The sequence below is a fragment of the Ursus arctos genome, unplaced genomic scaffold, assembly GCF_023065955.2.
Source record: "Ursus arctos isolate Adak ecotype North America unplaced genomic scaffold, UrsArc2.0 scaffold_3, whole genome shotgun sequence".
Lineage (NCBI taxonomy): Eukaryota > Metazoa > Chordata > Mammalia > Carnivora > Ursidae > Ursus > Ursus arctos.
The window spans coordinates 95,625,677-95,679,015 of record NW_026622985.1 but is presented as its reverse complement, the minus strand read 5'-3'; the positions used below and the strand labels follow the sequence as shown (position 1 = coordinate 95,679,015).

General features: G+C 49.4%; 1 protein-coding gene, 1 long non-coding RNA gene, 4 other non-coding genes and 1 pseudogene across 6 annotated transcripts; 2 read left to right on the top strand and 5 right to left on the bottom strand.

Annotated features, from left to right (window-relative positions):
• The first annotated feature begins 11,205 nt into the window (after positions 1–11,205).
• On the top strand, positions 11,206–11,277 carry TRNAC-GCA (transfer RNA cysteine (anticodon GCA)). The gene has a single exon. It is a non-coding gene; the product is annotated as a tRNA-Cys (tRNA).
• Positions 11,278–12,924: 1,647 nt separating this feature from the next.
• TRNAC-GCA (transfer RNA cysteine (anticodon GCA)) lies at positions 12,925–12,996 on the top strand. The gene has a single exon. It is a non-coding gene; the product is annotated as a tRNA-Cys (tRNA).
• Positions 12,997–15,895: 2,899 nt separating this feature from the next.
• Positions 15,896–16,071, bottom strand: LOC113241541 (U1 spliceosomal RNA; annotated as a pseudogene).
• Positions 16,072–19,710: 3,639 nt separating this feature from the next.
• On the bottom strand, positions 19,711–19,782 carry TRNAC-GCA (transfer RNA cysteine (anticodon GCA)). Its single transcript has one exon. It is a non-coding gene; the product is annotated as a tRNA-Cys (tRNA).
• A 1,017-nt stretch (positions 19,783–20,799) lies between these two features.
• TRNAC-GCA (transfer RNA cysteine (anticodon GCA)) lies at positions 20,800–20,871 on the bottom strand. Its single transcript has one exon. It is a non-coding gene; the product is annotated as a tRNA-Cys (tRNA).
• Positions 20,872–25,478: 4,607 nt separating this feature from the next.
• LOC130542083 (uncharacterized) lies at positions 25,479–31,260 on the bottom strand. Its single transcript, XR_008956381.1, has 3 exons — positions 30,930–31,260; positions 29,710–29,962; positions 25,479–26,149 (listed from the first exon to the last, which is right to left on the bottom strand). It is a non-coding gene; the product is annotated as an uncharacterized LOC130542083 (long non-coding RNA).
• A 2,491-nt stretch (positions 31,261–33,751) lies between these two features.
• On the bottom strand, positions 33,752–52,247 carry ZNF783 (zinc finger protein 783). The gene is made up of 7 exons (XM_026479119.4): positions 52,101–52,247; positions 49,319–49,720; positions 49,105–49,231; positions 48,811–48,939; positions 39,879–40,007; positions 38,835–38,927; positions 33,752–36,938 (listed from the first exon to the last, which is right to left on the bottom strand). Exons 1-7 carry the CDS (start codon positions 52,122–52,124, stop codon positions 36,100–36,102), a joined length of 1,743 nt encoding a protein of 580 aa, XP_026334904.1. The 5' UTR covers positions 52,125–52,247; the 3' UTR covers positions 33,752–36,099.
• Between the last annotated feature and the right edge of the window lie 1,092 nt (positions 52,248–53,339).

The following is a 53,339-nucleotide window of genomic DNA, read 5'->3' as shown; positions in this document are numbered from 1 at the left end:
AAGGTACAGCATGCTGGTGAAAGCTAATAATACCGTGTTGTGTATTTGGAAGTTGCTAAGGAAGTAGATTTTTTAAAAAGATTTTATTGAGACACAGAGAGAGAGAAAGTAGGGGAAGGGGCAGAGGGAGAGAGAATCCCAAGCGGACTCGGCCCTGGAGCTGAGCTCCCCACCAGAGATATGACCTGAACCAGTGCCCAAGCAACCTGGCCACCCAGGCGCCTCTAGGAGAGTACAGCTCAAAAGTTCTCATCCTCAAGAAAAAATTAGATATATATATAACTATATGAGGTGATGGAGGATGTCGACTTATTGTGGTGCTCATTTCACAGTATATACAAATACTGAATTATCATGTTGTACACCTTAAACTAATCCAATGTTCAATGTCAATTATATCTCAACAAAGGTGGGACATTTTTAAAAATATTAATAAAATAAAAAGAAATAGGTGACACTGATTTTCGTATTTTAGTGCAATAGGTCCAAAACATTATCATTTCAACATTAATCAATGAAACATTTATAAATGAGATATTTTATGTTTTGTGGGACTTTTGGACTCTTTGAAATCTGGTGGGCACTTTCCTCCTAAAGCATCTGTCCATCGGGACCAGCCACCTGTAAGATGGTGGGCACTCCTGAGCGGGGGAAGCCTCGTTGGTTTCTGGCAGTTTCGAGGGGATAGGTGGGTGTGGGTGTGCTGGTCAGGGTACAGAGAGGCTCCTCTTGCTCTCCACAGTGGGGTGGGCTGCTCCCCCAGTTACAGAAAAGAGACCGCGGAAGGCAGGTGGCCCTGGGAAGGAGCAGGAAACCCACTGATTGCCGGGCCCTGGACGACCACCTTCAATTTGCTCCGCAGACCTTCATATATTTACTGAAAACACTTTGATACAGGTGCTGGGGTGTCCGTAAGCTCGGAGCAAAATATGCTAATTAGAGAGTATTTGGATTTTTTTTTTGTATCTCAGTATGTAAGTATTTTGGTCACAGGATTTTCATAGGCATTGTCTTTTTGCTTCCACTCAAAGTACATTTCTTCCACACAATATTTATAAGACAAATATTTCCACAAAAATATTTATAAGACAAAGCTCTTCTAATGAGTATGACGTATGAGTTTGAGGAAAGTGCTGGCTAACTCTTATTCTGCCACTTACTCTGTAATTTGGGACAAGTTGCTTTAATCTCCTGTGTAAATGTCGTCCTCCACAAAATTGGTGATATGGTGGCGACAGTACCACCAAAAATGGTTGTTAAATTGCATACATATAAAGCTCTTAGAATAGTTTCTCTAGCACATTAGAAGTGTTCGACAAACATTAAGTCTCGTTCTCCCAGGGGTCTTGGCCGTGAGAAGTCTGAGCAGGTCCCTTTGCTCAGGCAGGGAGCATAGCTCGTGGCTAGAGCACTTGCCTGCAGATCACAAGGTCCTGGGTTCAAATCCCAAAGTCCCCTATGGTGATCCCAAAGCTCCCTCTAGCCTGCTGTGCTCCCAGAGCATGGCCTGCGTGTAGGGACTTTGAGTCTCTGACTCTGTGATTGCCTTTCTCGAAGGACTGGAGGTGAGCGCTCTCTTACAGAGAGAAATGGTTGCGGGCAAGTAATGTCATTATTATTAAATGACATGAAAAAGCAAGTGCAGTGTGTAGGTTATGCTACCATTTGTGTTTATTAATAAAGTCCAAGAGAGCCTCAGTGTTAGTTACTCCCGTACAGACTGTGGAAGGTCGGAAAAGAAACTGTTTATCTGGCTTTCCTCCAAGCACCAGAAGAGGGAGGCTTGTCAGATGAGTAAGAGGGAGAATCTTGACTGCATAACTTTATCACATTTTATTCTTTAAATCTATTTATTTATTCTTTTTTTTTTTTTAAGATTTTAGTTATTTATTTGTCAGAGAGAGAAAGAGAGCACAACCAGGGGGAGCAGCAGAGGGACAGGGAAGAGCAGGCTCTTCACTGAGCCAGGAGCCCAGTGTGGGACTCGATCCCAGAGCCACCCAGGCATCCCTATTTATTTATTCTTAAGATTTTACCTTTATTAGGGGCACCTGGGTGGCTCAGTCGGTTAAGCGTCTGCCTTCAGCTTGGTCATGATCTCAGGGTCCTAGCATACAATCCCAGGGTTCTGGGATCGAGCCCCCCATGGGACTCCTTGCTCAGTGGGGATCCTGCTTCTCCTTCTCCCTCTGCCTCTCCCTCCCTGCTCATGCTCTCTGTCTCTGTCTCTCTCAAACAAATAAAATCTTTAAATTAAAAAAAAAGGTTTTAGGGGCGCCTGGGTGGCTCAGTTGGTTAAGCGTCTGCCTTCGGCTCAGGTCATGATCTTGGAGTCCCGGGATCGAGCCCCACAATAGGCCCCCTCCTCAGCAAAGAGCCTGCTTCTCCCTCTGCCCCTTGCCCCACTCTCTCTCTCTCTCAAATAAATAAAATCTTTAAAAAAAAAAAAGATTTTATTTTTTTGGTTTTAGCTTCACAGCAAAATTGAGAGGAAGGTACAGGAAATTCCCATATACACCTGTCTTCCACCACCCCAGCCTCCCCCACTGTAAACACCCCCCACCATCGTGGTATGTCTGCGACAGTGACGCACATGTGGTGACACACCGTGACCACCGGCGGGTCCGGACAAATGTGACACGCAGCCACGACTACAGTATCACGCAGAGTACTTTCACCGCCCCCCAAAATCCTCTGTGCTCCGCCTGTCCATCTCTCCTCACCCTCAAAACCCCTGGCGACCGCTGAACTGTTGACCATCTCCGCAGTTCTGCCTTTCTCGGGAAGCCGTACGGTACGCAGCCTCCTCAGATCGGCTTCTGCACTTAGGAATAGGCACTAAGCTTTCTCCACGTCTTCTCCTGGCTCGCGAGCTCGCTGAGCAATGTGCTGTTGTCTGGCCGCACCTCAGTTTACTCACCCATTCACCTCCCGAGGGACGGTTGCGTCCCACAGCATACTTTTTTGTGCTTTTTGAACATTGTATCATCTGAATTCTGTGAGTTCAGTATTTATCTTTCTAAAATAAAATTTACAATTTAAAAATAAACTATATAAGGTCTCACCCCCCCAAGGCAGTGGGGAATCCAGCATGGGTCTGTTCGAATGTCCTCCCCCTTTCTCCTGTGTTTTGCCAGAATCCCCAGAACCGAGGCCCACTCCTCAGACAGGCCCGCTCCGGCCTCTTCCAGGCAAGCGGCTCCTGTGGGGCTCCCCCACCCCAAGGCCTGCGCCCTGGCGCTCCCCGGTTCTGCTGGAGTTCTCGCCCGAGATGCTGTATTCTCCTGCGAGTCAGACTCCTCCGTAACCGGAACCCGTCCTTCCCATCTTGCTCCGGAGGCTCCAGACAACACCTCCCCAGTGCGGCCCACCTTGTTCCACCTTGCAGACAAACACAAGTCCATCTGTGGGATGGGGCTTGAAGCCTGCTTAAAGGCAGCCCACCCAGCCTGGCAAGCTCATTTTGCTTGTGCAAACACACACCCTCACACTCACCCACACAGAAATTCTCAAAGACTAGTAGAAGCATGTTAAGTGGACATAGGAGCCAAATTAAACAAGTGCCCAGGGGCCAAAGGTGGGACTATTTGAGGATCAAAAAGAAAAAATTAGTGTAATTGATTGAAACACATAAAACATGCATTTAAAAATCCATTAATTCATTAGGATATGTATATTTTTTAAAGCTCTCACTGGTCAAATCTGGAGGTTGCTAAGGCATCGATTCATTATTCTGAAAATTCATAAATAAAAGGAAAGAATCAAGCATTTGTTCTATACCTTTCCTATTAACTATATTCCAACAGAACCAAAGAGCTAATAAAGGGTATCTTTCCTTATGAACCAGTTCTGAGCTAATGAGGCAGAGGATTGGAATAAAACCATCCGCAGCTCCTCACGACATAACAGATGTCAGCAAGTACCGCCAACACCTGCTAAAACCATGAGATAAATGTTTGACGGGGAGATTGACGAGGTTAACAACCCCTCAACACGCCAGTCAATCCCAATTTCACAAAAAGAGAAACAAGCAGGGGGCGCCTGGGTAGCGCAGTCGTTAAGCGTCTGCCTTCGGCTCAGGGCGTGATCCCGGCGTTCCGGGATCGAGTCCCACATCGGGCTCCTCCGCTGTGAGCCTGCTTCTTCCTCTCCCACTCCCCTGCTGTGTTCCCTCTCTCGCTGGCTGTCTCTTTGTCACATAAATAAATAAAATCTTTAAAAAAAAAAAAAAAAGAGAAACAAGCAGACATGAGGAGCATCCTTCTACAAAGTTCTTCCTGTGACATCTTCTTGCCAAAAGTTGAACTCTGATCAAGCCTCTATCTCTCATGAGCTTGGCCATGTTGAAAGTTGTTAAAGCTGAATACGATGGTTAATTTTACGTGTCAACTTGACTGGGTCGCAGGGCACATAGCTACTTAGATAAACATGACTTTGGGGTGTGCTTGTGAGGTATTTCCAGATGAGATTAGCATTTGGATCAGAAAAACCTAAGTGAGGCCAGTTGCCCTCCCCAGTGCCGACGGACATCATCCCACCCGCTGAGGGCCCGAACAGAAGGGAAAGGCAGAGGCAGGGCAAATCGTTCTCTCCCTATTTGAGCTGGGACATTGGCCTCTCCTGCCCCAGACTAGAACTTACAGCAGCACCTCTCGGTTCTCAGGACGGGAGGCTTGGACTGGAACCACCTCACCAACCTTCCTGGGACTGGAGTTTGCAGATGCGCGATCCTGGGACATCTCAGCCTCCACAATCACGGGAACCAATTCCTTATCGTAAACCTTTCTCTCTCCGTCCACCGCCACCCCCTCTGTTGCGTCTGTGTCTCTGCGGAGAACGCTGACCAGTACACTGAATGATGGATGCCACTACTTTTGTATATATTTGAGATTTTCCATAATAAAAAATTAAAAGTCCCTTTCCCATAGATAAGTATTTTTAAATATAACAGAAGGAAATTACACTCCCCCATTTAAAAAAAAATGCTATTTTCGTTTTCTGGTTCTGATGAGGGTTTGTATCATACATTAATTAGCCCTGCGATGGTGTGTGAGGAGGGCAACGTCCTTCATTCCTCTTAGCACCGTGGAGATAGGCTGACTTCTTTTTTTCTTTTTTATAATTTTTTTTATTATATTATGTCAGTCACCATACAGCACGTCCCTAGTTTTTAGGCTGGCTTCTCAGGGGGAACTTGGCTGAGAAGCAAGGAGAACAAGGACGCGCGCTCCAGAACCATCACTATGGTCTCGGGCTCATTAGCGCCGTCAGGAGCATCACTAGCAACACAGCGAGGTCGCGAGTGCGTGGACGCGGCGACGAGCGCTAGCTGCTCGGTGCTCCTCCGGCCAGCACGGCTCCTGCCTCAGGGATTGCCGAAATGACTCAGCTTCCCCAGAGATTCAGGGTGGGGGGCATTGCTTTCCTCCAGCTCCTAGGACCCGCCCACTTCTGTGCCTAGGCGGGCTGGTGACACCCCTAAAACGTGAAGATAAGATCGCCCCGTGAGCGTGAAAGCGGAACCAGCACGCAGCGGATGGGCTTGGCCATCAGCAGAAGTGACCCCAGAGATGTGTTCTCGAGCAGGAGCCCTCAAAGCGACTCCTTGAGACGGGAATATCGGTAAAGGAAGCTATGACGTCATTAGCTGCATCATAGCCCAACAGCCGACAGTAACGGGGACGCCCCGGTATCTCCCAAATACTTCAGGAGAGAAACCACACAGTAGGGAGCTGGCCGGTGTTTCAGCTAGTCCTGCCGCGCAGACGGAGACCCGCTTCACTCTGTGCGTTAGAAACACGTCTCACAACCCAGTCACAAGCTTTAGTCCCAGAGTTAGACTGTCTAGGCTCCTGAATTTCTCTAAGCTTTAGTTTCTTCACCTGCAACTTAGGGATAATAATCGTGCCCAGCTCAGGGGTGGACGAGAAGCCAGCGATAATTCGCAGAAAGAGTTCAACACAAGCTTGCAGGAAGGCCCCTCCACGAGCTGTCCTGTAAGGATGGAGGGTCCTGGGGTCAGTGGAGGGGAGACAGCTGAGTCTCCCCACAGTTCAGGTCATAGTGGGGTGATGACCAAGATTTCCTGCCCCTCTGGCTCCTATCCCACCCCAGCCCCCGCCCCCAGCCAGCCAGGGAGAGCTTGTGTCCTTAGCACCAGAGGCAAGGGATGAGCCTGTGGGTGCAAACTGTCAATGCTCAGCCCTCTGGGCGCTGGTGGACGCAGCACATACAGACTGGCGCTGCCGCCAGCTCCGCCCTGGCACGGAAGGGCCACACGGGCATGGCGGCCAGTCCCAGGGAGCCAAGCAGAAGATGCCCAGGGGACCAGCATGGCATCGGAAGGGCCCGGTGCTCTCATTGGCGTCAAGACCAGATGATAGACCGGACGCCCACCCGCCCCGAAGGCTGAGGCACTCCAAAGCCCCTTCAGAACTTAGGCACAGCACTGGGGAAGCTATGGGGGACCCCAGAGCTGAGTCATTCGATTTCTGTCATTCAACAGGATGGGACACAAAAGAGAGACCAAGATTCATACACACTTAGCAGGTCAGAGAGTTGAGACACGAGATGGGGAAGGGATGCATGCACTCAGGAGACGGGGTGACAGGACTCAGCCACCTATTGGGGCGGCCGAGGACACACGGAGACGCCCGCCCTGGAGGGTGTGAGTGTTCCAGCCTCTAGAGAAGGGACAGTACTTTGGAACGGGAATAATTCATGAAAATGCTCTGTGGCCTGAGGAGAAAACCCTCAAGAGCACTCGATTCCATTTGCTCTGATTGTAGCCTCGCTAAGCAACCTTCTGACAGCGAATTCGGTTTCCTGGGGAACCTGGAGGGCATTCTGCTTCCTATGGATCTGGCTTGGAGAGGCGGGCTCCGGGGTCTGGAGAGCCGGGTCAGATCAGGTGGCCCCGGGGTGTGGTGTGTGGGTCCGGGAGCCGAGCTCCATACCCGGACGACCACACTGAGCTTCTGCTCGGGATTAGCGTTTCTGAAGCCAATTGTTAGCCCCGTGGTGAGGGGCAGAGTCTGTGTTGAGACCTGCGGGACCGCAGGGGAGGGACGTGAGGGGAGAACAGCTGCCAGGAGGGCCTGTGGGAAAGCGGTGCGTGAGCCACATCACCCACCGAGCCATGTCCCGAGCCCGACGTTTCACTTTGAGCAATCAATCCTAGGAAAATCATGCGACGTGGGCAACGCGTATGCTTCTGCTCCTCAAAGTGGTTCATAATCCTGGAAAAAAATCATCCACTTTCCAACACTCTTGAGTCTTTTTTTTTTTTTAAAAAAAGAAAGGCAGACGGCCGCGTTCAGCACCTCGTTTGCATGTGTCTGGAGTCGGAGCTTGACTAGCCTACATCCTCCTACAGACCGACCTGAGAGCTTGTTGAACGTTCTAGCACAGGGAGCAGCTACTAGTAGACCCGCGAGCTGGGAACCATCCTCCGCTACCGGGAAGGCCAATCTCACTTCAGAATCATCTCAGTACAATAGTAGAAAATTCTACCCGATAGTACAGGACAGCATAACCAAGAAAGATTCAAACAGAAATGCAACGCTGGCTCAATACTGGAAATGCATCACCGCCGAGCAGGGGCTCTTTGAGAGCAAGCACCCCGTGCCCAACCCCCAGGCCCTCTGGCCTGTCACACCTGGGCTTGTCCTTGCCCGCTCCCCTCCCCTCAAAGTTTGGGGCTGCAGCTTTCTCCACCAGCGGGCCGGGTGCCTCCCCTGGGGTAAGCCCAGCCCTGAGAGCCTCTGATTAGTCCCAGGTCTTAGTTCCTGGGAAAGGAAAGCAAAACAGAGCGGGAGATGCAGAAAAAGAAAAAAAGAAATTAAGCATCTTAGATGCGGAGGGAATGAGTAGGATCCCTCCGGTACCCAGTAGTTACTCTCGTTGTCATCATCACTGTCATCACCTGGGAAGAGGGGTGTTCAGGCAGACATAGGTTCCTGAGCAGATGGGAGATGGAGAGCAGCTTCTGATGGGTGTGGAGGTGGGTGCCCAGAGAAGGCGCTCAGGCAGCTCCCCAGGAGACCCCCCTGTGGGAGCACAGCTTGGGAAAGACTGGAATTATGGAAGTATCTTATTGAAAGGACAGAAGGAGGTGGGGGTATAGCTCAGGGGTAGAGCATTTGACTGTAGACCAACAGGTCCTGGGTTCAAGCCCTGATGCCTCTATGTGGTGGGCCTTTCACTCTTCTGGAATCTAGCTTTCCAACAAGTAGTGAAGACTGAGTGTGTCATGTTTACCTCCTCAGCCACACTCATTTCCTGAAGGGATAGAGGAAATCTGCCCTAGGCTTGCGCAGTGTTTCCCTTGTGCCTAATTACTACTATCCTGATTTTATTTGTTTATGCCAAGCTTGCTTCAAAAAAAAATTGAATCCCAGGCAGCTTGCAATAAAAGTTTACATAAAAGACCAACCGATCAAACAAGTATAAACAGGGCTGACTTATATGAGGTTGTCAAAGTCATGGCAACAGAAAGTAGAAGGGGAGATGTCAGGGGCTGGGGGCAGGGGGATGGGCAGTTATTGATGAAAGGGGACAGGGTTTCAGTTTGGGAAGATGAAAAAGGTCAGGAGACGGGTGGTGGGGTTGGTTGCACAGCCATGTGAGTATACTTAATGCCGCTGAATCGTATACTTAAATATGGTTAAGGCAATAAATTTTATGTTATGTATCTTTTACCACAATTTTTTAAATTGAAGGGGGAAAAAAAGGCAAGGACCGAACATTAGGAGAGGAGGTAAATAATTATTCCTGAGAGCCCAGGTTAGGAGAAGCTACTACTGCTGAATATAAAATTCATCTCTGAGCTTCCTGGTAATCAAACAGGAGTGGAAACATACCAATTTATCAAGGGAGTGAAATATTTCATTAGCTTTGGAAAACAGCAGGCATTCACGTGATAGGTCTTTATAGATGGAACACTGGAGAGATGGTTACTGACAGGGCAGCCATGTACAGATGCACAGGTTGTGTATTATACAACTCCACCAATTACACAGTACCCTGCAGTTATGCAGTATAATGACCCTAGATATTGGCCACATTTTACCCCCTTTACAAAAAAAAAAGTAGAAACTGAGCAATATACACATATGTATATAGGTGTGAGTGTGCATGTGTGTGTATGTGTGTGTGTGGAGGGGGCAGAATTTGCCAGTTAACTACCCAATATACATTCCTCCCTCTTCCTTAGTAACAGAACCCTGATTTTATACCAAGTATTTATGTCCCACCCAAAAGACCACATTTCCTGGCCTTTCTTTGGCTAGGGGAGGCAAAGAGGGATAATATGCAGTCATTGGACAAGACTTCTGGGAAAACTTCAGAGAAGGACAAACACAACATGTCCCTTTTTTGGCCCTTACTCCTGCTTCCTACTTGGAGCATAGATGTGATGGCTGGAGCATCAGCTGCCAACTTGGACCATGGGTCAACCTTGAGGATGGGATCCACATTTCGAGAAAGGGTGACCAGAGAGCTAAAAGGAGCCTGTGTCCATAAAGATACCCTGGAGTGGCCATGCCAGTCCTGGTCTGCTCACCCCCACACATCCTTTGCAAAAGAAAGGCGTGTGTGTCTAGCTTGTTTACACCACAAAGGAGATGTGTTTACACCACAAATCAAGATGAGTCAGAAGGCTCAGGCTCTTTCCCCATCAACAACTATCAAGCACCTAGCTCAGTAGGTCTGAGTTACTCACTAGAAAGAGGCTCTTCCGACAAGGCCACTTCCTTGACCAGGAAGCTCCCACTGTTATAGTCAACCGGGCGCTCCTGAGGTCTTCCTAGCTCCCCTCCACCCCGTGACAATGTATAGCAGTGCCAGGAAAGATCCTTCTACAGGAGCACGTTCTGCAGGGCACCCAGATCCACCTGGTCCAAGCCCACCTCTCTGTGGAATAAAGAGAGTTCAGGGGCCATGGGCAAGGGGCTGCTTCCTTGCCTGTAAGCTCCCCCAGGAACTTCCTGTTTTTCCCTCTAGAAATGCACGGTACAGTAGTGAGTGAGTCTGCATACCACTCCCAACCCCCCCGGCACAACAACACTCGCACTCTCATTTCTGGTGGGTTACTAGCAGCTGGATGCAGTTCCTTACTGGTGGAGTATGATTCGCCGGCTGGTTGGAAACAGTAGTTCTACAGAGGGCTTGCATAACTATCTTAACAGAGTAGTGAAGTCATCCCTCTATTCTGGAGGAGTTCGTGGTCAGCATGTCCTTGAGCCTGGTGCCCTTCAGGATATGCGCTGCTGAAGAAGTGAGCATGAGCCTGGTGCCATTCAAAGGGCTGCCCGTGAGCTGTCAATGCTTAGAAATTCTACAACAATCTGACATTGGCCAGCTCTGGTGTGGTGTGGGGTGGGGAGGAGGGTTCTCAAAGTCTGCAAGTCTGATGCACTGCTATTGAGCCATGACAGATTTTAGGAAAATAAAAATAAAGCTGATCCTTCACTGCAGAAAGTTGCAAAAGCTTTGCTTGACTTCATCCCCCCTGGAGATGCATTTGTCAGCAGCGTGGAACATAAGGCACTTCAGGATTTAGCTTGCTGTGGCAGCCAGAGCCCTCGGGTCCAGCAACAGAAGCCAGATTGAGCCTCAAACGTTTATTACAAGTATCTATCTCACCAGGGAAGAGGAGGGGAAAGGAGTCTCCAGGCAAGCCTTCTAGGAACAATGCCCCAAGCCAAGCCGCAGACCTGGCGTGCTGAAGAGACACCCACACCCACCAGCACCACCCAGGACGGCGGGCCAGTCTGTTTCCACCAGAAGCCAAAAACGCACCACATCTGTCCCAAACATTCAAGGCACCAGCCTGACACAGCCCCCAAATCACAGACTAGAAAGGATCAATTCGCTTATATCAAAATGTAAATTTTGATAAGACTAACATTAAAAAGCTGGTGATGAACATTCTAGTCATTGTTCATGAGCGACACCTTACCCCTGGACTTCGCTTTCTGCCTGAGTACCAAGCCAGGTACAGACTTCGCGCTGTCAGATGGAAGCTACGGGGATCTTCCAAGCTGATGCCAAGAAGGGATGGTGCATTTTTGGAAAAGGAGGATAGTCATGGCATGAGAGGGTGCGTTTACACTTGCCTGGACCTAGCAGTTCTGCACTGAGTCCGAATGAGCAGCCTGTGAGTGGAAGTGTAAGTTTATTAATTACACACCTTCCCTAACAGGAGGGGGTATAGCTCAGTGGTAGAGCATTTGACTGCAGATCAAGAGGTCCCTGGTTCAAGTCCAGGTGCCCCCTTCCAGAGCCTGCTTTTTCCTCCTTCACCTGAAATGACAAAATTGAGTTGTACAGACACCGTCCTCTAGTTCCCCAAACAAGGACAAAGCTGGCTTAGGCCTAGGAACCAGCACGCTTATGGTCATTCCGTAGACTCAGCACCACCCTGAAGACCAAGGACAAGACCAAATCCATCCCCAGTGTTCTCTTTGAGGGTCTGTTTCCCCAGAGCCGCAATGGTCCCAATTTCAGTATCAGCCAGGGTCCAGTCCAGAGGCAAAAGCTGCCTCCGTTATTTTAACAGAGAATTTAACACAAATAATGGTTAACGAGTGTACCAGTTTCTTAAAGCTGCTGTAACAAAGTGCCACAAGCTGGGTATTAAAAAAGAAATTCATTGGCACCCCGCTCTGGGGCCCAGAGTCTGAAATCAAGGCAGTGCCCTCTCTGAAAAGGAGGGTCCTCCCTGTGTCTTTCTAGCTTCTGGTGTCCGGGGCCGACCTCAGCACTCCTCGGCCCGTCGATGCACTTCTGTCTGCACATGGCTGTCATCTCCCCGTGTGTGTCCCTCCGCTTCCTACTAGGACCCGGCCATGCTGCGCCCCACCCCGCTCCACCGCGACCTCCTAGCTACTGTCTCTCCCATGACTCCATCCAAGCGAGGTCGCATCCTGCGGTACTGAGGGAAAGATTCCAGCAGACCTTTTTGGAGATCCAACCCATAACAACCAGAACGTAGAGAACGGAAAGACGACAAGGAGAGACTGAGTATCACGGAGGTAGTACCTGTAGGGAGCAGCTACCACTCCGGGGTGGGGGGAACCAACAGAGGGGGGAACTCGGGACATCTCACGGACTTGGGGAGTTTCTCTGTGGATCCTGGCCTCAGATCTCTAAGGAGGCACTGGTGTCCCCAAAGAGTCGTGGCAAGGCGGGTCCCATGAGCACCAACCTTCATGTGCCAATCACGGTTGCTCCTGGGATGAGCTGGGTCTGCTAGGTGATGCTGACAGGGACCACAGCGGAAAGAACAGGTGCTCCGACCGTCCCGTCTCCCTCCGAGAGCCCTATTGGGGACCAACCAGGAAGCCACCTGGCAAAGGATAAGCGTGGTTTACAGAGTCCCAGAGCCAGCATCGCAGAGCAGAGCACAGAAAGGGGGCCTTGGAGCCTAGGGTCAATCATTTCTTCAGGTGGCTCATCTCATCCAGCAGTTTATGGGTTGAATACGCGGAGATCTGAGGTGATGAGAGAGGACCCTGCCTGCCTCCGAGGGTGGAGCATTGTGTGGAGAACTCTGACCGATCTCCAGTCTGTGTGTCTTCTACCTTTTAAGTGGTGCGTGCTTGGCCAGCCACTGGGCATTCTGAGTCTCTATTTTCAGGTGCTCAGCACAGAAACCACGATGCAAGTGTCAGGATAGATCCTTCCAGCCATCAGGGCATGCTTCCCAAGTTACTGCTCTGGCCCCGGAACTGAAGATGGAGAGGTTGCAGAGCTGGGGGAGAAAGCAACCTGCTGCTGCTGCTGCTTCTAAGGCAGGGAGATGAGTCAGCAGTAAAGCTGGTCCTGCAACTCAGCCAACCATGCTGAAGGGGCATCTGGGGCGGGAGCTCTGGGTGTGGCTGCACAGGGAAAGGGTATTAATTGGATTTCACTGGTATAGCAGGGGGTATAGCTCAGGGGTAGAGCATTTGACTGCAGATCAAGAGGTCCCCAGTTCAAATCTGGGTGCCCCCTAACATTTTAGCCACTAGTGTGGTAAGAAAGTTCCAATTTCCTCTTCTCTTGCTGAGTCTGTTTTCTGAGTTTTCTTGCAAAGGGTGAAAAAGCAGAGATCACACCCAGGCAGGCAACTCTGCTCAGGTGATGTGTTTGTCCCCTCTTCTGATCTCCCCGCACTCCCCTCACCTGGTCCCTTCACTCGCCAGTGTGTACTTGGTCTCCTGGCTGAGGGCGAGGACTTTGTCCTTTGAAGGTAGCCAGAAGGAAATCTGAGATCATCTATAAAAGGGCAATATTTCAACTGCTGTAAGACTTATCAACAATTGTAAAGGAAGCCAGAAAGCAGTACAATAACACGTTCCATATGTTGAGAGGAAATCACAGACGGCTCTGAATTCTATTCCCAGCCAAACTATTCTTCAAGAACAGACAAAAGCTGAGAGAGTTTACTGCCAACATACTCTCACTAAAGCAAAATTTTAAATATACAATTTAGAGAAAAGAAAAGTGATCCCAGAATGGGAGGTCTGAGACACAAAATGGAGTGTTGAACAGAGAAATTATAAGATATGTAAATAAATCTAAACAATCTTTGACCACATAACACAATATTAATGTCTAATTTATTAAGTTTTTTTAAAAGATAAAACTAAAATATTGGTTAACAATAACATACAAGTAACAGAGTGATAAGAGTTAAAGTATCTTTATGTAATTTGTGAGGAGAATAAAAATATTGATTAACATTAGAATTTTAAGATTTGAAAGCAGAAATTTCTAGTGTATCATTTCAAAAGCTGTGATTTTGCCAGGCAAAAGGGGATAAAAGAAAGCAGGGTAAATGCTGGTAGTCTTGCTAAACACTCATTAATTCTAATAATTTCTTTGTTGATACTCTTTGATTTCCTATGTATATGCTCATACCATCTAAGTAGTTTGTAAGTTTTATTTCCCTTGTTCCAATCCTTATAGATTTTATTTTTTCTTAGCTTATTGTACTGACTAGGACCTCCAGTGTAATGTTGAATAAGGACGTTGATAGTAGATATCTTGCCTCATTCTGATCTCAAATGAAAAGGTCTCAAAATTTCACCATTAAGTACATATCATGAACTATACTTTTTCTAAATGGTCTTTATCAAATTAAGGAATTTTTCTTCAATTTCTAGTTTGCGAAAAAAATTCTATCATGGATTGATGTGAAATTTTCTCAAACCACCTTCTTGCGTCTACTGAGATAATCATATGATTTTCCTCTTTTAGTCTATTTACATGGTGAATTACACTTATAGCTTTTTATAAAATTAAACATACTTTGCATTCCAGATATAAATCCAGGTTGGTCATGAAGTCCTATCATATATATATATATATATATATATATATATATATATATATATATATATATATATATATTTGTGAACTTGGTTAGATAATAATTTATTGAATTTTTTGTACCTATGTTTATCAGTGAGATTGGCCTATGTGTTCTTTATACTGTCCTTGTTGGGTTTTGGTATCAAGATTGTGCTAGTCTCACAAAAGGAGTTATAGAATGTATATATCTTTTCTATTCTTAGATTTTCATGTAAAAATAGTTATCGCTAATTTAAGTATGAGATAAAACTCACCGTAAAACCATCTTGTCTGAATTTTTGTGTGTGTGTGAAAAAGTTTCAAATAACAGCTTGAATAAAATAACTACTTACAACTTAGAGGACTAGTCAGCTTTTCTATTTTTTCTTGTGTCAGCTTTGTTAAGTTGTAGTATTTTTTAAGTTCTTGCTCAATTTCAGCATAGCATAGTGGCAAAGTCCTTGCACTCCTAAGACAAAATACATGGGTTCCAATTCTGGGTTCTAGCTGAGTGGCCTTGGTGAAATTGATTAACTCCCTTAGCCTCGCTTTTGCCATATATAATATGGGCATTATGATAGAAATGAGCACAGTGTTAGTACCTCGTTTGTGGAGATGTTATGAAAATTGAACAAATCAATATGTATAAAGTACATAAAATCATGCCTGCCACATAGTAAGTTCTTTGTTCATGTTTGTTAGATTTTAAAATTTTTTGTATATTGTTTTTCATAATGTTAAATAATCATTATTTTAAAGTCTAAAGAATATGCAGTTTTTCTTTTTAATTTCTGATATAGGGTTATTTGTTTCTGTTTATTTTTCTTGTTAGTTTCACCAGAGGTTAATCAATCTTTTCTTTTCAAAAACCAACTTTTGGATTTGTTAGTCCTGTCTATTCTGTGTTCGTTTTCTATTTCATTAATTTCTGCTCTTTTCTTTCTTCTCTCATAGTGCTCTTTTATCCAGTTTTTCTAACTTCTTGAGATGGATTCTTAGTTTATTTCTATTCTTTTCCAGCATATTGCTCAAAGCTACAAGTATTTCTCTAAATGCTGATTTAGTATCCATCAATGGATGAAGAGATAAAGAAAATGTCACACACACACACACACACACACACACGTATACACACACATACAGGGGAATATTAGACAGCCATTAGAAAGAAGGAAATCCTGCCATCGGTAACAACATGGATGAAACTGGAGGGCATTGTATTAAGCAAAATAAACCAGACCCCCCCCCTTAAAAAAAAGGTAAATTCTGTATGGTATCACTTATATGTAGATTTTTTTTTTTTAAGTCAAACCCAGAAACAGAGAGTGGATTGGGGTTTGCCAGGGGTTGAGGGGTGGTAGAAAAGGGGAATGTTGGTCAAAGGGTAGAAAGTCAGTTATAAAGTGTATAAATTCCAGAGATCTAATGTACAGCATGGACACTATAGTTAATAACACTGTATTGTAAACTTGAAAGTTGCTATGAGAGTAGATCTTAAGCATTACACACACACACACACACACACACACACACACACACACACGTAACTATGTGGAGTGATGGGTGTGTTAATTAACTTTTTTTTTTTCAGTCCCCCACTACCACAAATTATGCAGTCGAGTTTCCCACATTTGGGGAAATCACAGGGGTCCGCTCATCCGGAGTGCAGTGAATGAGCCTCACCCTGGTAAGAACACCTTCATGATCGTGGTATCTTCCCTGCCAGGTAAATATGGGTGTGTTAATTGACTTGATTTCGGTAATCATTTCACAATGTATATGTAAATCATATCATTACATTGTACACTTTAAATATATTGCAATTCTATTTGTCAGTTATACCTCAATAAAGCTGGGCAGGGGGAGAAGCTAAAAATTTTTAATTATTCATGATGTTTTTGTCCCCTTCTGTTAATTAATGAGAAAGGTTTGTAAAATTTTTCCACTCTAATTCTAGATGTGTTGATATCTCTTTGTTATTCTGTCAAGTTTTTGCCTTACATATTGTGAAGCTATATTACTGGAAGCATAAAAATCAGGAATTCTTACATCTTCCTGTTAAATTCAGCCTTTGGTTATTAATAATTTCTTTTATCTCTAGTAATATTTCATGTTTTAAAGACTCTTTTGTCTGATAAAAGATACTCCGGCTTTCTTTTTGTTAATGTTCTGCCAGTCACTTATTTTTTCATCCTTTTCTTTTTCAATCTTTCTGTATCCCAAACTTTAGATGATGTCTTTTGTAAATAGAACACAGTTGGTTGGTTGTTTTAACCCCGGTATGATAATCTCTGTCTTTTAACCTAGAGCATTTAATTTATTTACTTTTAATGTAATTGCTGATGTATTTGTATTCAAGTCTACCTCCTTCTTTTATGCTTTCAATTTATAGTGCTTATTTATGTTTTTCTCTTTCTTCCTTTTTTGTTTGAGATTTTTATAATGCTATTATTTTCTACTGGTTTGAAATATATAAATGCTATTTCTTCTATTTTAGTGATTATGCTAGAAACTCCATATGCATAGTTATTTCTCAAAGTCTGTGGCTGACCAATGGCTTTACCCTCTACACAGGTAATACAAGTATCTTAGAATACTTAAAAAAAATATTTTTTCTTTTTTGTTTACAATTTCTTCTTCTTTTTTTAAAGATTTTATTTATTTGACACAGTGGCAGGGGAGCAAGCACAAGCAGGGGGAGCTGCAGGCAGAGGGAGAAGTAGGCTCCCTGCTTAGCAAGGAGCCAACTGGGGTCAGTCCCAGGACCCTGGGATGGGATCATGACCCGAGGGCAGCCACTTAACCAACTGAGCCACCCAGGTGCCCCAGCACCTTAGAATACTTTTAACTGCACTTACTTTCCTCCCAATTTATATGCAGTTTTTATCTTTTACATTATCCCATAAGTTGCGTTAACCTCACTATTGTTATTTTTATACAATGTTCACTTAGGTTTATTCAGATATTTACTATTTCTTTGCCTCCTTACTACATCTGTCCTTCCATCCAAATCATTTGCTGCTGCTTAGAATATACCTTTTAGAATTTCCTTGAGTGCATGCATGCTATGAATGAGTTATTTCAGTTTTTAATTTGTCTGAAATTGTCTTTATTTTACCTTCACTCCTGAAGGATATTTTACCTGAGCATAGAATTTTATGTTAACAGTTACAGTATTTCATGGGGCACCTGGGTGGCTCAGTCATTAAGCATCTGCCTTCGGCTCAGGGCATGATCCCAGAGTGCTGGGATCGAGCTCCGCATCGGGCTCCCTGCTCCGCTGGGAGCCTGCTTCTTCCTCTCCCACTTCCCCTGCTTGTGTTCCCTCTCTCGCTGGCTGTCTCTCTGTCAAATAAATAAAATCTTTGAAAAAAAAAAAGTTACAGTATTTCAGTAGATGCAATTCCACTGCCTTCTGGTTTTCATTGTTACTCTAGAGAACTCAGTTGTCAATCTCATTGGAACTCACTGAAAATAATGTGTCTGCTTTTCAACGATGCTTTTGAGTTTCTTGTCTGTGATTTTCTGCAATTTTACTACAGTAGCTCTGGGTATGGATTTAATTTTGTTTCTTATGTTTGAGATTCACTTGGGTTCTTTAATGTCAGCATTGATGTCTTTCCTAAGTTGCAAAATATTGTTAGCCTTTGTCTCTTCAAATGCCTCTACTTCATGGTCTCATTTTCTCTTCCAGGAGTCCATTTAAATGTACATTAGACCTTCTCATTGTAGCCTCTAAATTTGTTACTCTCTATTCTGTGTTTGCCATGCTTTTGTCTGTATGCTTTATAATGGATGTTTTATCATCCCAATGTTCTAATTCACCAGTTTGCTCTTTGGCTGAAACCATTCACTGACTGTAACATGAACATACTCATTGAATTTTTAATTTAGTTATTGAATTTTAGATACAAAATTTCTATGTTCTCTTTTCACATCTTCTTAGTTACTTCTTATGCTTTCCAGCTTCCTATTGAAATTTTAAAGCTTCTCTCTTATCTTCTTGAAAACAGCAAGCATTGTTTTTTGTTTGTTTCTTTTTAGTGTGTTTCTGACAGTTCTAATATAAAAAGTCCCTGTGTTTAGTTCTGTGGTCTGTTGTTTCTATTGATTTTCATTGGTGGTTTTTGCCTCCTGGTGTACGTAGTTATTCTTGACTACATACTGAACACTATATTCAAAAATGTTTTTGTAGAACTAATTTGAAGCCAGGAGGAGATGATAGCATCTTTCATTCACTTTTTCCAGGTATCTGAGGGGCTCTAGCAGTCAGGATACCTTAATATAATTTCAAGGCTTGAGTTTTGTAGGCTATCCAGATGTCACAAAGACCAGCCACAAATTCTTGCAGGGACTGTTTTCGTTCAGCTCACCCTTCCTCCTCAGGGTCCGAGCCCAAAGCCAGAGATGGTTTTACCCATGTCCCTACTCTAGGTGGGCCCAGAATTCTGGCTTCTAGCCCTCTGGTCCTGAGAGACTTCCAGAAATTCACTTAGCCTCTCTGCTGCCTCTCTTGGACTGAAAACCATGATCAGGGCCAAAGCAGCCTCTCATGTGGAGCTTTATCTTTCTGTTTCCCATTTGTTCTGAATCTCCAACTTGTATTTCCTATTTAACTAGTTAGCTCTTTGAGGCTTTTGATGAGATGTTTGTAATATTTCCCCAGCTTTTTTTATTTGTCCTCAAAGGAAAGATTGGTTCAAATTACCCTCTTCATTAAGGAACATGGAAATTCCTCTGCAGGATTCCTTATACCATTATGTTTTAAATATTTTGACTAAATTTTTTAAAATTATTATATAAATTAGGGTCTACTTCTAGCCATTCTCACCAAGGAAATACTGATGCAGATTAAAAAAGAAAGAGTGGTAAGAGAGAAAAGAGGGAGAAGGGAGACTCAAGTTGTCTAAGTCTGTGGCAGCCCCTCTGAGAGATTCCCAGGGACAGGACAGAGGCTTTGCTTTTGATAAGTTCTCTAACTCTTCCAGTCAATTCTGGGAAGTAGGAAGATGCATAGCCACACTTCACAAGTGGTAGCAGTAAGAACAAAGAGATAGCCTTCTCTCCGGAGATTATAACAAGGTTGAGAAAATGAGACATTAAGAGAAAGGAAGCAAAGTCTCCCCACAGGCTATGAAGGGCAAGAGTCTCCAGGTAGGTAGGACTGGACTGAGCCAACTTCATCAGCCTCTTCAGTGAAATGTGACCCCAGTAGCTATTGTCTGGATGATGCTCAGGGAAAAATTCTTGGAGCTGGTCCTGGTGCAGATCCTAAATGTTCATCCCAAGACAAAGAGCATTAATTTAATGGTTATTTGTAGGGGGAAGAGGCAGAAATGCCAATACCTGCTTCAGTAATTTAAAAGGTAAGAAAGGGGGCACCTGGATTTGAACCAGGGACCTCTTGATCTGCAGTCAAATGCTCTACCCCTGAGCTATACTCCCATCTGTCTATGGTTCCTCATTATCACCTTTTCACCCGTGCACTGCACTCAGGATCTCTGTGTCCATATTTTGCTGTTTTCTTTTTTCTCCACATCCCAGAAGGTGGCAAGTCTCCTCCACTGTGGTCCACTTTCCTGTCTTCCCTTCTCAACCTTAACTAGTCCTCCTCTCTCCTGCTCTCTTCCTCAGGCTGTGTAGCAATGGCATCAACCTTTACACCTGGAAAGATCATTCAAGTCTGCACTAGTCTTTCTCCCTAGGCTGGCACATAGTCATCAGAACTACAGTGGTTGTTTCTGGGTCTTAAGTGAACCTCACACTCAGCCCAGGGAGAGCCTCCTCCATACTCCAACCCTCGGAGGGTACTTACTGTTTTACTAATTCAGTCACTCAACAAACACTCTTTGAGCACAATAGGTGCCAGGCTCTGCCAACCATGTTTGAGGACACAGACTAATAAAACATCCCTGTTCCTCAAAGAGTCTTAGTCCAAGTAGGAAACAAACCCATGAGCCAAAATATTTCCACAGAGTGGCAGAAGTCCAAGCAGAGAGCTGTGGGAACAGGGAGTAAGAAGCTATGCAGCTAGGAAGTCAGGAGGGGCTTTCTGGAGGAGATGGACACGGAGGACCCTGCTAAAATGATGAAGCTAGGGAGGACAAGGAGGAATAAGGCCAGGCGAGGAATAGAACAAAAATGTTTTTTAAAAGTGGGTCAGGTGTGTCTGGAGATCAGTGGAGCTTGAGACTGATATCACAAGGAAGGTGTGCTCATCAAGCCAGGAAACATTTTGGAAGTCTGGATTCCTGCTAATGCAAAGAGGGTCCTCCCAGACATTGTCGCTGGGGAAAGCCTGTGACACAGCATGACTAGCTGTGACCTCAAGGATCCCTCACAACCACCCTCTCTATTGTCTAATCCTGGAGATGAGGACAGAACAGAACACAGGCACAGACAGCATCAGAATTATTTGCCTCCTTCTTATTTACTACTTCATAGCCAAAAGTGACTTCAGCAAGGGGGCACCCGGATTTGAACCGGGGACCTCTTGATCTGCAGTCAAATGCTCTACCCCTGAGCTATACCCCCAAGCCTGCCTTTGAACCCTAATTGCACCTCTTGAAGTGTGCAGCTGACTTGTTTCCGGACTGCTACAGACAAGTTCCCGGGAGCAGGCAGCCTGCCCCATGACAGCCTGGCTCTCCTTATCATCACTCACTCATTCATCCACATACAAACACCTATTAACCAGCTTCTACATGCCTGGCTCATCCTTCCTTCTCCTTCATTTCCTCTTCCTCCCTCTCTGGCTCACTTATCTCTGCCACCCCTGCTCCATCTTTGCTCTGATGGGCAGTCATTGGCTTTTCCATCTGAGTAGAAACTGGGTCCTCTCCTCCCTCGCTGCACTGCGGTGCTGAGCACGGATGGAGTAGCAGGTCTGGGACAAGAACCTGGTCCTGACACTACACCCTGAGACACAGAGGACCCCCTTTCTCCCTTTCCACCTTATGCTCATGCACTTAAGCTGCTAAATGCTGTGGAGGAATCAGGTGGACCAGTCCCAGATTCCCACTCAAGGAGAAAGCCCAGTCTGAGGAGGGGTGGAACACTGTGATAGCTTGCTTGTGAGCCCGGGGCATGGAAGATGCTGGGTTCCAAGACTGCAGGTAGCTCTGCGTGATGTGAGCAGCAGGGAATGAGGAGGCAGCCAGGGGAGGGCCTGCCCTCTAATCTGAAAGACTGGGCACTGGTGGGGGACACAGCCAAAGAAAGCTCCTCCCACCTCAGCCCCACCCATTGATGGAGAAGCCAAAAGAGGGTCTGAGTCCCTGTTAACCCTTCCCGGTGCCCTCCCCACCCCCTCCTTTGTCCCACAAAAGTAGCCTTCCCTACAGTCTAGCTGCTCGTAGGGCTTTAGGGAAGCAACTCTTTTGTCCAGAAATACTGAGGAAGGCCCTAGAGCCCAGGCTGTTGTGCCAAGTCACCTTGCACCTGAAGTGATTTCATACTTTTTGTGCTCTCCTCTTCTCTCCAGGGCACTGGGACACACCAAAATTGACCACAGACTCCTTCCATTGGGTCCACAGGTCCATTGACCCAAGGGGGTGATATTTTTAGTTCTGACTAACTGTAGGGGAAGGAAGTGGCAACCAGCGAGCCAGTGCAGCTGACCGAGAGGGAACTGGTCCCTGACTGGGTGTCCTGGGGCCTGCCTCCAGTCTACAGGGGGATCTTCTGTGAACCCAGGTGAGCCCAGTCTTGTGAGCACCTTCCCCTGACAGGAAGCTGGCAGTGAGGCTGCTGGCTGGCCCCTGCTCCACATGGGACTCCCAGCCCTCAGACTCCTGTCCCACACCCATGACTCCAGGTGCAACTCCAGTCCCCTCTGGGAAGGAGACTTGTTTGAGCAGCTGTGCTTGGAAAAGGGCCTGAGGGGCTGAAACTGCCAACTGTGTGTGCCCTGGGGTTAGCAGGACAGGGATGCAGGGGAGAGAAGTGTCTTGTTGGGCTTGGCCCCTGGGAGGTGGCCAGAAAGGGAGACACAGAAAGAAGACTCTAGGAGGACAGCATCTGGGAGAGGTAGGACTGCTGAGGCCTTGGGAAGGGATGGTTCTCCGACACTGTTCTCGTTAACTGTGGTTACTAAGAAAGAAACCATAAGTAAAAATAGCCAAAATGTTAAATTTCTCAGGAAAGCAAGAAATGTAGGTTCTAAGCAGTGCAGGGCTGTGTAGTTGTCAACGTGATGAAGTGAGTTCTGGCAGAACAGGGTCACGGCAGCAGCGGGGAGAGAGGACAGGACGAGAGGCTCCCTGACCCGTTTGTTACACACAGTGTTCCTGCTGCATCATGCTGAGGAAGACCTGGCAACTTCTACACTATCGTACCAAAAACCAGAAATATTTGGGCTTTTCCATAGAAGATTTCATAAAGTTTTTACTGATATGTCATATTGCCAACCATCAAAGAAAATTGGTTTCCTTCTGAGATTGGGAGTCAGTGGCATGACTCTGAGTTAGGTGAGTCAGGCAAAAATTTCTTCAATATGTCACCAAAAGCTCACTTAATAAGCTGGAACTTCATCAAAATTAAGAACCTGTGTTCTTTGAAAGACATTGTTAAGACAATGAAAAAGCAAGTCACAGACGGAGAGGGAGTATCTGCAAGCCATGTCTCGGATCCAGGACTTGCACCAGTGGACAGAAAGAACCTTCAAAGCTCAATCATAAGAAAACGAACAACGTAGGGGCGCCTGGGTGGCACAGCGGTTAAGCGTCTGCCTTCAGCTCAGGGCATGATCCCGGCGTTATGGGATCGAGCCCCACATCAGGCTCCTCCGCTGGGAGCCTGCTTCTTCCTCTCCCACTCTCCCTGCTTGTGTTCCCTCTCTCGCTGACTGTCTCTATCTCTGTCGAATAAATAAATAAAATCTTTAAAAAAAAAAAAAAAGAAAATGAACAACGCAAATGAAAAAATGGACAAAGGATCTGAGCAGATACTTCACCAAAGAAAACATATGATGGCAATAAGCACATAAAAATATCCTCAACATCGTTAGCGACGAGGGAAATAAACATGAAAGCCACAATGAGAGACTACATGGTGCTGGAACATAAATCAGAAAGGCTGGTGGGCAGCAGCGTCGGTGAGGATGTGGAGCGGCTGGGACGCTTGTCCGCTGCCAGGTCAGCGTGAAACGGTGTGGCCACCCAGGAGAACAGTCTGGCAGTTCCTTAAAAGATGAGGCATACACCTTCCCTACAACCCAGATATTCTAGTCCCAAGTATCTCCCTGAGGGAAATGAAGGCACACAGCCATGCACTAGCACACACGTGTCCACAGCAACATTATTTTTAAAGCCAAAAACTAAGAACAACTCAAACGTTTATCAACAGGTGAGAGGAAAAACAGCAGTGTAGGCCTACCATGGAATACTTCTCATGGATAAAAATGAAGGAACTCTTAATACACACAACCGTAGGGATAGAGCTCAAATAATTATCTTGAGTAAAAGAAGCCAGACCAAAAACAAACCAAAAAAGGGGGTGGGGGAGTACATATGCTCTGATTCCATTTGTATAAAATTCTAGAACATGAAACCTAGTCTGTGAACACAGAAAGCAGGTCAGATGTTGCCCGGAGTGGTGGCAGTTATTTTAAAGGACTAGTGGCCGAGGGGTGGGAGATTCCAGGCTCCAGCTCGACACACAGTGTATTTCATCCCTGTCCCACCTTACGCTCCCTTCCCAAAGCTCTGTGGCCTCCATGAGCCCTCTGAGGGCGGCAGCCCCTGCTCTTCCCCAGCAGCACCAGCACCAGCAATCAGTTGCTTTCACACGTGGCGGGGTGTTCACTGCTCTTGGGCCACTCGTCTTCTTATCCGGGAAACTGAAGAATGCACGGCTGATTCATCCAAGCCCCTGGAGTCCGTGGTGGTTCTGTGACCCACTCCCCCACCCCGGGGTATGGGTGACTTTCCCTCCTTCCCATCTCCATGAGCCTCTTGGGAGTGCTCAGAGCGGCCAACATCAACAGCCCTCTCCTCTGACTGCTTGTCAAGCTACGTGTCAGTCTGCACATACCTCTCACTCCTGGGACATGACCCCCACCTGGAGTTTCCCTTCTGGCCATCCGGTTGTCCTTCCATTGTCTTTCCATGCACGGCTCCTCCTCTTTAAACGGGGGAACTCCCCACTTGTGAAACCTGCCTCCTAGCCTCATGCTGCGGCTGGTGGGGGGGGGACGGGGCACCCTCCAGGATGCTTCCTCACCAGCCCTGCTGGCTTAGGCCTCTGCTCCTCCATGCTCTGGTCATGCTTGGTGATCTCTGCATCCATGCTGATGAGCCTCCATCCCTGGTCCCTCAGTGCCTTGACCTTGACTCCTCTTCGGCCAGAGGACACAGCTGGGACCTGGTCATCACTAGAAACTGTCCCACCTCCAGAAGTTTGAACTCTGAAGTTCTGCATCCTCCCAGTAATCTCTAACCCTCCCCTCCACCACATCCACGAACCTCCCTCTGCCCTTCTTCCCTTTGCCCCCAGCTATTCAGCTCTTTCCTGCCTCCTGTCACCCTCCCACCCAACACAGATGCTAGGCTTCGCCCCTGTGCCTGGCTTCCTTGGCTGTTCTCACGGGGTCCCAGAGGGGCCAGGGCAGTGGGGGCCAGGGCAGTGGGGACCAAGGCTGCTAGAAGTTCCGGACTCTGGGACAGCCTGTATTCATCATATTTTTTATTTTCTGTACAAGCATATCTCATTTTATTGCACTTTGCTTTACTGTGCTTCACAGATTCTGTCTTTTTACAAATGAAGGTTCAGATGTCGGTGGAGGAAGTGGAAACAGCCAGAGGACAGAATCAGGAGTGGAGCCCGAAGAGGGCACAGAGTTGCTGCAAAGTCAGGACCGAACGTGAGCGGACAAGGAGCCGCTGCTTCGGGCCGCGCCAAGCAAGGGGCTTCCCGGATGCGGCTCGTCCTGGCGGAGACGCCGAGACGATGCTTGAAACGACCACCGAGGTTCGAGAAGGTGACCGCAGCTCAGCCGACGAGGCAGCGGCAGGGCTCAGGAGGACGGACTCCAATTCTGAAGGCAGTTCTGCTGCGGGTAAAATGCCACCCGGCAGCACCGGCCGCGGCAGAGAAACCGTGACGGACGAGCCGTCAAGGCGGCGAACCACACGCCTGTCTTACGAACCTGCACGGCCGCGCCGGCCTCCAGCACCCAGCACCCTGATGGGTCGGCAGCGCCCCCCAGACCCTCCAGCTGCGGCAGGACTGACTCGCCGAAAGCTCGGATGGCAGTTAGCACATTCTAGCAATAAAGTATCGTTCAATGAAGGCATGTCCGTTGTCGTTTCAGACACAATGCTATTGCACAGCTCACAGACCCAGCGTCATGTGCACGGAACTTCCATGCACGGGAAACCAACACATTCCTTGGACCTGCTTTACTGCAATATTAGCTTTACTGCAGTGGTCTAGAACCGACCCCGCAACATCTCCCAGGTGCGCCTATACTAGGGACTTCTGAGGACAGAGACAGGTGTCACAGCGGAAAGAGCCCTGGGCAGGTTGTCAGGAGAGCCAGGAGAGCTCGGCCCACAGGTGACAGGCCATGAGCTACGACAGAGGCTCTCAGGCTGTCCTCCGACACCACAGATCACCTTCAAGTCACAGAACATTTGGGGGTATTTTTTGCCGAGCACGTGGCCACCTAAACAGGACCATGTTTCCAGGCCTCCGCTGCAAGCTAATGTGGTTGTGTGGCTGGTTCTCCTCAACGGGGTGTGAGAGGCTCTGCTCCTACGGCTACATGAAATGGGACAATTTATTCAGCCACTCTGCGCCTTGGTCTCTTGATCTATAACACGAGTAAACAAAAGGTTGCAATGAAGCTTCAGTGGGTCAATACTGATAAAGTACATGATAAGTACTAAATATGCGTTACTTAAATAAGAAGTAAATACACATGCTGTCCTTAAAGGGAAAGAGCACCGCCCCCTCCCTGCCTCCCTCTGACAGACTACAGACGGTACTGAGCCATCTAGAACCATGGCGACAAGGCCCCATCCTGGGAAGGGGAGAGCAACAAGCTGGAAGGAGCCTGGGTCTGTGACACTAAGAGCCTGTCAGGGGAGAGCCAGCGCTCACCACTATCTTGCTGAAGCCACTGGTTCATTACTTTGTTTTGTTTTGTGTTTTCTCCATCCCTGTCCTGGCAGCCAATCACATATCCTACATTAACACGGGGAGCATGAGTCAATGTCCTTCAAGGGCTGTGACCTCCCCAATGGCACCAATCTCTAAGAGCCAACTTCAGAATAGGGAATGATCACTGCTCCTCCTTCCTGCCTCAGCCATCAGGGTAGGCACGATTCTTGTTAAATCAATGAACGAATGGAGAATATTCCAGGCCACCAATATCTAACTGCTACCCACATCATGCAGCACTGAGCCAGATTCTGTCCCTAGGATGACAAGGGTTCAGCATGTCCCTTTCTGCGGTACCTGGAGGCACCTGTAACAGTCATGCAGGGAAATGGCCAGTCCGGCCCCTGTGCCCGGGTCCCACACACCAGGCTGGCTCCACGATGAATCCGGGTGCTGGACACCAAGCTCCTATCCTGCAGCCAGCCCAGGCTCCCAGAGACGGAAGTAGATCAAAATGCGCCGAACCTTTTCCTAAAGGTTCTTAAGCCATATCGTTAAGTGAAAACAACAAGATGCAAGGTGAGATGCGCACTACGATATTTATGTCTCTGCAACCCTGTATTTTTCCAGTTCCCACGTGTATGAAAATGCATAAGAGAGGAGTCTGAAATGTCGTACGCTACAGCGACAACATGGGGGTCCTCGGGAGGGGCAGGTCAAGAGACCCCTTCAGCTTCATCTGCACCTTTTACATTTCATGATGGGAATGTACTCTTATAAGAATACTCTTGCAGAGTCAAAATGCCAACACTTTCAAAGGGTAGAGGCTAGTTAGTCTCTGTTCAGAGATCGCCAACCCTGGTTCTCAAACATGGACCTGCCCAAGGTCCCTTGAGGAACATGCTGAAACCCAGACCCCACCCAGACCTACTGAAGGAGAACCCACATCTACACTTTCCCTAGGACCCCAGGAGGAGGAGCCTGCCTGTGGAAGCATCCAGTAAATAAAACTGTCCCTGGGGCCCCCGTGTTTGCAGCAGAGGGCGCAAACAGCTCCTGGAGCAAACCCTGGGGGTGGGGGGATGGAGGAAACAGAGCTCTCTCTTGCTGAGTCTGGAAAAGCTTACAGAGAGGGTAGAAGGCAAGAAAGTAATGTTAAAACAGCAGGGATGTCTCAGGCCACAGGACAGACCCCAAGTCCCCTGAGGACATCATTCCTCCACCTCCCAGTGCTCACCTGAGCCCTACTCAGGAGCAAACCCCAGCTCCCTGGCAAAGCTGAGCTGGGGTTGGAGGCCTCTGGCCTGGGGGCACGGCAGCCAGGCCCTGCTGGCTGTGCACCTGCCCGGAACTGTGGTGCCTGCCCTGGGCAACCAGTCCTGCCACCCTGGCCGCAGGGATCCAGCCTGGTGGCCGTAGGCACCCTACAACAGCTGCCCAGGCTCCTGCCCTTCGAGCACTCACAGCAGGAGAGCCGTGCTGCTACCGGCCCTCTGCCCTCCCGCTCACTGCCTCAGCCTGCTGCCCAGAGCCCCCTTACTAGGCCTGCCCTTGGTTGTCTTATGCACGTCACTCAGCACCCTAGTCAACACCAGCCTTCTTTCAGCTCTGAGGTCAATGTGACTGCATTCAAACACTCAAAGAACTTGCTTCAAAAGTAAGCCTTTCTTCCCAAATAAAATGTCTGAGTCTAGAAAGCAAGGAAGAGGTGTCTTGGCAGGACCCTGTGTTCTGAGGGAACCTGTCCCCTGCTTCAACCACAGTGGTCCTGCTTTGCCCTGTGTTACAGGTTTCCAGCAGTCATTCAAATAAAGGGTTACTCGCCTAAAAAAAAAGCCTTTGAAAACTGCATGTTGAAGACACTGCTACCATCTGAGTGGTAATGGTAACTGAGCTACTGTTGTTCATCATTCATCTCATTTCCCAAAGGCCCGGGCAGTGCGGGAGGTGGCACAGGCACTCCCTGGGCGCCGGGACGCTGGGTCTAGCCCTCACAGCAGCTCACTGCACCCTCCTGTCTCTGTCTCTCCACATGGGGGGACTCCTGACACCAGAATGCCCTTCCCAGGTGACAGTGGAATGCGGGGCCTGCACTCCTCTCGAGGGGACAGGCTCTGGGGGCTCTCACCCTGCTCCACTGCCTGCTCTGCCTCCCCTCTCCGCTGGACTCCGGAGCTTGGGCTTGGCAGCGGCGCAGTCTATGAGGGAGGAAAAGGGGCCTGGTCTGCCATAAAGGCAGTGACGGGGCTCGGCTCACCCTTGAAGGGAAAAGGTGCCTGCCAGGTGTTTAGAGTAGGATCCACCTCCCTTCAAGATGTGTGGAGGACAGCACTGAGTTTGGGGGGGAGCAGAGCTCCCCCGTGCTCCCCAGGCAGGCAGCGCAGGTGACCAGCCAGGAGGAAGGCTCCCATCCTACTGCCCCCACAGGGGATAAAGTTGAATCCAAGAAAAGCAAAAAACCCAAAGCCACCTAGTCCAGCCACCTAATTTGACAGATGGGGAAGCTGAGGCCCAGGACAGGGAGTGAATCACATGTGGAAGTCAGCAGTCAGTCCGTGCATCCTGCAGTGCAGGCCTACCACGGCCCTCCCTTCCACGTGCTCCCCTGCGTCCCCAGAGCCTGGCATCCTCCCTCATCCTGTGGTCTCGCAGCACATCAGGACCATCTTCTGGAAGAGGAAAATTGGTGGCCAGGTAAGGGAAGGAAAGCACCTTGCTCTGGGCCTCAGCCTCCCAACTGGGGAAAGTGGACAAAAAACCTAAGTGCTGAGCTGCTCAAAGCAGTGGGAGAACTCGGGTGTGCAGGCTGAAATGGAATGGGGGTGTGGCAGCTACGAAATCTGTTAGATCATGTCTTACACAAACACGCAAGTGCACACGCCCTGGCTCTTAATCCACAGCCTGAAGAACTTCTTGTTCCAGGACTCAACCTCCTTTTCTAGACCTGGGGCACGCTTACGAAAATGCCTACGGTATATCCTTCACCCAGCAGTTTCTGCACAACTCACAGTGTGCAGAGTACAGCTCAGTGAGTCCTCGAAGTGCAAATATAAATCAGGGGAGGCCTCAGCTCAACAGAGATAAACAGGCTGGAAGGGGAGAGAAGATGTGTGTGTGTGAGAGCTGCCCCTGATGTCATAGGAAGGGCAGTATAGCGAGGAGCGGCTGCCAATTCAGTCAGTCTCCATGAGACCTTGGGCAAGTCATTTAACTTCCCTGAATTTAATTTCATGTCATTAAACCTAAAAATGGGAATTAAGGATACTTTACCTGCTTGAAGACAGCTGATCAAAGGATCTCAAAGTGCTTTCTGTTCTCAAATCTAAGAGGCTCATTTGATTCAATAAAGGAATAAAGTCAAGGACTCTGGGCCTAGAAGCCCCCAGGAGCCAGCCTCTTACCCAGGGAGATCAGAGTCTTGTGGTTCCCTTTCATGTGCTTGCAGAGCTCCTTCTGCTGGTGTTCCAGGCTGCCCCACTCCTGCTCTGAGTCACATGGCCACATCTTCTGTTGTCAGGGACACCTGGAAGGATAGGTCCCCCCACGCCAATGTGAGTCACAGCCATTTCAGAGAACAGTTAAAACCAGCTCCAGGCTCCTCTCCCCATGCCCAAACCAGAGGGCATTGCTGGCCAAACCATCGGTCAAATGCAACCTCATCTCCAGCACACCTGCTTCAGGTAAAAGCAGGGACCAGAGGCTAGAAGGATTCAGGATCAGTGCTCCTGGGTTCTCGTCTCCTCTCCCAGGCTCACACATATCTTCTGTGATTTCCCCTACCTGAGCCAGGCCTCACCCTCAGAGGTCATTCTAGAGCAGCAAGCACAACCATAACCCTCCCGACCAGCCCCACGCTATCTGCCGCGCAGCCATCTCTGCTGTCTCACACTTCTCTTCTGAGACTTTTCAAGCCTTTTAAAGTCAACCGGTGACTGGCATCAAGAGCCAAGAAATCCAGGGGCGCCTGGGTGGTGCAGTCAGTTAAGTGTCTGACTTTTGGTGTTGGCTCAGGTTATGATCTCGGGGTGGTGAGATCGAGCCCTGCACTGGGCTCCACGTTCAGTGCAGAGTTCACTTGGAATTCTCTCTCCCTCTCCCTCACTCACCCCCATGCTCTTTCTCTCTAAAATAAATAATCTTTTTTTTTTTAAAAAAGAGCCAAGGGGTGCCTGGGTGGCTTAGCCGTTAGGCGTCTGCCTTTGGCTCAGGTCATGATCCCAGGGTCCTGGGATCGAGCCCCGCATTGGGCTCCCTGCTTGGCAGGAAGCCTGCTTCTCCCTCTCCCACTCCCCTTGCTTGTGTTCCATCTCTCGCTGTCTCTCTCTGTCAAATAAATAAATAAAATCTTTAAAAAAATAAATAAAAATTAAAAATAAAAAAAAGAGCCAAAAGGTCAAGTTTTGGCTGACATGGCAGCGTTCCCTCCACTATGAGTCTAAGGACGCTGCTGAAACCAAAAAAGCCCTCTCCACCCGACCAAGTTCCTGTACCTTGGGGGCCTCTCCATTGCTGCCCGGGGGCAGCCTCAGGACCCAGAAGTTCCATTTCTCAGCAGGTTCTCCATGTTCTCCAGCAGCCTCTGCAGCAGGCTGGACTCCTGCAGCAGGGTCCCCAGCACAGCCCACTTGCCCTCCGGCTGGTTCCCGAACTCCAAAGCCATCTTCTCACAGTGAGGCAACTTCTTCTCAGCTGTTTCTGTCTGCCTCTCCCAGCTCTGAGGTTGGCTGCCTGGGACTCCATCATCTCCACAATCTGAACGGCGGCCGAGATGGCCAGAAGAGAGACTTCTGCAGACTGGATGTGAGCCTCTCATGGGAGGCCAGTCCCCATATGCCATTCCTGCAACTAGACACAAGGAGGCGAGTCAGCCACCATGAGAGAGGTACCAGAGCCATTCCCAGCTACAGGGTCCTTTGGATGGGGGAAACTTGTCCTGGATGCCAGCAGACCTTACTGGTCAGACCCCCAAACAGACCCTAGCTGGCAGACTTTCAAAGACAGTGGATGCTGGACACCACAGAGACCCCAAGGGAAGGATCTTGAACCAAGACCCAGGGGCAATGGAAAATGAATAACAAAGCATTACCATCATGAATGGACAGAGTATAATGGATTCGAATCATAGATCTACCACATAATAGTGATATTAGCTTAGCCAATTACTTAATCAAACTTTCTTCTTTCATCTGGGAACACAGCCCAGCAGAAGTGAGGAAGTGAGTGGCCCAGAAAACTTCCCAGGAGACCAGTGCACACTCAGAATGCTATTTCAGATGTCAAGTGTTCTAGAGCAAACCCACCCCATTACTCAGGACTCAGAGGTAAGGTTCTGTTGTTCTGGCTTTGGTATCTCTAAGGCCTTTCTACCCTGACATGCACTGGCATGTGACCTACTGACCTGCCTGTTAGGGCCCTATGACCCAGATGCCCTGTTTACCAGCCACAGAGTGTCCTCCACACTAGGAGGCCAGGTCCTAGCTGCCAAGAAATGGAGCCAGAGAAAGTTGAGAGCCAGCACTTAAGAGTAGTCAGAACAAGGAAATATTTCAAAAAATATCCTGCCCCAGGACATGGAAAATGTATTGTATATTACTAGAAGTAATAAAATAAGAAATTCAGGAATGTCTCCCTGGAGACAGCTGAGGTATAATGGAAACATTCCTGGAAATGGAACTTTACTTGAACTTGACACAGTACCTCTCCTGCCATTTGAATCCTGCATGTTTTGGGGGTAGTTGTGAGGATGAAGTGAACTAAAGGTGTGGAAAAGCATTCAGCGTGTATTACTGGCCTTGGCACATGTTATTATTACTAAAACAAACATAAAGGCTGAGAGCCGACAATCAGAATGTGTTATGAACCAAAGACTGATTAGCCCAATTCTGTGCAACCGAGGTTCTCCCGATACCTCCTCCAAAAAACGCTTCACAAAACGTCCATCAGACACCTGTGCCGTCCTTCCTCCCACAGCACAATTGTTCCTTCTCTGAGTCTGGCCCTTGATCGGTACAAGGTGTAGCCTGGAGGAGGAAGATCTGGTCTGCACAGATTCAGGATGAACACCTTGTAGTCCTGTAACGCCCTGTCACAAACCTGGCACTCAGGAATGTATCTAAAACCATTTCAAAGCTGTTTCTACCAGATGACACCTCTACCTTCAGAGCTGTGGAAAAATCTCATCTTGACAGTTCTTTTCCCATAGACCAGGGACAGACTAAGTCAAATCTGAGCCTGAAGCACACATAACCAAAAGTCCTCGGTAATGCAGAGCCCCTCCCAGCAGCAGTAGGAAGGACTTCTTGGGGAATTTCGGAAAAGAGCAAGGAGGCCCTCAAATGCATTCTGACAGGAATCAGAGTTCGGGCCTAGAAGAGTTTTAGGGGATCCTCACAGTCAGTTGCAAGACTGCTCCACAGGAGGAAGGTGAGGGCCTAGGTTGGTGGGAAAACGGGGTGACAATGGGGTGATGGTCTCCCTAAGGTGTCAGTGCTGGGGGCGGGGTGGGTGAGCTGAAGGGCAGGTCCAAAAAAGGAAAGCCCTGGAGGGTCTCTGGAGTGAGGACGTTCACTGTCCACCCTCCCTCCCCCAACCTCTCCCCTTACACCCCCCCCCCCAGAGCTGGCTCTGCCAAACGTCAGGGCTGGCGGGAACCTCGGAAATCTTCCCGCTAAGTTTGCAGACTAGCAAACTGCGGCCGAGAAAGGAGAAGGTACTTTATCGTTTCCTCAGACTGCTCCCCTTGGCCGCTGCGGCCCTGAGCGCGCGCTGCGGCCCGGAGCGTCCCGGTGGTCATCATCCCTCCACTCAAGCTGCGCCTCCCCAATTCCAGGACATCCTCCGAGAGCGCGGCCCTTACCGGCCCCGGCCTCTCCGCAGGCTCCCCCGGCTCTCGAGCGGCCATCGGTCCTGGCCTGCCCGAGGAGCGCGGGAAGGGCGGACACGCCGCGGCCGAGCGTGCCGGCGGCGTCGCGACAGCCCTGGCAGGCGGCAGCCTTGCCCCGAGCGGGACCCGCCCCGCGTCCCGGAGCCCGCTCCTCATTGGCCACCCCAGGAAGCTCCGCCCCCGACCCGCGCGCGGCCCGTCCCCGCGGCCCGGAGCCAGTCTCCCACTGGTCGGGCGGGAGACCCCGCCCCGCAGCGGACACGCAGGAGGCGGGGCCGGCGGCTGAGGGCGCCTGGCGCGGGGGCTGCTCTCACGCGCGAGCGCAGTCCCGCACCCCGGCCTGTGCGGGCGGCGGGCCCACCTGGCGGACGGACTGCCCTGGAGGGCTGACTCCCGGAGAGCAGGAAGCAGGTTATGCGCACACACTCATTCAGTTCAACGTATTTATTGAGCACCGATGAAGGCAAAGGGCCGCCACCATCACAGTTCTTCAGAGCCTTTAGCACCAGGACCCCACCCTTCCTTGTTTACGAATGAGGAAGCCCAGACACAGAGCTAGGAGCCAGTCGAAGGCCAACCCAGATTCTAGCCTCCAGGGTTCTGGGGCACCTCTCTGCTCCTGCACCACGCTGCATATGTCGGCTCGTTTCAGTGTAAAGAACTTTATTTGAACACCCATCGAGTGCCAGGCAAACTCAAAAGCCCTAACAGGGAACCTGGGACACTGAGAGCTTTGGAAGAAATGGGAGGGCCTGTGTCCAGCGATCACTCCGTGTTTGTGCTGTTGCTGGAGTACCTGCGTTTACACAGGATATTCAGCTTTAGAAAGGTTTAGGAACTCTGAGCCTTGAGGCATCCCCAGGAAACACCTGAGACTGCAGTAAGCTCAGAGCAGTTCCATTTGCACCATATCCTGTCTGAACACTTGCTGACAGCCCAGCCCTGACTTGTGGGGTCCCTGGTGAGCGCTGGGGATGCCAGCGCAGACAAGCAGAATGCACAGCACAGGAGGCTGGCAGCTCTTCTTCCCAAGCCCAGGGGAGCCTTGGTGGGCTCTCACTGACTTGTATACTCACCCTTGCCCCAGCGATGATGGCAATGTTCCCATCTGCCCCCCACTCTGTTCATGACATGGGGGGGGGGTCAGAGCGGCAACAAGAAGTGGCACAGCCAGGGACCAGGCACCTGGAAGCCCGTCTGAATGCTGGCCCCTTCACATACTGCCCAGGTAAATACAACAACAATTAAAATAGCCGAAGACCCAGTACTCCACTTTAAATCACCCAAACCAAGGGCTGGTCTATAGGCAGCACCCAAAGTGGTGTGATCTACGAGGCACAAGATGCTAGTTGCCATCAAGACTTCTCCAGGAGGCCTGATGCTATTGCCCGAACTTCTACGGTTTGAACCTCGTTGCTTTGGTAAGAATTTGTTCCACTGAAATACAAAGGGCTCCGTGGGGATATAGCCCAATGGAAAAGTCTCACCTCGCTCTGCACCCAAGGGACCTTCCACTCACTCTAGAAAATAAAGGTCCTTCCTGAGGGATTTGGACTGGGGCAAAGGGCTGGAGATGAACATGGAAGAAAAAGGCGGGCCCTGAACTTGAAAAGAAGGACGAAACCAGGCTTCCTATTTGCCCCACTGCCTCTAAGTCTTTTATGACCCTGAAAACCCTAAGGTGAGGTAGGATGCACTGGGGTCATTACCCCCTTTGACAGGTGAGGAACATGAGGCTGAAGGTGGTTTAAAAAATCCACCCACATCTCCTGGCCTATCTACTACCAGCTCCAAATTCTTGGAAACCGACCACTCCTTAAACGTGACAACTCAGGCCTGGTAGCCCAGGAGTCCAAGTTGGCTGACCAGCCTCACCCACATCAGGATCTTCCTCTCTGGGAGGAGCTTCCTGGGCTGGCTCTGCATCTCCCCCCCGCCCCCGCCCCAAGGTGTTCTACGGGGTCCAGTCCATGGGGTGTGCATACCAATAATACTGAGACCTTGGGGGAAGGGTCAGCCACTCGAGGCCTCAGTTTCCCCCTCTCAACTAATAACCAAAATCAGTCATGGATGTTGGGATATTGGGAATCACTCTAGGCCAAAGAATGCATACCCGGGAAGGCACCTGACGTCCAGGGCAGCAGCCCAACATCCCCACCAACACCCGGGCTGATCTGGACAGCCCCTCTACCATCCCCCCACACAAGGAGCTGGCAGAATAATTCCTGCCCCTCAGGGCTCCTGGTCCCCTTTACAACCACACTTAACACTTACAAAAGCACTAGAAAAACTCCGTAAGGAGAAAAAAAAAAGCTTTCAAAATAACACAGCAGGAAACTCAAATTTCCAGTGCCTACTCTTCAAACTGTCCACTTTGCAGTGACCTCTGTGTACAATATCAAAACTGCAGGCCCTCCGTGTCTCTATCGCTCCCTACTGGAAGGGCCACTCCTCTTGCCTGTCTCAGGTACCTGCCCAAGGCTCTCCCAAAACCTGGCATCCTCTAAGCCTTAAGGGATCCTTTCTAAGTCAGGAATGTAGAAAAGGCAGCAAAGAGTGACAAACTCAGGAAACAGGAAATTGAGGCATCTGGTCACACACATACTGTCACCAAAAAGGCCACTGCTTCCCATCTAAATGAAAAAAAGATCTCCCCAAAGCTATTGCAGAACGAGGAACCAGCGTCAGGCACAAGGGGAAAGGCCTGAAGGCGGACAGAAGTCTTGCTGGGGGTACCCCAGGAGAGCCGGAGAACACCCCTGCAGGCTCCTGCCCTCTCAGCCCTCCTCGCTGTGGCTGGGCCGGGGCAGCGGGGGACTCCCAGGGAGAGCAGTGGAAGCAGGGAAGTGCGGGCCCGCCTGGCCTCGGGCGTGAGTCTGCATGTGGACAGCCAGGTGGTGGTTCCGGTTGAAGGCCCTGCCGCACTGGGGGCACTGGTAGGGCCGCTCCCCTGTGTGGATGCGCTGGTGGCGGAAGAGGTCGGAGGGCCGGCGGAAGGCCTTGCCGCAGTAGGGACAGGCCGGCCAGCCCTGGCTGTTGCCCGTGTGCAGGCGCTGGTGCAGCAACAGGCTCTTCCGCTGCTGGAAGAAGCGCAGGCACTCGCTGCAGTGGTACACCTTGCTGGCCGCTGGCCGCCGCCCCAGGAAGGACCGGCCGGCCAGGGAGCGGGGGCCGCCGGGCTCCTCGGGGAGCCAGCGGATGACAGGGCCGGGCACCACCACCTCCCCCGGCTCCAGAGTGGAGTGGGCCTCCTCCCAGCCAGGGGGCGAGCTCCCTGGAGTCTCCCTGTGCTCCTCCTCCACGTGGGTCCGCTGGTGAATGGTCAGGTTAATCTTCAAGCGGAAGCTCTGCCCGCAGTCAGGGCAGGGGAAGGTCCGCTCTCGCCGGCGAGGGAGGATGCGCGGTGGCTCCCCCACGGCCCCTGGTGGCCGCGGGTCCCCCGCCCGCACCCGTGGCACTCCTGCAGCATGAAGCCGGCCAGGGCCCCCAGTCCTGCTCCTGGGCCCCTTGGGCATTCTACACACGGGCTGGCTATGGGCCTCCCCCAGGAAGAGCTGCTCAGGCATCATCTCGTCCTCAGATTGTGCTTCTGTCTTGATGACCACACCACCACCACCTGGAGAAAGGAATCTGCATTGATTTCCAGTGTGCCACACTAGCCCCCACCCAGGCCACTCCACCCAGTCCTGGCCTCCGGCACATCCCTAGCCCCATCTGCACCCACCCTGCTCCTGCTTTCACCGAGTCCTCTCTCTTCCAAGTGCTCACAGCACACGTCAGGGACCCTGTTCACTTGGCCCTACCAAGCAGGCACGGCCTCCTAACACCATCCAGGTTGTTTACTGTCACGTGGCCCAGATGCTCCAGCGGCCCATTCCTGGAGGACAAGCCACGGACATGAGGAGAGAGGAAACAAAGCTGCAAAACTAGAATCGGGGAGCCGGGGGGGTCAGAGGTCAGATGGAGTGAAAGACAACAGGTGGGAGGATGCAGGGGAGACCCTGGACCCTGAGATACACCGGCTGCACAGGATCTCCAAGAGTTCTGACCATGTTCGCTCCCATCTATGAATGACAGGGAGCCCTGGGGGCTGGGAGGTGGCGGGTGTCTTAGCCATACTCTGAGCTACTCATCCAGGTAACAAAGTTACACTGAGCATCCACTACCTGTCTGGCACTTGCTCTCGAGGGACAGGCGGGAGACACGAGGACCTAGGCTTCCTGGCTGGACCTCAGTGTGAGTCACAGTTGACTCTGACATGGGACTGAGGCATAGGAACTGCCAGGAGAGAGGAGGGTTCTGAGGCAACACAGAGATCCCTGATGCTAGGAAGAAAGGTCCTGGCCACTGGCCCTACCTGAACACTGTGCATTTCTCCAGATCCTTCAACTGCTGTTCCCCTCTGGGTCTTTCTGGAATCAGCCCCAACTACTGGCTTCTTTGACCTCTCCCAGCGCCCAGCAACTCAGCTGCTGCAGCCCAAGGTCTGCTCAAAGGCTGACAGCAAACCTTCCCCTCTGCCTATTAAAACAAAACCTTTAGCCCCTTACGAGCAATTTCCAAGGTCTAGAACAAGAGCGATTTCTATTCTTGCTGAACTTAAATCTCACCCCAGGAGACTGCTGCAGAGGACTGAACCTCTAACTGCTGAACCTTCTGGGCCAGCACCTGATGTCAAGACCTTGGGGTTCTTTGCTCAGTGCAGCTTCCCGGCAACCCTCACAAATAACTCCCGACAGAACTTCTATTTCTATGTTGGAAGTGACCCAGCTGTTTGTAATTTAGTCCTACAGCTACAGAATCAGTTAAGAGTCTATAAGAATGATCTAAACTTTGCATCTAAATTATTGTATTTAATGGGCTACCATAGTATTCCTAAACTTAGGGATTAGTGTGGGTCTCAGGCCCTATACCATGTGAAGGCCAAGGTTCCCAGACCTCTTCATTTGAAGTCCGTCTCCAGCTTGGACTCCCACCATGCCACAACCCCAAGGTGGGCCCAAATCTCACCTCTGCCTCCCACCAAAGCTGGTACCGGGTTGGAACCAGGTGAGAACTGGATCCCTTTCTGTTAGGACAGAAAACCACCCCAAAGCCAGAATGGGCGATAATTGCTTTCTTTTTTCCTGCTCATCAGGGTGTAAGCCCGGTTTTGTGGCCTCTAGGTGGGGGACCTAAATTTAAATTGTAGGCCACCACATACAAACTGCGAGACATTAGAGGTAGTGCGCCTGGACCACGGCTGCCCTGAGGCCCTTCTGTCATAAGACCACAAACCTGGTGCATGCAGCCTGTGTTCAAGCAGCACCTTTCCACCAGGCCAGATGTGATGGGGGAAGCCCAGGACCTAGATGGTCTGGGTTGCCAATCCCCAGGACCTGGGGATGAGGAAGGGACCCCTTAGTAAGAAGCCCCTCACCAGGGCCCACTGCGCCACCTCCCACCCCACTCCCAAGGGCCCCTGAGCTCCTGAGACTCTGCTGTGGCCAAAGGGCCTCCTTCCATCACTCACCTGGCCCCATGCCGGGCAGGCTGTCCCTGGGAGGGGAGGTTGGAGACTCCCCACCTGAAGATTCTTCCTCCCGTTTCACCGAGGCTGGAAGCCCTGTGAGAGAGACACTGTGAGGGCCTTTCCTGACACCAGGCTCGTGCAGGGCGGCACAGGGATCTCCAAGCAGACCCCAGATATGCCTGAACGCCTGCCAGGAAGAGGGGCCCCAGGGCTCTGTCCAGAGGACTGCCCACTCCATGGCCTCTGCTTCAGAGGTGAGAGGACAGCCGTGAAGGCCATGCCCCCAGTTCTCATCTGGGCCAGTGCTGACAACTCGGTCACCCTGATGGACCTCCAAAGGACAGAGGGTTTGGGGAGGCCCCTGGGGCACAGTGCCAGGTCTGCAGCGGAGCAGGGACAATGAAAAGGTCCTCTCTCCTTACACACTGACTGGGGAGGAGGGACACCAGGGAGGAAGGGGGATAACAGACAACGAGGCTCTGGATTGTATGCCGCGTGTTAGGCCAAATGCCCTCTGAGTTACACTGCATTTTTGTGAAAGGATGGACAGGAACTTCCTTTACACATGAGCAGACTGAGATCACTGGAAGGCGGGACTGAAGACACAGAGCCCCTCACAGGCCTCCAGAAAGAGGACATTTACTGAGGAATACACATGCCAGCACTGTGCTAGGCACAGAACATAGATCGTCCGGTTCATGTAACCATCGCAGGAAGCCTGAGGAGGCCCAGCACCTGCCTGTGTGTTCCCCTCTCCTCACTCCAGCCAGGCCAGAGGGCCTGGCCCCCAGCATGCCTCAGGGAGCCACACTTCTGCTCAGACCATTTTCTCCTGCAGAAAATGCCCCTCGTTCCCAGCCCAAATCCACCCTTCCTCTATGGCCTGTCTCAGGGGTCCCCTTCCCAGGAAGCCCATCCAGCTCAGCCAAGCCTGGTCCCTGCCATCTCTCCCACCCTCGTGCTTTAGCACTCGCTCTCAGTAGCATTTGTCCAGGCCTGTCGTTGCACTGCTGTTCACGCCGCAGCCCGGCGGCCCTCGCTCACCGCTGCTTGCTCCGGGCAGGGTCACCCTGGTCTCTGCGTCTTGCTGGTGCTTGTGGGCCGGCTCTTCTTTTGGCTCCTCCCGGGAAGGGCTGACAGGGCTGCGGATATGCTCTGGATGTGGAGGGAGGCCTGGAAAATGCAACTCAGTGACACTAAGGACAAAACAGAGACCCCCCCTGGTGGCAGGAGCCTCTGACAAAGGGCTGACTGTAGTCACTGGGACTAGGGGCTGGGGGGGGGGGGGATCAGGTCAAACACAGGCTGTGAGAATTAAGTGGACTTCACTGATCCTTAGAAGCTAAAAGAGAAGGAAAAAGTACAGCATAGTAACATCTGATTGTACCAGACAAGTCATGACACAGCAAGGCCAAGGATGTGGCTTGTTAGGGCCTCCCAGCTCAGAACAACACAACAGTGCCTTCCAGTCCCAAGGCCTATACCAGGCTGATGTATAAGGATCCCCTTGGAAGCACCCCAACATTCTCATCAGTACTTCTGAGCAGGCCTAGGAAGTATGCTTTTAAAAAAGATTTTATTGTATTTTTTTAAAGATTTTATTTATTTATTTGAGAGAGAGGGAGAGAGAGAGAGCATAAGCAGGGGGAGTGGGAGAAGAAGGCTCCTGGCTGAGCAGGGAGCCTGACAGAGGGCTCAATCCCAGGGCCCTGGGATTATGACCTGAGCCGAAGGCAGACACTTAACTGAATGAGCCACTCAGGTGCCCCTGCAGGGTTTTGTTTTTTTTTTAAGATTTAATTTATTTGACAGACAGAGAGAGTGTGAGCGTGAGCACGAATGGGGGGTAGGGAGGGCAGGGGGAGAGAGAAGCAGACTCCCTACTGAGCCTGGAGCCTGACACAGGGCTCAATCCCAGGACCCCGAGATCATGACCTGAGCCAAAGTCAGACACTTAACCAACTGAGCAACATGGGCGCCCATAAGTATGCATTTTTAAAAAGCTTCCTAGGGCAAAAGAGATGAACAAAGAGTTCACAGAGTAAGAAATTTAAATGGCCCATAAACAAATAAAAAGTACTCAACCACACTCATATAAGAAAGGTACCATTAAAAATGGGACCTGTTGGGACACCTGGGTGTTTCAGTTGGTTGGGAGTCTGCCTTTGGCTCAGGTCATGATCCCAGAGTACCAGGATCAAGTCCCACGTCAGGCTCCCCACTCAGCGGGAAGTCTGCGTCTCCCTCTGACCCTCCCCCCCTCATGCTCTTCTCACTGTCTCTCTCTCAAATAAGTAAAGAAAATCTAAAAAAACAAAACAAAAAACACTGTTGCCAGGGCGCCTGGATGGCTCATTTAAGCGTCTGCCTTCGGCTCAGGTCATGATCCCAAGGTCTTGGGATTGAGCCCCACATCAGGCTCCCTGCTCTGCAGGGAGTCTGCTTCTCCCTCTCTCTCTGCCACTCCTCCCCCTCATGCTCTCTCTCTCTCAAATAAATAAATCTTTCTTTTTTCCTTTTTTTTTAAAGATTTTATTTATTTATTTGACAGAGAGCGAGCACAAGTAGGGGGAGCAGCAGGCAGAGAGAGAGGGAGAAGCAGGCTCTCTGCTGAGCAGGGAGCCCGATGTGGGGCTCGATCTCAGGACCCTGGGATCATGACCTGAGCCGATGGCAGATGCTTAACAACTGAGCCATCCAGGTGCCCCTAAATGAAATCTTGGGGGAAAAAAAAAAGATTGGATATCGTGACCAAGTGGAGTGTATTCCTGGAATGCAAGGTTGGTTTGACATATGAAACTAGATCAATGGAATACACCATATTAACAGAATGAAGGGAAAACACCCCATGATCATCTCAATTGATGCAGAAAAAGCATCTGACAAAATTCAACACCCTTTCATGATAAAACCATTCAACAGACAAGACATAGAAAGAAACTATCTCAACATAATAAAAGACACATATGAAAAACCGACAATGAATATCACATTCAATGGTCAAAGAATGAAAGCTTTTCCCCGAAGATTAGGAACAAGGCAAAAATGTCCACTTTTACCACCTATTCAACAAAGGACTGGAGGTCCTAGCCAGAGCAAGTAAGCAAGAAACAGAAATAAAAAACATCCAAATTGGAAAGGAAGAAGTAAAATTATCTCTTCAAAGATGATATATGCAGAAAACCCTAAAGATTCCACAAAGAACTTTAAGAACTAGCAAATTAATTCAGCAAATTAGCAGGACAAAAGTCAACATACCAAAATCAGTATTTCTATACACTAATAATGAACAATTTGAAAAGGAAATTAGAAAAACAATTCCACTTATAATAGTTATCAAAAAGAATGAAACCCTCAGGAATTATTAAACCAAGAAGGTGAAAGACTTTTACAATGAAAACTACAAAACACGGCAGAAAGAAATTAAAGGCATAAGTAAATGGAAACATAGCATGTTCATGGATTGGAAGGCTTAATATTTGTACGGTGTCAATACTACCAAATTGACCTACAGATTCAATGCAATCTCTATCAAAGTCTCAATGACATTTTGTACAGAAATAGAAAAACCCATCCTAAAATTCATATGGAATCTCAAGGGACCCCAAAGAGCAAAAACAATACGGAGAAGGAAGAACAAAGTGGAAGGACTTCCTGATTTCAAAACTTACTACAAAGCCACTGAAATCAACACAGTGTGGTAGTATTGGCATAAATAGAATAAACAGAACCAAGACATAAACCTTCACATATCCGGTCAGATGATACTTGAGAAGGGTCCCAGGACCACTTAATGGAGAAAGGACAGTCTGTCTTTTCAAACAAATGGTGCTGGGAAAACTGCATATCCACATGCAAAAGAATAAAGCTGGATCCTTATCTAACTCCATATACAAAACTACCTCAAAATGAATCAAAGACCTAAATGTAAGACCTAAAACATAAAACTCTTAGAAGAAAACATAGGACAAAAGCTTCCTAACATTGGATTTGGGACTGATTTCTTGGATAGAACACCAAAGAAATGGGTAACAGAAGAAAAAAACAGACAAATTGGACTTCATGAGAACTTTTTAAATTTGTGCATCAAAACACCCTATCAGGACGCCTGGGTGGCTCAGTCGGTTAAGCCTCTGCCTTGGGCTCAGGTCATGATCTCAGGGTCCTTGGATAGAGTCGCACTTGGGCTCCTTGCTCAGCAGGGAGCCTGCTTTTCCCTCTGCCTGCCTGCTCCCCCTGCTTGTGCTTTCTCAGATAAATCAATCAATCAATCAATCTTTTAAAAAAAACAAAACAAAACAAAACCCACACACTATCGCCAGTGAAGAGGCAATCCACAGTATGGGAGAAATATTTGCAAGTCACATATCTGATAAGGGACTGATACCCAGCATATGTTGAGAGCTTCTAAAACTCAACAACAGAAAAACAACCTGACTCAAAAATGGGCAAACAGGGGCGCCTGGGTGGCACAGCGGTTAAGCGTCTGCCTTCGGCTCAGGGCGTGATCCCGGCGTTATGGGATCGAGCCCCACGTCAGGCTCCTCCGCTATGAGCCTGCTTCTTCCTCTCCCACTCCCCCTGCTTGTGTTCCCTCTCTCGCTGGCTGTCTCTATCTCTGTCGAATAAATAAATGAAAATCTTTATAAAAAAAAAAAAATGGGCAAACAACTTGATTAGATGTTTCTCCAAAGACCTACAAATAGCCAACAGGCACAAGAACAGATGCTCAACATCACTCATCATTAGGGAAATGCAACTCAAACTACAGTGAGACACCATTTCATGCTCATTAAGATGGCTACTATTAAAAAGAAACAACAGAAGAAAGTAAGTGTTGGCAAGAATGTGGAGAAACTGGAACCCTTTCACACTGTTGGTGAGAATATAAAATGGTACAGTCACCATGGAAAACAGTGTAACAGTCCTCAAAAAATTAAAAACAGAGGGTGCCTGAGTGGCTCCGTTGGTTAAGCATCTGCCTTCAGCTCAAGTCATGAGCCTAAGGTCGTGGGATCAAACCCCGCATCAGGGTTCCTGCTCAGCGGGGAGCCTGCTTCGCCCTCTGCCCCCTGCTCTTGCCCTCTATCTCAAATAAATAAATAAAATATTTTACAAATTAATTAAAAATAGAATTACCATATGATCCAGCAATTCCACATCTAAGTCTATACTGAAAAGAACTGAAGACAGAGTCTCCAAGAGGTATCCGTATATCCATGACCACAGCAGCGTTATTCACAATAGCTAAAACATGGAAACCACCCAAGTGTCCATCTACAGATGAATGGATAAACAAAATGTGGCATGCACATGCAACAGATTATTTAGACTAAAAAAAGGAAAGAAATTCTGACACCCACTACAACACAGATGAACCTTAAGGACATTATGCAAAGTGAAACGAAGCCAGTCACGAAGAGACAAAGGTTGTGCGACTGCACTTCTGTGAGGTACCTGGAGTAGACAAAATCATAGAGACAGAAAGCAGTCCTGTGGTTGCCAGGGGCTGGGGAAGGGGATACAGTGAGGGGTGACTGTTTAATGAGTATAGAGTTTCAGCTTAGGTGAAAAGGGTTCTGATGGGATTGCATGACATTATGTTTAATACCACCAAATAGCACACCGAAAATGGCTAAGATGGTTAAATTTTATGGTATGTGTACTTGACCACGACAAAAAAAGAGAAAACAGGGATGAAATACTGATACACAGTACAACGTGGATGAACCCTGAACACATTACGCTGAGGGAAAGAAGCCAGAGTCGAAAGACCACGTATAATAAGATTCCATTTATGGGAGACGGCCAGGCCAGGCAAACGTACAGTCAGGAAGACCTGTCGTTGCTTAGGGCTGGGGGAGCTGGGAAGGGGCTGGGGGTGAAAGTCGGAGGGTACAGGGATTGTTTCTGAGGTGATGAGAGTTATAAACTTGACGGTGGTCTTTGCTGGGTGCACATATCTCCGAATAAGCTGGCAACCCCTCGACTGTACAGGTTAAATGGGTGAGATGTATGGGGAGTGAATTATAGCTGACGAAGCTGTCGCTTAAAAGAAGCTACACGAAATACTTCTTCTGTATTAGCCAGGCAAAAATTCCGCAAGTGTGACCACACTGTCTGCTGGCAAGTGTTCACAACACCGAGGGAGATGCAAATGCCACAACCCCCATGGAGGGGTTTGGGTGATAAATTCTCAAAAATCTCCGTATTCATTTACCTCGGACCCAGCAGTGCAGCTGCTAGGACTCTATCCCAAAGATAGGCTGGCAAAAATATGAGCCGTCTTATGCACAAAGTAGTGTCTACACATTATTTATAGCAGCAAAATATCGGAAAGACCCTCAGCGTCCACCAGTAGGGACCGGTCAAACAAACTATGGGTCTCGCACTTTGGAACATTCCCCGTCCACGAAAGGAAGGAGGAAGATCTCTATACATACATACGAAGGGATCTCCAGGACAGATTGTGTAAGACAGGGATGGGGGAAAACAAATGTATCTGTGTTACTACTGATCTTTTCAACAGGAAACACCGGAAGTATAAACAAGACGCTAATAAAAATGGTTATCTATAGGGAGAAGGCGGGGACAAGAATGGAAATAAGACTTCCCTGAATGTATCCTGTTAAACCATTTTGACTTTGCAAACAGAACGTATCTTACGTATTCAAAATGTTACATGAACAGGTAGAAAGAGCCGTTTCTAAACATCTAAAGTAGGGGCTCCTGGGTGGCTCAGTCAGTTAAGCGTCTGCCTTCAGGTCAGGTCATGATCCCGGGGTCCTGGGATCGAGCCCCTCTTCAGGTTGCTGGCTGAACAGGGAACCTGCTTCTCCCTCTCCCTCTGCCCCCTCCCCCCTACCACCCCATTCATGCTCTCTCTCTCTAATAAATATTTTAAAAATAAATAAAATAAAAAATCTAAAAATAAATAGAAACAAATGAACTTAACTGTATATCAAGTTGGTGACATGACCACATAGAGAAAGTAATTATTTCAAGTGACTTTATTTATTTATTTGACAGAGAGCGAGAGAGAGAGAGAGAGAGAGAGAGATCACAGCAGGGGGAGCAGCAGAAGAATAGGGAGAAACAGGCTCCCCACTGACCAGGGAGCCCAACATGGGGCTCGATCCCCTGACCCTGGGATCATGACCTGAGCCAAAGGCAGTCACTTAACCCACTGAGCCACCCAGGCGCCCTCAAGTGACTTTAAAAGGCATTATTTTGTCTAAAAGTCCTGAATAGAATGTGTTCAGAGGACAAAAAGAGCTGCAAAAAAATCTCAGCCTTCAATCAAAAGCCTAATTGTTTAAGATTTCCATGTAAAAGAAAAGTGATATTCAAGTATAAGATCAAAGAACATTAAATTTGAATGAGAAATATCACTACGCACTCGTGATTTTTTTCCCTTTCCAAAAATACATATTTTCTCAAAACAAACAAACATATTTTCTGAAAAGGCCTAGAAGTAATGCCAAATATTAGCCACTACTAGCACTCATATTGTGGTCTCCAAATAATCGTCACTGAAAGGAATCAAAACTCCTTGGAGAAATTTGTATTCCAGGTCTGGGGCAGGAAATACACTAGATGATTCTAGAACATCTTATGGTACCCGAAAGGCAGTGAAGTCACATCAAAACGACCTAATGGCCAACTTGAAGGGGCTCCCATGAGCTAAAGATGGGACAATTTAAGCACAAAAAATAATGGCTGCGAACGATTGGCATATATAAAATAATCAACAATCTATAAAGTCATAAAAAAAAGTCAAAAAACAAAACAAAAAAAAAGCCCAAGTATTGGTCACCTTTGAAGGCTTCTATGGCAGTAACTCTTCACTCTGAAAACTGATGAAGGAAAAGAATTAAGCTTCTATCCTGCCTTTTCTGTACAGACTATATTTCAGGGTAACTAAGAGTTGATTAGGGAAATTCTTTATAAAAGAATTTCAGCTGTGCAGTGCGTAAGTACGACAGACTCTCACCACTTTGCAACCCCTAACGGAATAACCAACCTGGGCAACGATGTTCAATGTCCTGAGGTGAGAAGGTGATGGGGAGCTTCATAACAGAAGGATCGAGCTCAGGATCCCCGGGAGGCAGGCAGACGGAGCCTCTGCGCCTCCTGACGTGCGCTGCCAGGGAGGACGCAGCACCACCGCTGAAGCCGTCCTGCCCCTAAGGTTGAACCGGACTCTAAAGAAGCCTCCTAATCCACCAGTTTATAGGACATGCAAGGAACAGCGGAGAAGTAAATGACACCAAATCCAGCATGTGGGAAATGATGGCATTTAAAAAGACAAATGACGCTATGGGGCGCCTGGGTGGCTCAGTCGGTTAAGCGTTTGCCTTCAGCTGGGGTTGTGATGTCAGGGTCCTGGGATCGAGCCCCGCATTGGGCTCCCTGCTCAGCGGGGAGCCTGCTTCTCCCTCTGCCTGCCGCTCCCCCTGCTTGTGTGCGCTTGCTCTCTCTCTGATATAAATCAATAAAATCTTAAGAAAAAAAAAAAGAAAAATGACGTTAGAATGTCAACAAATAGGGGCGCCTGGGTGGCGCAGTCGTTAAGCGTCTGCCTTCGGCTCAGGGCGTGATCCTGGTGTTATGGGATCGAGCCCCACATCAGGCTCCTCAGCTAGGAGCCTGCTTCTTCCTCTCCCACCCCCCCTGCTTGTGTTCCCTCTCTCGCTATCTCTATCTCTGTCGAATAAATAAATAAAATCCTAAAAAAAAAAAAAAAAGAATGTCAACAAATAAATGATATTAGAGAGGGGCAGGTGAGGCTGGTCCATTAACTGAGGAGCAGAGCAACAAAATGTGGAAATGTATGTATCCGCAGAGGTAATGACACAGGCCACAGGGTGGGTAAGCCCGGAGCAGGACAGGTCACACACAGTAGGACTCCATTTACGTGAAATGTCTAGAATAGGGAATCTAAGACAAAGAGAGCAGCTGAGTAGTTGCCTAGGGCTGGGGAGCAGGGGGAGGGAAACAGGAAGTTAACGCCCATGAGTAGAGGTTTCTCTTCGGTAGGCAAGGAAAGTTCAGATTGTGGTGATGGTCACAAAACCGAAGATAGTGAAAACACTGCGCTGTATACTCTAACCCAGGAATTGGCTGGTATGTTAACTATATCTCAATAAGGCTGTTACATGCGGGGCAGGGCGGAGGCTTTCACAGGCTTTTTAACACACTTTTTATAAATCGAATGCAACAGGTGACTTTGGTGTCCCAGCATTAGGACCCAACACCTATAGAAAACAGTTTCGAGGCAATCGGGGAAAAGTGAACATGGAATAGGGATGAGACGTTAATTTACTAAGTGCGACACTCCTATTTCGGTTATGTCTAGAGAAAGGGAAGAGATGGAGGAAGCCATTTGGAGGTTTGCTGTACTCTTCTCTCTACTTCCATTTATTATTTTTTTTAATTTTACTTAAAAAAAAAAAAAAGCCTCCCAGAAGACTCTGATGTGCTGTCAACTTTGGAACCGCTGCCCTTACCACACCAGCTCTGGGGACTAAGTCGGCCCGGCCCCTCCCCTGAGAGGGCCGTTTCCACAAAGGGAAGCCAGTACACCACAGGCCTTACAGCTGCAGGTTCATGTCGGGAGCAGAGGTGGAAGGGGCAAGCAAGAGGGGCAGCAATAATGCTGGGGCTAGCAGGATCACTGTTAGTAATAAGCTCCCACTTACACAACACTCAGCAAGTACGAGCCTGACGCCTGCCATGTCCCAGAGTCCTCACAACAACCGACCACATGACGCCAGTACCGCTGGCCCCTCATTCAGAAGCAGAAACCGAACGGCTCTAAGACAAAACCTTGGCACCCGCCCCTGACTAGGCTGGCCTAGGACAGAGGGGGCCCCACTTTGGGTTCAGGGCCTGTGCTCCCTTCGTGGCCTCACTGGTCTGGAAAGCCCAGGAGAGCTGTGTGCCCCACTCACTCCCCTGTCCTGCCCCCACTCACCAGGGCTTGGCCTCCTTGGGCGTACTGCCTCCTTCTTACTTCTCTCCTCCTGGCCCCACGGGCCTTCAGGACAAGGGTCCTCTCCCCTCTCCATCCGGGTCAGGATGTCTGGTTTGGAGATGGCATAATCTGCATACAGAACAGAAGGAGAGCTGGGTCAAGACTGGATACCCGCCACCCAACTGCCCACAGAGCTGGAGAGACACCGAGAAGAGCGGAAGTCAAAGCAAAGACATAGACTGCTGGAGGCCCATCTGCGGACACAGACCCAGATCCCCACCTATGCAGCCTTACCCAGGGACACCAGCATCTCGTAGTTGCCCCGCATCACGTGCTTGTAGAGCTCCTTCTGCCACTCGTCCAGCTTGCCCCACTCCGGCTCAGAAAAATACACGGCCACGTCATCAAAGGTCACGGGCACCTGGAACCACAAGTGTCACGCATACTCACCCACATACTTATAGGCACAGTCCCTCGGGCTGCCCCACCCCAGGTGCCCGAGGGATACCTTGGGGATCTCCCCCTTGCTGCCCGGGGGCAGGCGCAGGATCCAGAAATTTCGGTTTCTCAGCAGATTCTCCATGTTCTCCAGCCGCCTCTGGAGCAGCCCGTACTCCTGCAGCAGGGTCCCCAGCACAGCCCACTTGCTCTCCATGTGGTTCCCGAACTCCACGGCCGTCTTCTCGCAGTCCGCCAGCTTCTTCTCAGCCGTCCCCGTCCGCCCTTCTAGGGTCAGCAAGCGGGCCAGGCAGGAGTCCACCTTCTTCTCCAAGGCCTGGATGGCGGCCACCACCGTCCACAGTGTGATTTCCGTGGAGTACAGGTAGGAGTTCTTCTCAGCAGCTGGCGGGGGTGACAAAGAAGGTGTGGAAGGGCTTTCGTCCTCTGTCTGCTTGTCCCTCTCTGGAGCCTGTCCACAAGAAGAGAAAGGGGAGATGGCTTCAGAATGACACCATCAAAACGCATACTTCAAAAAGAAGCCTCACAATGACACCTGCCCCAGTAAATCCCCAGTTGGGATCCTAAGGGCATCAGGCAACAGTGTGGGAGGGAGGCAGGGACCTCAGTGAGGAGTGCAGCTGCCGGGACAGGAAACACTGGCTGGACCAAGGTGTTAGCAAGTGGAAAACGGGAGGAAACACATGGCCAAAGACAGAAAGCATCTGCAGTTCTCAGGTGGCTTCCAACTTGGATCTTAGTCTCCTCTTCCTCTGCAAATGAAGGGACAGGCTTGGAAGCACAGAGAACATGAGATTTGCTGCCAGAGAGCATGGGTCCAAGCAGCAACTCTGCCGCTCCCAAGCTGGCTGACTTTAGGCAAGGTTTTTCACTCAGCTTGAAGTTCACTTCCACATCTAGAAAATGGTACTCACATGAGAAGATTGTGAGAATGAATGACACAATCTTCACTGAAAGCACTTAGCGCGATGTCTAGCATGTGGTAAATACAATGCACGCAAGCCCCATGTTGATTCAGCTAAGATGATAATGATAAGGATGTTGACGATGATGCTGCCCATGGTTCTGGCTCAGGGACGCAGCAAGAAACAGTTCACAAGGGCTGTTTTTCTCCACCTTTTTCATTCCATCATCCTTCGGCACTTTGGAAAGAGCTTCTAGAGTGTGCCTCGACTCTCCCCAGTGCCTGATGCTCCGAGCGTGTGCAATGGCCCAGTCCCAGTACCTCATGCTAAAAGCCTGTTGGGGGGCGACTGGATGGCTCAGTTGGTTAAGCGGCTGCCTTCAGCTGAGGTCATAATCCCGAAGTCCCACGATCAAGCCCAGTGTCAGACTCCCTGATCAGTGGGGAGTCTGCTTCTCTCTCTCCTCCCTGCTTGTGCTCTCTCTTGCTATTTTTGTCTTTCTCTCTCTCTCTCTCAAATAAATAAAACCTTAAAAAAAGAAGAATCCAGGACTATTCTACGTATCTGCCTGGGTTTTGGTTTGTTTCACCCAGAACGTTAAGTTCCCCGAGGGTATATGTGATTTGCTCTTGTATTCCCAGCTTCTAAAGAGTGCCTCTCTCACTGCAGATGCTCATTGAATACCTACTGAATGAATGAATGACCACACAATTAAACAACATTCATTCAGTAACGACTTCTGACCACCTGCCATTGTAAAGGTGCCATGGGGGAGTGCAGAAAAAATTATGTGGTTCTTCCTTCTCCAGGAGAAAAATTCTGTACAGAAACAGAGTTCAGGGACAAATCTGTCCCGCTTGGGGAGTTTCTCGGGAATCTCAGGTACTATAAGATAGCAGAGGGAAAGGAATGAGTGGATAGGAATGGTCAGGAACAGTTCTGAGGGAGTGGCCCGGGGCTAGGTGGGAGCTGGTGATGTCACCATGCCCTTACAGAAATGCCTTGGAGGGTATTCCGCAGGGGACAGGGCCACCCCCTTTCTCTCCCTTGCACTCAGGGAATCCTAAGGAAAGCACACACCAAACTCATTAATTAAAGGAGAGGGAGAGGAAGTTCCTCATTTAAAAGGATCCACAAAAATCAAGGTTTCAAAAACGTCACTAAGAAGTATTAATAATAGAAGCCACTTACTGAGCCCTGTTCGCAAGTGATTTTCTGGTGTGTCAAAAATAGCCAAAGGATTCTTTTCTTGGAACTGGGCATATTGCACATTACCGGCCAACATTTTTAAATAATCCAAATAATCTAATCCAACATGCTAAACTAATCTTAAAAAAAAAAAATCTACCTACAATCCCTCTCGTAAACAGCATTCAATACCTTTCTCTTAAAAGAACCCTGGGTACCTTCGGGGGGTGGGGCGTGTAATTCCAAAGTTCTGGCCAAGACGTCGGGCTACGGCCTCGACCAGGTGAGTGACCTTGGGCCGGTCCCTTCCCTGAGCCTCAGACTCTCCGGATGTCAGAACCGCATGGGGCTTGGCGACCCTGTCCTCCCTGCGTGCCTCCAACCAGACAATGGAGGGGGGGGGCGGGGGAACAGCCACTCCGTTGCAAGGCAAGGCCTGTCATCTGAAGTGTTGCTGGGAAGCCCGGCCTGTCCCCCGCCGTCGGGGCCGCCCCGCCGTCCCGCCTGCCGTTTGGGCCGCCCGGTCGGTCGGCCCGAAAGCCCGGCCCGGACGCCAGCTCTGGGCGGCGGGGCGGACCGAGCTGGCGCGACGCGGCAGGCGCCAGCCCGGGCGGAGGCGGCGAGCCAGGAGGCCGCGCGGCGGGGCCGCTCCACGCCGGCGCGGCGGAGACCCTCGCGGCGGCGGCGGCGGCCGCCCCGGCCCCGGCCCGTGAGGGCGTCCGCGGGCCGGGCGCTTACCCGGGCGGGCGCCGCTTCGGCCATGGCTGCTCGCGTCCTTCTCTCGGCGGCTCTCCTCGGCCGGGCCTGTCGGGCCTGGCGCAGCGCGCAGGCGGCGACGGAGGCGGAGCGGAGCCGCCCAGCCTCGGAGCTCCTGCCGGGCGGCCGCGAGCTGCGTCCGAGCCACGTGCCCCGTCGCCCCTTTAAACAAGAGCTGCGCTCGCGGCCCGGCCCGAGGGTGCGCACAGCGCCCCCTGCAGCCCGAAGGACCGCACTCCCGCGGCCCACGGCCTTCGCGCGCGCCCGCCGGCCCGCACGGCCTCGGGGGTCACCCGTGGGGAGGCCGTCCCCGCACCCTGGCCTGGGCCGCGGGAGTGGACGCCGGCGGCGGACTCCCCGCGGACCCTGTACTGGCGCAGCTTGGTGGGCCCAGCCCTGGCCCTAACCCCCCTCCAGGACATTGGGGCCCCAGCGTCCCACTAGGGAGAATCGAGTCAGGAAGGACACTAAGAAAATGTGGGAGTTTCCCTCTGTGTGGGAGAGGAAGGGCAGTCCTTGCCGGGAAATCTGAAGTATATGTAGATTTACCATTTTAACGCCTCTAAAGCACCTTAGTTTGGGTATACGCGTTATGTCCGGCGGTGGGGTAGGGTGGGACAGACACAGGTTTAAAAACTACTGTTGGGGCGCCTGGGTGGCTCAGTCGGTTAAGCGCTGCCTTCCGTCATGATCTCAGGGTCCTGGCATCAAGCCCCACGTGGGACTCCCTGCTCAACAGGGAGCCTGCTTCTCTGTCTCCTCCCTGCTTGTGCTCTCCCTCGCTCACTCTCTCTCAAATAAATAAAATCTTTAAAAAATAAATAAAACTAGTTTCCCAGAACAGACCTCAGGAAAAAATTATTTCATTAAAAACAAAAAAACAAAACAAAACCTCTCTCTCCCTTCCCCAAATCCCCTTTGGGAATCCTGGGTCTCCTCCTCCTTTCCCCGGGGACTTACTTCCCCAGCAGACACTGCTCAGGGATGCTTCTCCGAGCCCTTTGGAGCCTTCTATGCCACACCCAGTCTCCACTTGCACATCACCCACCAGGCGGGGATCTTCTGTAGCTTTGGCTCCAGGCTGAGAGTGCAGCAAGAGTAAATTCAACACTTAATTCAGACCCTGACACATCTCGAATAAACCACTCAAGCTGGGACCCATCTTCCTCATCTGTAACCCAAGAGCCTTACTTTGGAAAACCAGAGTTAACCACTGAATAT

Coding starts and splice junctions, on each gene's coding strand:
- ZNF783 (XM_026479119.4), bottom strand. CDS start 52,124: ATGGCCGAAGCGGCGCCCGCCCGG. Junction 48,940..49,104: donor CGAGATGCTGGTGTCCCTGG/GTAAGGCTGCAT, acceptor TTCTGTATGCAG/ATTATGCCATCTCCAAACCA. Junction 36,939..38,834: donor CCTGCCCGGCATGGGGCCAG/GTGAGTGATGGA, acceptor TCCTTTCTCCAG/GTGGTGGTGGTGTGGTCATC.